This window comes from Sturnira hondurensis, unplaced genomic scaffold (genome assembly GCF_014824575.4).
Source record: "Sturnira hondurensis isolate 20B ecotype Veracruz unplaced genomic scaffold, ASM1482457v3 Scaffold0010428, whole genome shotgun sequence".
NCBI lineage: Eukaryota > Metazoa > Chordata > Mammalia > Chiroptera > Phyllostomidae > Sturnira > Sturnira hondurensis.
Window position 1 is genome coordinate 16,400,639 of NW_028083059.1, and position 72,089 is coordinate 16,472,727.

Sequence of the window (72,089 nt, forward strand, 5' to 3'; positions counted from 1 at the left end):
CTCTCTCTCTCATGCTCTCTCTCTCTCTCTCTCTCTTCTTTCACATTTTATGGGAAACCAACATTTGACCAGACAAATGACTATAAACGGCCCATGCTGGAGAAGGAGCATTCTGATAACTGTGTAGAAAATAGTCTGCAAAGAGGCACAAATGGAACCTGGGAGATCAGTTAGGAGACTCAGTACCTCAGGAAAGATGATGATTCCTGGAACGCAGCTGGAGGTGATGAGAAGTGGTTGAGTTTGGCATGTATTCTGTGTTTCACTGAGAGGATTTTGCTAATAGATTAAATTTTGAGTGTGAAAAATAAAAGTCATGGACAGCTCCAAGGTAGTTCAAATAACTGGATGAGTGAGTTACCTTGATCAAAATGAGCATGATTTTAGGAGTAAGAGTTTTGGGCTAGTTAAAACTGAGTTAAGTTTGATTTACCAAGTGGATATCCACAGGGAGATTTTGAGTGGGCAGTTGGATAATTGTTTGTAGTTAAGGAAGGGAGGTCATTTGTATTGGGGAAGTAGACTATAGAGATTATAGTTAAAGCTGCATAACTAAATGAGATTACTTGTGGAGTAAATATAGTGAAAAAGTGTGTAAAGTTGAAGTCCCAAGACAATTCATCATTTAGAGTTTGTCTAAATTGGGCAGATTCAGAAAGGAAACTGAATAGATACGGCTTAGGAGGCTAAGCACCAACTAGAAATATAGGAGCTCCAAAATCAAAGTGGAAAAGATGATTCATGGCAGTAGGAGTGATCAGGGTATCAAACTGCTGAAATGTTGACAAAGATAATGACACAGGATTTGGCCAGCTGACAGTCATTTGTCATTTGATAAGGTTAATTAGGGCAAAGGCCTGAAAGAAATGTAAATAAGACAGGATAAAACTGATAAAGCACAGGCAGTAAGGAGAGACAACTACTTGGACAATTTTTGATAAAGAGAAAGAGAGAAACTGTAATGGCTAGAGGGGCATCTGGAAAAAATCGTTTTCTTTCAATGGGTATAATATGTCCTGATAGAAATGGAGAGAGGAGAGAGACATGGCTCAAGAGAAAGAGGGAGATAATCAAGCTTGTCATGCTACCACCTACAGTAGCAAGGTCAAACTTTCCATTTTTCCAGTAAAAGCAGGGATCTTTTGATACTGTTCACATTTCATATCTCTAACATTCAAAGCAGAGAAGCAGAGGCCCAGAGCTCGAATGCTCTGTCTTATCAATCAGGAATTTCCTGTGAGATTAAGGGTTATAGAAGTATCAATGCCCATAGCAATCCACCTTTTTCTTTCAAAAGTAACCGCATCTACCCCATTCTTTCTTTTCATCATCTTATTTCAGTGAAATGAATAATCTCCCTCTCCCAAAGGTAATATCTTTGTTTTGTGGACCTGTTCACAAACGGCTAACTCAAATACCATTATTTTCAACCAAGATAGCATTGGTAAGGATAACCTGAAAACATATTTTACAGTTTGAGAATTGCTAAATCTAAGCAGATTTACAAAAATTTGTGTTTACTATAATCATTAAAATGATATCAAAACATGAACATAGAATATGTGTATCCATGCACATACCTAATCATGCATATGTCAGAAATCTTTATTGCAAACTACAAAAGAACTATTAAATTTAACTATAGAAAAAGAATTAATCTAAATCAAGAATGGATTTTTTTTTGCTTATTTTGTTCATTAGATTCCTCTCATAAGTGAGATCATATGGTATTTATCTTTAACCCACTGTCTTATTTCACTTAGCATAATATTCTCCAGTTCCATCCATGCTGTTGCAAAAGGACAGGAGTTTTCTTCTTACTTTCTGCTGTGTAGTTTTCCATTGTATAAATGTCCCACAGTTGTTTTGATCCACTCATCTACTAACACACACTTAGGCTGTTCCCAGCACTTGGTTGCTGTAAATAGCACTGCTATGAACATATGGAACAGGCTGCCAGCATCCAGAGGGAAGGGGGTAGAAAGATAATGGTAGAAAGAAGAGGAAAGAACTAGTCAAAATACATGTATTAATGGTCCGTGGACATGGACTACGGTGTGGGGACTGACTGTGGGAACAAGGGCTGAGGTGGGCAAAGGAAGGCAAAGGGGGGAACATTGGAACACCTGTAATAGAATAATAATAAAAAAAAATTCTTTTCTTTAAAAAAATCTCAGTAATTTGTTCAGGATAACAGACTCTACTGGGGACCAAGAAGCAAAAATCAACAGAATCCTACTATAAGACCATGTTCCTTAGTGTGTCACTGGCAATACCACCCCCAGTGACACACCAGTGTGATATTCGTTTCCATGTCTCTGGATTCATTGCTCCCAAATTCTTGTAGAGCAATCCACTCTATTGCCACTCTTGTCATGAATTTTCTCTAAATTTTTGGCTGAGCATGAATCATATGACTTTTCTCTAATTGACAGGGAATAGGAAGATTATTTTCCTACTGTTAGTTTTCACAATAAGGTTTTATGATAAAACTTCTACATAATGTCTATGAGGAGAAAACAACAAAATTTAACAATTGATTTGAAGTTTGTGTTGGAGTAAAAACAAATCCTTAGTAACATGAACTTCAAAAAACATAAACTATCCAGCAAAATTAGACAAGCCAATACTGAAGTCCTGTCTATCGTTATTTTTGTTTCTTTAACAGAACCCATCATGAAATAAATTGCCAAATTTACTTGTTGGCAGATATGTCCAAAAGCATAATTATCATTCCATGAATGTTTCTTTTTTTGTTTGTTTAGATTTATTATTAATAAATTATTAATAAATAATTATTGTTAATTAATTATTAATTATTGTTCAAGTACAGTTTTCTGTCTTATATTCCCAGCCCTGCCCCCCCAGTGCTCCCCACCCCCCTCCCATTTCCACCCCCCACCTTAGTTATTGTCCATGTGTCCTTTATACTTGTTCATGTGAGTCCATCCCCTTTTCCCCTATGATTCTCTCCTCTCTCCCCTCTGGACCCTGTCAGCCTGTTCTGTATTTGAGTGTCATTGGTCATATTTTGCTTGCTTGTTTGTTTTGTTGTTTAGGTTCCTGATAAAGGTGAGATCATATGGTATTTGTCTTTCACCGTGTGGCTTATTTTGCTCAGCATAATGCTTTCCAGTTCCATGCATGTTTCATTATGAGTGATATAGAAAACAACAATGAGCGATGTTTATAATTTTTCATTTTTTTTACTATATATATCTGACATTTGGTTTTATACTCTCCCAATTATAACATCCTTGTACTAGTGGAAGAATTGTATCAAATCAGAGCTAAGCATACTTAAATACTGTGCAATCTCCAAAAACTTTCTGAAAACATAAAATTAATTCTATGTGGCTCTACTTATAAAGTTATTAAAATAATACCCAAATTTCAGCATCAAAATTTATATTAAACATAAAAAAAGCATTAATGTAATTTTGGAGGGAAAATTTTAAAATCTGTACAAACAATATGTTGCCATATTTGGAAAGTTATTTTTAGTTCAGGAAGATTGGCTTCAGAAAGCAATATTAGACTATGGGAAAAAAACTATGTGATTAGAATTACTCATATATGAGTTATAATTAAGGAAGAATCTAATTTAAGAAATATACTTAATGATGTAAATATTGTTTTTTATAAGCTTTTTATTTTAGCTTTAGCATCTCCTTCTTCCACCAGAGATTCTATATTAATGGAGAGTAGAAATAATTATTATCTGATGACCACTGATTTCTTTTTTTTTTAATAAGTTATTTTTTTAAAGATTTTATTTTATTTATCTTTAGAGGGGAAGGGAAGGAGAGAGGGAGAGAAACATCAATGTATGGTTGCCTTTCCTGTGTCCCCTGCTGGGAGTTGGCCTGCAGGGAACTGGCCTGCAACCCAGGCATGTGCCCTGACTGGGAATCGAACCGCGATCCTCTGATTCGCAGGCCTGCGCTCAATCCACTGAGCTACACCAGCCAGGGCCTGATGGCCACTGATTTCTATAAAAAACGTCCTAGCAGGAAAAGTGCACTTGTTTTCAGTTGGGCTTAAAACGGTGTCATCAAACACTGGGAAAGGTCCATGAATACTTTAAAAAAGCTTAAGAGGCCACATTTCCAAACCTACAGTCCTTGATACCTTTTGGCATTGTAATAAAAAAATGGCAATATTGGTGCCTTTAGTTACTGAATTGATGTGGGAGACTGTTTGTTCTAAATAAGAGTCAGAGTATTATGGCGTGAAGTGCAGATAGTGGCCTGAGGAGCACTTTCATAAGGAATTAGAAAATCTGGGCTTTATACTTAGTTTTGCTTTGTTTACTAAGTATTAACTTTATATATTTGTATCTCTCATGGTATACTAAGAGATTATAACAAATACAATCAAATATAATCAAATACAAAAATATAATCTAAATATACATTTTCAGGCTAAGAGTATTCTCTAATTTACTAGCTCTACAAAATGTATGCCATTGTGTAACCCATTAACCTTTTTATATTCAGTTTTAAATTGATAAATGCCATGTAGTTGTGAAGATAAAATGAGATGATAAATGCTCTGAAAACTCTAAAGCATTATGCAAATGTACAGTATATACTTATAATTATAACTGTTTTTGTATTTTCACAGTGGCTTAGGGGAGGGAGAACATTTTCTTGGCAAACACTGAATTGATTTTTGTATCGATGGTCCTTGATATTGGCAATGCTTGTTTAAAGAGTACCTCTTATATAGTATAGGAAATGATAGAGAATTTTCAGACATCTGTGCTGCACTGTCACTTACCAGTAGGCTGTTAAATCGAAGTTAATTGAGAAATACACCTGGGTTTAGGGAATCCATCCATAAGTCTGTGGTCCAAGTCAATAGTATCTCTTAGTGCTGTCATATAAAGATGTGCTTAAAGTCACTAGAAGTAAACCCAAAGGGGGTTTTAAGGTCATATAAATAAACAGGAATATACAACTAAATACAAGCATTTGTTTGAGTTAGTACTATTTACTCTTGTAGGCAAAGTCTCTGATATCTTGCATTATGCTAGAGAGAGAATTGAATTTTAACAGATATCTGTTATACTAATGTAATGTACAACCTTCTTAAGGAAGATGAGATGCCTTAATCACTCCTTAAGGAAGTACAATATAGGCCTCTAGGGGAATTGTCCCCTTGAGATGCATGTTCTTTCTGTAGACTCCTAAGAGAGTCCTCTTGTGAAGTCTATTTCAAATGAGAGAAGAACACACTTCATTAAGGATGTGGTGACATTTATTTGAGGCACATAAAAGAATATACTGCCCAAGTATATTGTGGTACCTTCATTTTCTCCCTTTGTTATCGCTTTGAAATATAATTTTTATTCCTGGAAGGATCAACATATTAAAAATGATTATTTATTAATAACTTAGTTTCAATTCTTCACCGGTGCATTCCCAATGGAAGACTACCAAGCATGAGGTTTCTTTTTACTGCATAGATTCAATAGGAAGATCTGGAACATAGCCTGGTAGGGAAAGAGCTCAAATTTTGTGGGGGCGACTTTGCCCTCAAGTCTCCCTGTCCGCCACACATGACAGTAAAGACTACCAAGACATGATCTGCTTGGGGAGGAGAGGTGGCCAGTTTCTCAGAGGAAAAAGGCCTTGAGCCCCTTCCTCCAGGGGCTTTTACTGAGTTGTAATACACAGGAATACAGGGAAGCAAGGATCAAACAATAGATAATATTTTAAAGAAATCTGAGGGCTTAGTCTGAGTCAGAGTCTGTCAGGAAGGGATTTTGCAGAAACTCTAGGGTTTCCTGCTTGGACAATGAACATATGAATGAAAGCACTCCTAGCAAAGCAGGTTTCACAGGATCTTTAGGAATTTTTTTTGATGCCAGATTTCCTTGGATACCACTCTAGCAAGGCAAGGAGCTGCACCAACTCCCCATCAAGTTTTCAGGCTTAAGTGAATTAGAGCCAGGAAGTGCTTCTCCCAGAGAACATCCGGACTTGGGCTATGTCACATAGCCAGGGGGAAAGGGTCCATTGCTCACTTTTTTTGCATCCCCCCAAGTCCTTCCATGATGGCCTCCCAAGTGATCAAGTCTGGCTTAGGTTGCCCCTTGCTGTGAGGAGTCTTACCTATCTCCGACTTCTGACCATGCTCTGGGGGCAGAGAGAAGAAACTGAGGCAACATTTGCTATCAGAGGCAAGCTTTTGTCTCCTGTGGCTTGCATTCTGGAGGTCACTCACTCATCCTTAGCCATGGAGGGTAGTTACAATTCCTGAAACCAGGCAGAGCAGTCCCAAACAAAATTTGGTGAGTGGATAGAAGACATTGAAACAGCATTGAGTTTGAGAGAAATAAAGATAGATATTACTGAGTAGGTAATGGATAATAAAGAAGGAGGGAAACATAGGTGTGAGTGGCTTCTGAAAGAATTTCTGTAGGACTGCTCTTGTAAGGTGACATAAAGGCATACCTTGAAGATATTGTTGGTTCAGTACAAACCACCACAATAAAGTGAGTGACACAGTAAGGTGAGTCATAATCATTTTGCTGGTAGAGGGTCATGCCTTCAATTTGAAAGAGAACCCACATCTGTGCAGCACAATAAAGTGAAGCACAATAAAACAGAATATGTCTGTACAAGGAAAAGTTGCAGCTCTATATGCATTGTTTGGCTACTGCTGAGACAAATCTTCTTTAAAAATTATTAAGTCCCGTACTTTGTCTCTGATTTTTAATATTTTGCATTTGCCAAGTGAGTATGATGCCATTTTTTTGGTGTCAGCTTGGCTAATCAAACAGATATGAAAGCATTGTTGAGAAATACAAGATGGGGCAAAAGTAGGTTTACTATTGTTCATATAGAAAATAATATAATAATAAATAACAGTACACGAATAAACTATGTTTCGCATGTTCACAACTGTAAACCTTCGTTTGGCCCAGCCTGTACTTACTGTCTCAAGGCCTAGTTCTTACCTTTCCTTACAATAATTTCAACACTTCAGTCTCTAGAAAAATCAGCCCTCTATCTTTCTGATGCTTGAAGAAATGTTTTGTGATAACACCATAAAATGAGCATTGGACACAGGGAAATCTGCAGATCACCTTTTCACATTAGCGACTGTTACAACAATTCACTACAGGGGTGCCATTTTTAGGCCAAACCATTCATAACTATTATTCAGGAGCAAAACCCCAGAGAAATATATGCTGAGTCTGGAAAACAGGATTGCATTTTATGAATTCTGGAGAGAAAGCCTAGACAGAACAAAGAATCCGAAAACAATTTTTCTCAGTGGGAGAGTATCTTGCTGTGAGGTACTGCACATCCCAGACTCGTACCCACTGCTAGAATATGGCGTGAAAATTTGCAGTTATGTTAGGGCTCTAAATGCTGCTTCTCCAGCCCAAACTGCTACATTCTTCCTTCATCCCTGATTTTTAGCAGTAGCTCTTTTCTGAGCGTCATTTTTTTCATTTCATTTTTCTCTTTCAAAATTTTATTTAGCTTCCATTGAATTCTGTGTGGATGGTAACTGACAGAAAGCAAAAGAGCAGTGAGAAAAGAGGCAGTGTGCTAGTTCAATTGTGTGCCTTAGAGTCCTATTCCAATATTATCATCAGTTCAGTCACAGTCCATCCTGCATTTCAGATGAAATCTAAGAAAATAAACAATTTAAAATAAGTTTTGTGTGCTCCTTGTGGAGAGCCGACAGATCATTGCATCCATCAAACCCCTGTTTACATCAATAGAGACTGGCATGATCTTAACCTAGAAAAATTGCTCTTGCTTTGCTGCTATTAGTATTCTCAGCTGCTTCACGGCCTAAGGCCAGCAGCAGGAGTTCACTTAGGCGTCCATCACCCATAGTGGTTCTTACAGAATATAATCCCTAATTCCTTTTAACACAAAGAAGTGTCTTTCATTCTGAAGTGCAAAAACTGGTAAAGAGAACACAATGCAGTTATTGGCAGTGTGGCTGATAAGCTCTTGGTAATTTGTTAGAGGGCTCAGGGTGTTACCATTGTTCAATTAGACTTCTTTAAAAGTTAGGGATGTTTTCCCTCCTTCTGCTGCTTAGGTTACGGCAGAGTGTTACTGAACAGAGTGTCAAACAATGGCAAAGGGCAGAAGTAAAATTTCAAATATTTGGGTACAAATGGATTGGAATGCAGAGTTCATGGGGTGCAAATATGACTACTCTCAACTGTTTGTAAAAAGTATGAAGTTCCTTCAATGCACAATACAGCCTAACCTTTACCTATATGTTCTTATGTGTGTATGCAATTCAATTGCTATTACTTCTTTGTAGCAATACAAACACAAATAAAAATAAAATCCTGGGCCCTAGATTTAGCAACTTGAGAAACCTGCAAATTGCTGTTTTAAGAATCATTGACTTCTTTTCAATGATTTTATCATATACTACAGAATAGATGTTATTGTTCATATCTTCATATGAATGGATTGCTTAATTTTGTGTAGCAACCATCTCTTAATGATAATAAAATATTGCCTGATATTAATGAAATATTTAAAATATAAATGATACTCCATTATTTTTAATTCCTTCAAGTGGTAATAAAAATTAATGTGAAAATATTGCATTTTGAAAAGTTTATTTAAAGGGTTTGTGAAAATTCACTTTGAATTTTACTTAATGATGCACAGACTTTTTGTATAGTTAGTCTGAGGCTAATTAAATTTCTTTAAATGGTCTTTCTCATCCATTTTGGTAATGAAATATAAATCCATCTCCTATGTATGCTAGAGTTAAGACAAAGAGTTAAAACCACTCTATTTCTGCAGCCATAATCTAAGGTTTAGTTAATCTGTTCTTATGGGCATAATAATTACCTTAAACTTATGCTGAAATACAGCTTGATATGGACTCATACCTCACTCCTAGTTTTTAACAAAACGAAGGGCAATGGTAGTTATTATCAAAACCACAGATAAAATTGGTATAAAATGCTTAGCTGATGTTTCTTCAATGTATTTTGAGTGTATTTATTACTAATCTCAGAGAAACTGGTTTAGAATTGACCATATCTTATTATATCTTAGAGAGATTATATAAATTTTTAAGATGTTAAGGACAGATTATGGTCTTCAATGGAACATGAAATAGAAAACAAATTCAATTCTTAAGATAATTTTAACTGTACTTTCTGAAATTTTTGCTTAACTTCTCAACCAATAACAAGTGTTTTGCCCTGATACCTATTCCTTCCCTACAAGTTTCTGAGAAGAGATGCATACAAGGTACTGTTTTGATCAAGTTGAGTCTTTTTAAAGAAACTTTTCTCTATGTCTTCCCTTTTTTATCCTAAATGTAAACTTGGATGACTTTTTGTATGATAATACCCTTTTGTATATTAAGATACAATCAGATCCATCTTCAACACACTGGATAGAGGCTGTTTTATTGACATAAGATAAATAACCAGAATACCTTTTGAATTATATGACACTTTATAGAATGTGAACAGGTGATCATCGAGTCAGTATAGGATATCGCTGACACACACAAAACACAAAAAAATGGTCAATTATTGCTTTATAATGCTTGATATGTTAAAATAATCCTTATCCATTAGAAAATAGAACCAATGGAGTCAATTTAATTTTACCTTTTATACGTTGCCTAAACATTTCAGTATATCAGATCATTTCAAAATATTTAGTTTCTGAAAAAGCATCCAGGCCTTTTTGGCTTTTGATCATGCCACTGAGAGTGCTCTAAAGAATAAAAGTTACTTTTTTTTGCAAGTCCCTGAAATTGCTGTACTGATCCCAGGAAAATAATTTAGTATTCCATGCAATGTTTAAAAAGTTATTAAGTGCATATGGAAAAGAAAAGCATATTTCATGAAGCTCATTATTTATAGTAAGATTATTGATGTAAAATAGAATTACTATGCTAGGCAGTCTTGTCTTCTCTGAGTTATAGCCCTATAGAAGAAAGACAGTGCTTATCTCTTCTTTGAGTATATTACTTTTCTTAAAATAGTCTTTTATAAAATCTACAGAAAATAATTCTTAATCACTGAAATTTTTGCTCATGTATAAAATTACTACATGAAACATGACCTTCATTTCTCAAACCATCATGTGCTTAAATAAATTTCCCACCCAAAAATTTTGTGTGGAAAAAACAATAGCACATACATGGAAAAAAACAGAGGAATAAAAACATATGTGTCAGAAAGAGAAGAGGGCATGTAGGCATGAGTAAGAGGGGAACATGAATATCAGGGTGATGGACCTAGGGAGAGGTAGCAAAAGTGTCAGAACAAGGTCAGTGGGTGCCATTGAGTGTAAGTGTGCAAACAATATTTGGGGGAAGTGGAGAGTAAAGATCAATAACAAATAAGGGGGATAAGGGACAGGAGGGTTACTATTAATTATAAATTCTAAGTCATCTTTTAAGCCACACTTACCTAGTTGCATAGAATTTCTTATCCCTAGGCATGGACTAACATAACAAATAAGATATTCTTTCCCTCCATTTTATTCTAGTGCTAAAATAGTATTCTTGTCCAGGTGTCTGTGTTCTAAAGTGGTAGTTACTATATAAATTTTAAACAGGTAATAAATATTAATCAATGTGATGCATTTTATAGAACTATCAGCTGGGCATTTCAAAACATCCTGCAAACAGTTCTTATAAAGCCTCTTTAATTAACACCAGTGCCAGGGATGATCAGACTGAACATTTATTGAGGGACATCAGTGTGAAACATTTTATAGACGTTGATTTGATCTAATAAAGCAGACAATGCAATAAAAATGTGAAAAATAAGTAACTTATCCAGGAAAGGCTTATCTGGCATTCACCCCAGTTTATACTGTCATAGATTGTGGACTCCTCCAAGAACCTTGGGGTTCAAGGAGAGAAACTGACATGATTAAATAAAAGTGAATGTTAAAAATATATTTTTAAAGAGGAAATGACTGTGACTGACAGTTCAGGAGGAAGCTTTAAAAAGTCAAAGAAATTGGGTAGAATCTGACCTGATGGAAACATAAAAAAGTGGTCAAGACCTTTCTAGAAAGCACTAATAGTTCCAAAGAATGGATAGTTTCTCCCTCTCTACTTCTTATCTCCACTTCAAGTCCAAATTTTCAGATTCCCAGTGAAGCATGTTGTCTTAGACCTCAATTCTTTGATATATATATGACATATGTGTATATATATATATATGTCATATGTATCAAAGGGTTGATATATATGATATATATATATCATATATATCAAGGATTGATGGTGTTTGTGTGTGTGTGTGTGTGTGTATTCATCTCACCAGTTAATTTTTCCCCTCCTAAATATTCAACTAAAATTCACCCTGTTGACTCTCACTGATGCTTTAGTAAGTAAGAAGAGTACATGAGTATCATGCTCCGTAAAAGAGTTATGCCAAGATATGGAGGTCAAAATGAAGACTCTCCTGAGTAATTGTTGCTCTCTTCTGAAACATTGTATAGCTTTGATACTGGCATTACTATTTTCAAAACAATTTATTTTAAAATTAATTTGGTCTTCTGTCCAGTCCCCATATCCTGAATGATGAAACTCTGGGAAGATTTTAGTATAGCCAGTCCCAAACTCACTAAGCCTTGTGCATAAAAACATTGATGAATGTCAGTTATTGGAAACACATAGAGCATTTTTTCAAGGGAATTGTATTATGAATATTATTTTATCATATCATACACGAGAAGTCCTTTTCATTTATAATGCCACTACAATACAGTAAAACTACCATTTAAAGCTTAGTCAAAATTTAAACATTGGTCCCTATGACAAATCATTCTCAATACTTTTCAGCTTAAGGCACAGTATTATGAATGGTATTTGCTTTTCTCTTACAAATTTATCTCCTTTAGTATGCCCTAGAGAAAAGAAAGAATTCCTTGACTCTTCTGAAATGTAGAGTGGACGGTCCACTTTCTGAAATTTTGGACAAGTAAAAAGAATTCTGTTAGCTGATGTGGAAATTTCAATTTCTGTATGAGGTGGCTGTTTATAAAGCATACTCATAAATGGTGCATTGGTAACCTGAAGATGGATTATCTATATAAAATATAAGGATCTAATATGTGCCTGGAATAGTATGATGTTGATCTACATGATAGTCATATACTTCTTATTTAGGAAGATATGTGTTTTTATTATTTGTTAGATATGGTGAATTTTGGTCCACTGTCAATGAATATTTATTAGCTCCTATATAATAGAAACCATTGGGAAATATGGAGAAGAAAAACCAAGAAATAATGATATCTAATTCCATTCCTGTGAGTTGACACTATAGGTAAGATTAACAATAAAATGTATTTAATTATGTGTGAAGCAAAATATCTGGCAATATAAACTAGAAGACTGACAAGCAAGAAAGAATTGCTTTTGATCCATTCATTTACTGACAGGCACCTAGGTTGCTTCCAACTCTTGGCTATTGTAAATTATGCTGCTATGAACATTGGGGTGCCTATGTTCTTTGCATTGGTGTTTTAGGGTTCTTAGGATACAATCCTAGCAGTGGAATTGCTGGTTCAAAAAGCAGGTCCAATTTTAGTTTTCTGAGAAAATTCCATACTGTTTTCCATAAAGGTTGTACCAGTCTGCAATCCCACCAACAGTGGACTAGAGTCCCCTTTTCCCCACACCCTCTCCAACATTTGTTGTTTGTTGCTTTGTTTATGATAGCCATTCTCACCAGTGTAAAGTGGTATCTCATTGCAGTTTTAATTTGCATCTCTCTGATAGCTAGCGATATTGAGCATCTTTTCATGTGTCTCTGGATCCTCTGTATGTCCTCCTTGGAGAAGTGTCTGTTCAAGTCTTTTCCCCATTTTTTAATTGGGTTCGTTGTCTGGTAGAACTGGAAAGCATTATGTTGAATGAAATAAGCCAGGTGTTGAAGGACAAATACCATATGATCTCACCTTAAACAGGAAGCTAAACAACAAAACACACAAGCAAGCAAAATATAACCAAAGACACTGAAATAGAGAACAGGGGGACAGCGACCAGAGGGGAGAGGGGAGGGAATTTCAGGGGAAATAGGGGAGGGATTTAGAGGAACAAATACAAAGGATACATGAGCAACAACTAAGAAGGGTGGAAATGGGAGGGAGGGGGGAGAATGGGTGGGTGGGTGGGATGGGATGGGAGTAACAGACAGAAAACTGTACTTGAAAAATAATTAAATAAATTTTAAAAAAAGAAGAAAGAATTGCTTCCAACTAAGAGGATCAGAGAAGGTTTCACAGAGAAGGAAAAAGTACAATCGATATCATTTAAGAGAACATAGACTGTGCTATTAATACAAACTTTAGAGTTGAGTTTCAATTTAAAATGGTATTCAAGAAGAAAAAGTAGATTAAAAATAAGTCAGTAGTAGGAATAAAAATGTTTTCCTTCTTTTTCTGTTGTTATATGAGTAACATTCCTAAGAGAAAAGAAGTCTAGAACAATTAAGAAGATTCAAAAGAGAGTTATCCAAAGTTTAGCAAATATTAATGTTCTGAATATGAAAATGTGAGTCAAAGCATATTTTATTTTTTACTGTATCAATGAATGAAATTATTTTAAAATAAATGAGAACAGTTATTTAGCCTGTTTATAATAATACAGTATTTTGCCATGTATAATGGTCACATTTTTGCCCAAACTTTTGAGGGAAAACTAAGGAATCACACTGTGCATGGGTATAATGATTACATACCATGGGTATCATAATGGGTATAATAATTCTGCATCCAATGTACATAAAAATGTGGAGGCACATTATACACAGAAGTGCATTCCACATGGCAAAATATGGTGTATGATTGAAACAGGAAGATAAACATCCAAGTTATCCTTCAAATTAATTTAGTTGTGAAATAGGCCTATTTAAAGAATTTACCTGAAAAGAGAAATGGAAAACTCAAAATTTCAGGGAAAAAAAATCAACACACAAACACACACAAGTGCACACAAGTCCACACATCACAAGATATATTATTTCATAAAATGCATTATTTATTTAATTTATAGCTCCATTTAAGTCAAATGCTACTTGGTTCCATAAAGGATTAAAAGTGACTTTCAAATTTACTATATTTTGTCTTGTACACTGTGCACCCATGTTTTTGGTCCAAACTTTCAGGAAAAAAACTCCTTTAATTTTTTAATTCAGTTTGTTATTTATTTATATTTAGAAACAAAAATGATTATCATATTACAGGTTATTACTTTTCATATGGATATCATTATTTTAGTTATACTTTTAACACATAAGCATAAGTTAAAGAAATAAAAACATTTATATAAATACACAATTAGTACTACCTATGTATTACCTGCATCCTTATTTTTCCCTCAGAAATTTGGGCAAAAATTGCTCATTATACGCAGCAAAATGTGGTATCTCTAGTATTCAATCCTTTACTAATCTTGTTTCTATTTTACAATGAAGTTGCATTCCTGTTACTGTCTACATGACAGATTTTTTAAGGACCCAGAGAATTTTTTAACTTGATATTTTCATTAAGATAATTGTAAATTCACTTGTAGTTGTTTAGTTTTCCCAAATGGTAACATTTTGCAAAACTGTAGTACAGTGTCACAAACAAGATATTGACATCAATGCATTTCAACCATCTTATTGAAAATTTTCCAGTTTTACTTTTACCCTGTGTGTGCTTATTTCTAAGTTCTCTATAATTTTACAACACTGTGATTTGTATATCTACCACCACAATGAGGGTACTGAGTAGTTCCAATACCTCAACATCATTCTATAGCCACACCCATCCCCCTACCGTCTCTTGACCTTCACTCAGGTCCTAAGCCCTGGTAACCACTAAACTATCCTATATTTTTAAGATTTCTAATCTCAGAAATGTTATATAAATGGAATCATGTTGTATGTGACCTTTTGAAAATATTTTTCCATTGGCATGATTCTCTGGACATTCATCTAGTTTTTGTATATATCAAAAGCTTTTTTCTATTTATTGCTGAGTAGTATCCCATAATATAGATACATCATTGTCGAACCATTATTTCATCAAAGGACATAAAGAATGATTCCAATTTTGGGGTATTACAAGTAAAGCAACTTTGAATATTTATGTGAGGATTTTTGTGTGACTATAAATTATCCGTGACATAATTACTAAGGCTACAATTATTGAGTCCTATAGTAGTTGTATGTTTAGCATTATGAGAAACTGCAAACTATATCAGATTGACTATACAATTTCATTTTTTCCATCAGCGATGTATGAGTGATCTGGTGTGTCCACATCCATGCCAGCATTTAGTGTTGTCAATGTTTTTTTTAATTAATTTAGTTTTAGTTTTAGTTTTAATTTTTTAGGAATAAGAAGCATAATTCGCTTATACACCCCCACCCCCAGCAATCTCCACACTGCTGTCCATGTCCATGAGTCCTTTATCCTTTATGCTCAATTTTCCAGCTCCTATGTTTTATTTTATTTTTTTACATTACCAGTTAGATGTAATGTTTTTTTACATTATACCCTTAAACCCTCTTCTACCTACACCCACTCACCACTGCAATCACCAGATTGTTGCTCATGTCCATGGGTTCTTTTTTTTTGCTTGATCCTTTCCCACTTCCCCTCCAGAGTTGCCAGCTTGCTCTCTGTTTTAATCCAGAATAGAAGATGTGGTTTCTGCCTCTTCAGCTGTTCTTACTCATGAAGCTGATGGCTAGAGATTGGGATGCATATAGCATCCCACTCAACTGCTTCAAGATTCTCTTGAAGCTGATGTTCACAGATACTTCGGAGGAAGTTCCCAATACACATGTCTGTGACTTTCTTGCTTTCAGGAACTGCACCAGAAAGATGATCTGTAGCTCAACTGATTTTCCAGAACTTGAATAGGTACTTCTCATTGGTGGGTGTCTCTAATTTGAGTTCATAACTCTTGCTTCAAGAAAATCTGAGGTTTATATTATGTTGCTTTCCAGATTTTGTAATACCGAAAGGCAGGTAGGGTTGGATGCCATGTATCAATAAAACATAATATATATATTTTTTATAATATAATATAATATATATATATATATATATATGTGTGTGTGTGTGTGTGTGTGTGTGTTTATGTATATAAATAGTCATTATATATACACACATACACCTGGTAAATTTCCAAAACTTTTGGGGGAATTAGTGTAAGAAATGAAATAAAGGTACATATATTTTATTTTCGGGGGTAAGATTTCAGGACATTTACCAGTTTTTATTTTATTTAGTCTTACAAAATAAAATATGTAGTCAAGACTATTTGCTATATGCTATGTAGCAAATAGTAATTTTTAAAACTCTTCTTTCTTCACAGAGAAGAGCAACTTATATTGTTGCTTCTATAAGTACATTTAAGGAGGAAAATGGCATAATGACACTGGGCATTGTTATGACACTCTAATTGTGATTGGGCTAAAATGACAGCAATTTTTGAATCAGTACTTTAAAAAATCAGTAAGTTTTGCTTGTGGAAGCAACCTATATATTCCATGTCTCATTTTTTTTTTCTCTAGGCCTACACAAGAAAGCATAGCAACTATTTCTCAAATGTTTATTCTTATTATCTAGTGTAAAATACATTCTTGATCGCCTTTATCCACTTTTTTTTCTTTTTCCTTTTTTTAAAGAGATTTTAGCAGAACACAGAATGAGACTATTTTCCAACTGATGGGCTGGCTATTACCTTTCCTTCATACAAATAGGCATTCTTGACAAGATGTATACTGTTTATGCATGTTTTTGCAGTCTATCCATAAGATTAAGTTTAGGAGGAAGAAGAAAAATAGATTATTATTTGGTCAGTGAACCAAAGGTTTCATTAATATACAGCAATCAATGTCTTCACTGGCATGCTGGGGTAAAAATTATTTAAAAGGTTTTAACCTTGTTATTCAAGCTGTCTCATTCCCTGTCTAATTCCATGTGACAGTTGGAAGAAATCTGCTTTGAAGCACAGTTTTTTGACACTGATATTTAATTTTTATGTATTTATTATTTTCAGTAAAACTATATTGCTGAATGTTTAAAGCAATGTGCATGAGACATTAGCTTCCTTAAAATTTTTTACCCATAATTTTTCAGTCAGGATAGCCAAGGAAGTACTTGTGGGTAAGCACACAATTTCCTGGGTGGGTGAATTAAATACAAGCACAGAAAAGAGAACATCACAAAAATTCTATAGAAGGTATCAATACATTCACAATGCATGTGAATTGGTTATTTAAAAGCATTATATTAACACACTTTGGCCAGACTTCTGCAGCTGGTAAGTTTCTAATGAAACACAACTTGTGTTAATAAAATATCTGATTTTTTAAACATTTTCAGTATTTCCTAGTAATCCCCAGACTTTTAATAATGAAAGATTCTTTTATCATTTTTTGGCACCACAAGTAGAAATATTCCATGAGGTAAGAAATACATACACTGTAAAGAAAATGTCTTGAAACTACTTAAAGTTTTTTGAGATTTAATGCCTTTCAGAGTAATAGTACTTCTGATTTGAATGATGGCTTTCTTAATACATCTAATGATTAGAAGTTATTAACTCATTTATTTTGATAATATGTAGAATCTGTTGCACTCAAGAACATGAGATGACTTCCTCTTGGTGAAATTACATTTATACACACACACACGTGTGTGTGTGTGTGTATGTGTGTGTGTGTCTGTATATATATGTATATATACAGACACACACATACTCTGCTTCATAGTATCAGCTATTAGGATTTAGGTGGGAGATGAAGAGGCTAACTAAAAAGGTAACAAAATATATAATAAAGATAATAAAATGAAAGCAAGCTTTGTTCACAGGGTACATGAATATCTCTGGATCTTTCCATTTCCCAAGCTAGTTAATTATGAGACAAATTCTCCTGTTTGCAAAATATCAAAAATAATTCTAATCTGAGAAAAAGATTCCTAAGACATAAAAAAGAACCATGTACACCATTTTTAAAAATTTTATTTGTTACATTTTAACTTTTTAAAAATATATATTGTTGATTATGCCATTACAGTTGTCCCATTTGCCCTCCTTCATTCCCCTCCATCCTGCACATTCCCTCCCCACCATTCCCCCACTTTAGTTCATGTCCATGTGCCACAAGTTCTTTAGCTTCTACATTTCCCATATTATTCTTGCCCTTCCCCCTATCTATTTTCTACCTACCATCTATGCTACTTATTCTCTGTACCTTCTCCCCCCTTCTCCTCCTCCCACTCCCCTGTCGTTAACCCTTCTTGTGATCTCCATTTCTATGGTTCCACTCCTGATCTAACTGTCTACTTAGTTTGCTTTTGTTTTAGGTGTGGTTGTTAATAACTGCGAGTTTGCTGTCCTTTCACTGTTCATATTTTTTATCTTTTTTTCCTAAGATAAGTCCCTTTAACATTTCACATAATAAGGGCTTGGTGGTGATGAACTCCTTGAACTTGACATTATTTGAGAAGCACTTTATCTGCCCTTCCATTCTAAATGGAAGCTTTGCTAGATAGAGCAATTTTGTATGTAGGTCTTTGGATTTCATGACTTGGAATACTTCTTTCCAGCCCCTTCTTGCCTTTAAGTTCTCTTTTGAGAAATCAGCTGATAGTCTGATGGGAACTCCTTTGTAGGTGACTGTCCCCTTATCTCTTGCTGCTTATGGGATTCTCTCCTTCATTTTAATCTTGGGTAATGTAATTATGATGTGCCTTGGTGTGTGCTTCCTTGGGTCCAACTTTTTGGGGACTCTCTGAGCTTCCTGGACTTCCTGGAAGTCTGTTTCCTTTGCCAGATTGGGGAAGTTCTCCTTCACTATTTGTTCAAATAAGTTTTCCACTTGTTGCTCTTGCTCTTCCACTTCTGGTACCCTTATAATTTGGATGATGGCATGTTTAAAGATGTCCTGAAGGTTCCTAAGCCTCTCCCCATTTTTTTGAATTCTCGTTTCTTCATCCTTTTCTGTTTGCTCATTTTTTTCTTCCTTCTGGTCACTCCATTGATTTTAGTCCCAGATTTGTTTCCCTCACTATTGGTTCCCTATGCAATTTTCTTCATTTCACTTAGTGTAGCCTTCATTTTTTCATCTAATTTGTGACTAAAATCAACCAGTTCTTTGAGCATACTGATCATCAGTATTTTGAACTGCACATCCAATAGGCTGGCTATCTCTTGATCACTTAGAAATATTGGCTCTGGGGCTTTGAGCTGTTCTTCTGCTTGAGCCATAATGTTTTGGTCTGTTCACGCTTGTTACGCAAATGAGGGGCAAAAGCTTAGGTGTTCACCGGGGTGGGTCAGCTCAGTCACTGGGTTGAGACTGGGGGTAGGGTCAGAGAAGGAGCTATGGCATTTGTTCTGCTCTATCTTGAATTTCTGTCCCCTCTGCCGCTTCCCACAAGCAAATTGGGCCCTTCGGTTGCTGGTTCCTGGGTGGGTGGGCTTGTGTATGTTCTAGGATTCTGTGGGTCCCTCTAACAAACTCTCCTGTGAGGCTGGGAGCCTCTCCTGGTTTCTCTGTGCACAAATGTGTGTGTGAGGTCAGCCGCCGCCTTGCAAGCCTTACTGGGTTTTCGTTCTGTGCCTGCCTGGGTCGCCAATCACCACCTCCTCCTGCAGGGAACTGCCTCCGCCTCCGCCTACTCCACTCCTCTTACTGGTCTGGATGAATGGTTCGTTGTTGTCGGACTTTGGTACAGTTCAATGTTCTGTCTCTTTGGTTATGTTTTTGTTTCTAAATCTTTGCTGTCCTTAAATATGGTTGTGCGAGGAGGTACAGTATTTCCCCCCATCTTGGCCAGAAGTGACACTTTAACATTAGTAGTTCATTTCTATGATGAATAGTATTTTAGCTTCACTCTCTCTTTATTACAGACAGGAAAAAGTCAATACAGATGACAGCAGTGGGATATCACTACAGAAGGGCAGCCCAAAGGAGAATTTCATAAAATATATATCGTAGACTAGCTGGGGTACTTTCAATGTAGCATTCACAGTGGGTGCACAATGTGTGCGGCAATTTGGGTCTGCATTTAAAGGACCATTCTCTATTTTTTTCCAAATTGCCCTTATTTATTAATTAGGTAAACGTACCTTTTATCATTCACTGATTAATCCCAGAAATAATAAGAAAAAAGTTCTGTCTTTTATAACATTTTCTAAACTTTGGAATTCATTGATTAATATTGATGTTTGATTTATTCTGGAATGACTTTTATAAGTTGATATAATTTAGTTATTGCCTCACATAATTAAAAATTAATAACTTTCCTATATTTCCTGATAAAATTAATGTTGGATATAAACTTAAGAAATTTATATTCATAAATCTAAGATATTTATTTATGTATTTGAACTTCTGCAATAGCTGTTATCCAAATCTGAAACCTTGAGTATAAAGCAGAAAAAAAATCACTAAGAGACTTACTTAAACTTTAGTAATTGGTAGACAAATTTATCACTTTCAACTAAATGCTAGAAATTAATGTTATATATACATTACTAAGAGACATTTAATTCTGATTTACTTAAAAATGTTTGCAAAGCCTGAAGATTAAGAAGAAATATATATCTTCATCTATCTGTAAATACATATATCTATATATGACATCATGGTTGAAAATATGATTAAACCATATATTTAGATTACTTTTGGAAGAATTTTTCAACAGCTGTTCAAAACTATTTTTGAATAAGACACTCAATTAGGTTTTTACCTAAAACTTCCAGGGATGTAAAAGACTATATGGGGGAAGCGGGTGCAGTGCAGCACAGAGAAAAATCACCTGAAGTTCTATCTTCTGGAGGGGACTGCTACACGTTTTGTAAGGTTACATTTGCCTCATAAATCTTAATGTATAAAACAGGTGTGATTACATTATGTGTGAAATCATAAACCTTAATTATTCACTTAACTTTAAATTATAATTGTTTCCCAAGCCATTAACCAAAAATCTTTTCCTAGAACAGAGGCCTAATAACTATTGTGTACAGATATGTTCATTGGCCACTGTGAACACCACAAATTGGATGAGGTAAAATAGTGCAGGAATTCTTTGAGTAGATTCTATTGTACCAATACATAACAAACTTTATGCTTTTCTACACAGCCATCTCTGTTTCTTAGTAATCTGTATTATGTAGTTATGCTTGGTTAATAGCTTTTTCTTTGTTATTTCCTTCCTTTTTTTTCTTTAAACATTAATCAATTATCCAAATAGTCATGGACTCACCTAATCTTTCTTTTATACATTAAACAAATCATCTATTGTCCAGTAATTTATAGGTATTTGTGCTACATTTTGGGAATAAAGGAGTGAACAAAAACAGAAAGGTCCTTATTTTTGTATATCTTACTCTGTCTGGCAAGGGAGAGTCTCCAGTAATTACTCTATGGAAAATGTATTGAATGAGATTGTAAGTGTGTGAGAATATACCAGTTAGAAGTCTATTGAGGAGAACCACCTTGCCCACCCATTGTGTGTGTTTTTCTGGCATAATTATGAAGTGCCCTTACACTCTCAAAAATATTTTATGTTAGGTAATAGGTTAGATAGCCATGGTACAAAACAGCTTTTTATGAAAAACAAATATTCTGACTGTTTTCATTACTTTCTGGTGATGAAATAGCTATTAAGTAGTATAAATACATAGCTCCATGGGACAAGCAAAGCTTGGCTTTGGAGTGACACAGATCACGGGTATGTGACATATTACTGCTAGACCTGTGATTTTAAAAATTGACCTAATTCGGTAATCCTGAGAGTCATGATCAGGTAAATTCTAACATCATCTTTAAAGGGCATTACAGTGTTAACAGCTCTGCTAGAAGAGAGAGTTATCTCAACCCATTGGCTTTTCTAGAATAAGGGAACCCTCACAAGACCCTTAAACATAGATACAATTGAGGAAGAGTTTTTGAAATTTTCAGAGTGCTAGTGCAAAGACTATTCTAGATTAATCAAGTGGCAAAAAAGATAATATAGACAGGTCACTTTCAAACGTGGAAAGAAACTCAAGGGTTGACATGGTTACCTTTTAATGCATAGGGAGTCTCTACTTCACCTAGGAGATGTGTATTAACTAACTGTGTTTATATTACAACTTCTAACCTGAGTTCAAGAGAGAAGTTAAATAATAGTTTACTACAGAAAGGATTACAAGGAATTACTATGAACAACTACATGCCAAGAAATTTGAAAACCAGAGTGAAATGAAAAAAATTCTAGAAAAATATAATCTTCCAAATCTGAATGAAGAAGCAGAAAGTCTGAATAGACTGATAACAGGTGGTGACATTGAAGGAGTAATCAAAAAACTCCTGGCACACAAAAGCCCTGGACTGGACAGCTTCACAAGAGAATTTTATAAAACATTTATGGGAGAGCTAACCTCTATCCTTCACACACTATTTCAAAAAATGTAAGAAGAGGGAAAACTCCCAAACTCTTTTTATGAAGCCACAATCATCCTAATCCCCCAAGCAGACAAAGACACAACAAAGAAAAAAAACTGCAAGCCAATATTGCTGATGAACATAGATGCTAAAATCCTCAAGAAAATATTGGCATACTGCATCCAGCAATACACTGAAAAGATCACACATGATAATGAAGTGGGATTCACACCAAGGATGCAAGGATAGTGCAATATTCAGAAATCAATAAACATAATACACCACATAAACAAAAGGAAACACAAAAATCACATGCTCACATCAATAGATGTGGCAAAATTATTTGATAAAGCACAGCACCCATTTATGATAAAAATACTCAGCAAAGTAGGAGTAGAGGAACCACATTGCCACATAATAAAGGCCATATATGAGAAAACTAAAGCCAACATCATACTCAATGGGCACAAACTGAAAGCTCTCCCACTAACATCAGGAACAAGACAAGGATGTCCACTTTCACCACTTCTATTTGACATAGTGTTGGAAGTCCTGGCCAGAGCAATCAGACAGAAAAAGAAATAAAAGGCACCTAAATTGGAAAGGAGGAAGCAAAATGTCACTGTTTGCAAATGACATTATAGTGTACATAGAAAATCCTATAGACTCCACCAAATAACTAGATCTAATAAGTGAAATTGGCTAAACAGTGGGATACAAAAATCAATATTCAGAAATATAAGACATTTTTGTACATCAATAATGAAATATCAGAAACAGAAATCAGGAACAAGTCCCATTTGATATAGCAACAAGAAAAGTAAACTACCTAGGTATAAAACTAACCAAGAAGGTAAAAGACCTGTACTCAGAAAACTATACAACACTGAAGAAAAATATTAAGGAAGACACAAACAAATGGAAGCACATACTGTGTTCATGTATTATAAAAATTAACATCAAATTGTCCATACTATGCAAAGCAATTTATAGATTAAATGCAATCTATATTAAAAAACCAATGACTTATTTCACAGATATAGAATAAACATTTCAAAAATTTATATGGAACTGTAAACTACCCCAAATGGCCTCAGCAATTTTAAGAAGGAGGGATCATAACACTTGATATCAAAATATATGACAAGACCACTGTAATCAAAAGAGTTTGGTACTGGCATAAGATCAGACACATTGATCAATGGAACAAAATATAGAGTCCAGAAATAAACCCAAGTGTCTATGGTCAATTAATATTCAACAAAGGGGACAGAAGCATAAAATGGAATAAAAATAACCTCTTTAATAAATGGTGTTGGCAGAGCTGAACACATACAAAAAAATGAAAGTTGATCACTAACTTACTCCATATACAAAAATAAACTCAAGATGGATAAAAGACTTAAATGTAAGTCATGAAACCATAAAAGTTCTAGAGGAGAATATAGGCAGGAAATGTCAGATATTATATGTAGCAATATTTTCACCGATATGTACCCTAGGGCAAGAGGCATAAAGGAAAGAATAAACAAATGGGATGTCATCAAAATAAAAATCTGAACAGCTGAGGAGAACATCAACAAAATGAAAAGGGAACCAAACATATGGGAAATATATATTTGCAAATGATACCTTAGACAAGGGTTTGATCTCCAAGATATATAAAGAACTCATGACCACACTCCAGGAAGGCAAACAAGCAAATAAAAAAAATGGGCAAAAGACCTGAACAGACACTTCTCCATGGAGAAGATACAGGGGATCAAAGACATTTGAAAGGATGCTCAGCATCACTAGCCATCAGAGAGATGCAATTTAAAACTGTAATGAGATACCACTTCACACATGTCATAATGACCATAATATACAAATCAACAGCCAGTGCTGGTGAGGCTGGGGAGAAAAGGGAACCCTAGTACACTGCTAATGGGAATGCAGACTGGGACAGTTACCGTGGAAACAGTATAGAACTTCCTTAGAAAACTAAAAGTGGAACTGTATTTTGAACCAGCAATTCCACTGCTAGGATTATACCCTAAGAATCCTGAAACACTAATTCAAAAGAACCTATGCATCCCAATGTTCATAGCAGCATAATTCACAATAGCCAAGTGCTGGAAGCAACCTATGTGCCCAAAGTAAATGAGTGGATCAAAAAACTACAATACATTTTTATGATGGAATACTATGTAGCAGAAAGAAAGGAGGAGCTCCTACCTCTCATGACAGCATATACGGAACTGGAGAGCTTTATGGTAAGTAAATAATCCTAGCGATGAAAGACAAATACCACATGATCTCACCTATAAGTGGAACCTAATAAAACAAACAAGCAAGCAAAATACAACCAGAGACATTGAAATAAAGAACAAACTGACACTAACCAGAGGCCACTAGGGAGGGGATAAAATGCAAAAAAGGAGAAGAGTCATCAAGAAACATGTATAAAGGACACATGGACAAAGCCAAAGGGGAGTAGGATGGAGAGTGGGAGGTAGGGATGGGTTAGGCTGGGGGAACTGGTTGGGAAAATATAGAGACAACTGTACTGGAACAATAATAAAAATAATGTAATGCCTCAAAAATGGAAAAAAAGAGGATAAATTTTATGAGTATGGAAACATACAAATTCCAGTTTAAGCTATTTTGGTATTCTTTATAACATATGTGTCTAAGGCAGTAATTATATGTGACATACTCAGTACCTTTAAGAAAATGTGAATCCGTATAGGGACTGTGGTTTGAGGAACCATCTGAGTTTGCTGCAGGATGCTGGTGGAACACTACGTGGGGTGCACATGCTGAGCAGCCTTCCAAAGGCTGAGCTTTAGCACAATCATACCACCATGCTTAAGATTTGATCCATATGATTTACATACAATATAAAATAACATTTTTCATAATTTTCTAGAGCTATTTTAAACAGTTTGCTTAACATGAGGTGTTTGGAGGTTTACCCTACAGATCATAAACCCAGGAACTTTGCAAAATGTGCTCATTTTACTTTTTTTTTTTTATTGTTGTTCAGGTACATTGTCTCCATTTTCTCCCACCATTTTTCCTGACCTTCTGCCCTTAATCCTTCCCCTCTTTGGCTTTGTCCATGGGTCCTTTATACATGTCCCCTGATGACCCTTCCCTTTCTTTCCCCATTATCTTTCTTTTCTTTTTTACTATTTCTTCCCCATTTTTTCCTTTCCTTCTTTCTTTTTTTGGAAGACTCACATGGCACTAAATATTTATTCATAGTAAGTCATAATAAAAAGCAAAGATATGTAATGTAAATAAGTTAGGAATAAATTTTAGATTACATTTCTGGTAGACAAATATCACCTTTATTTTTTAAAGTGTATTTTAGCTGAAAATATGATTAAAATATACATTTGGATGATTTTTTTGAGGACTTCTTGGTAGCTCTTAGAAAATTAAACTTACATTAGGTTTTCAACTAGTAATTTCAAGTATTCAGAGAAGCAAATTTTAATGAAAAATGATGATAATCAGCCCTGCCTGGTGTGGCTCAGTGGGTTGAGTGCCAGCCTGTGAACCAAAGGCTTCCCAGTTTGAAGTCAGGGCACATGCCTGGATTGCAGGCCAGGTCCCCACTAGGGGGAGTGAGAGAGGCAACTACACATTGATGTTTCTCTCCTACTCTTCCCCTCTAAATAAATAAATATTAAATAAATAAATAAAATATTTAGAAAAAACAAAAAAATACAATGTTTTCAATGAGTAGAATTTTTCATTATACATTGATTTTTTAATTACAAAACTATTTTAATTTTATTTTACACATCTTAGGGTATTTATTGATTTCATATACTGGATTGTTTTTCATTTCTGTGTATCAGTTTTAATATGTACATAAATCAGAAATATACTCTAATAAAGTCTTGACTAATGGAGTACACGAGAAAGGCTACTGCCCTACATTTGTGTGTTTTCCAGATTATTTTTCTACATACTCCGCTTACATAGTTTTCTTACTCAATATTTCTCATGTATATTGAAACCTACATCTTGAAATTGTATCAAAATAAGCTTTTGGAGACTGGAAAGGACTGGAAGAAACCAAATGGAATTCATTTTGGTTTCTTCATGTGAGGAAGTAATTTGGCTGTTGATGGAGGAAAGCTGTGCTGGTAGCGGAAGGAAACACTATTTCTATTTTGCTTTTAACTTAAACTTATCTAACAACACTCAGGGATGCCTTTTTAAAAATGAACAAGAAACCTGTCTGACCTTTATGATTTTATCCCTGCAGGGCTATGTTTCTGTTAAGGGCTTATAGTGCCTCCCTCAAAAGCTATTAAAAATCTTAGCCTCCAATATCTATGAATGTAACTTTATTTGGAAATAGGGTCTTTGCAGATGATCAGGTTCAAAATAGTGAAGAGCTACTCACAATTTACTAGCATATTTCTTCTGTGTGTGTATGGAGTGAAATTTTTGTGAATGAGGTTAACAGATTAAGACTCTCAAATGCCACATTTGTTATCTAAGAAGGATTTAGGATAAAAATTACCATTTGTCAGTAGGGAAGCATCAAGTATTCCTCCTCTGAAGTTGTTTCATGTCCCACTGTTCACCTGCAAGGAGAGGAGTTGTGCACAGGTGAGTGTAGTGCCTGACATGAGGTGAATGTCATAGATCCCACAGAAGCCAATATCTTTTGTACACTTCCACAGACCTAGTTTTCGCAGTTCTCAAGAGAAATGCCTAGAATCGTCACATTCAGCGAATTCTGAAGCTATGTCTTTCTGTCAAGCATTTTTAGATTTTTTAGTCCAGATGAAATTTGCTATAGAGGTTATCTTTACCATAATCTTTGTTGCTTAGAAATATAGCATAACATAATCTTACTAAACTGACACATTAACAGAATTAAAAAGTTAAACTAAGGTCAAATTCTCATGAAGAATTGATCTGTGATGCAGGTTCAACACTCTTAGCCAGCATGGTGAGCTCTGGAGTTAAGTCTTGCCTGTCAGATTGCCCTTCATTGGGCCACAGTGACTTGGGCCTTATTCTCTTCTCTTGCTCTCACTCTGAAATTAAGCAGCTTGGAGAGAAAAGTACTTTAAGTGATAGGGTTCTCTGTAACTGAGGCAGAGTGACAGATGTATACTCTGAAATGACTGTGTGCCTCACAGCTGGACACTAAGTCTTGAAGAGGAATGTTTGTAAAACATTTCTGAATGTATTATAGTAAGTCATAAGTCCAACCCACATTCAACAGAAGAGAAAATGCATTTGACATCTTAATGCAAGGAGCATGTGGTATGAGCTGTGGTCATGTTTGCAAACTTTCATGATGTTCAGAGATGCATTGAGCGTAATTTGTACTAATACAAATACATCTTATAAATAAACTGCAAAAAAGCAAAAGACAAAGAAGTTTATCTAGAAGGTATATTTTTTGGTAAGTCAATATATAACACACCTATCTATATATTCCTAGATGAAAAGGTATGATCTCTCTGCTCTTAGGTATAACTCCTGTCAACTGTACAATCAGAATCATAAATAAAATTCTTAGAACGCTAAGTGGTTTCACATTAGAATTAATGGCCTTATCATGTTCCCATTCTAGACAGACTAAGCACTTTCATTAATTTCAGTGTCTGAAATATGATTTGATTGGCAGTCATCAGTTATTAAAATTTGATGTGCATAGTCTGCTGAAAAGAGAAACTTGGACAAGAGTCCAAGAGGACTGAGATGTAACCCAAGATAGTCACCTAAATTTTGTAACAATTCACGGCAGAACATTTCTTTTTTGTGTCCTCGTTTTTTGTAAAATCAGGACTCCTCCCCATATAAATTCTTTGACCTCTGTATCTTTCACCTTTTTTAGTGGCACACATTTTATGACCTATGTTTTCAAAAATATTTTTCTTTAGGAATTTATTTAATTTAGCAAGTGCTTCCTATTAAGTTCTTAGTTTCATTTACCCACTTATTTTATTCCAAGTCGATTTTTTTTACTAGATTATCTTTCATGAGTCTGTGTCTTGGTATAGCTCCTTTCTGATTTTGAAGAGGTGAACTATCAGATGTCAACCGCTCTATCGGTCTACTTGCTACATGTTCCTCTAGTCATCAGAAGTAATTGTGGATGAGTAAAGGAAAGTCTGACACTCTTTTGGGGGGAAAATATCACTTGAAGATCTGTGCTTTACATTAAGTAATTCTTGATAAGTGGTGTCTTATGGTGAACAACCCTGACTATGCTGCCTGCAGGGAGATGTTCCTTCTTTCTAGTGATGGGTCTCAGCTGTCAGTTCCTAGCTGACAAGTGACAGTCACTTGTCACAAACTCCCCCATACTTTACACTCTGAATCTAAGTGCTGTACCACAAACATCAGTGACTACGCCCTGGACATGACAAATACTGATAAGAGATATTTTACAACTATCTAGATAAATTCATTGCAGCAGTGCCAACAGTTAGTGTGTGGGATAATACTGTTGCCAATATGTACTGTGGAGAAAAATGTGTTCCGATGGATTAAAGAGAAGAACAAAATTTTAAGTAAATGCCCCATCAATAAAGAATGTGCTCAGAGTAATTAAGAACTATCAGGATGTGATACTATTTACTCATTTTACTAATGACAAAAAGGTGCCAGGGGACAGCTAATAGAGAAGTTTAAGATAAATAACAAGAACTGAGTCTGAGTAAATTTGGGCCATTCTGTGAATTAATACTTAAGTGATGATTAAAAATGAAACATATTTTACTGATATAAATGAAAGTTGCAGTTAATATGTTCAGATAGATCCAAATGTTTTTCTAAAACAGCAAAAAAGCAGCATCACTCCTTGGCCAAAGTTTTAGTCTGAGTCATCCAAAGGAAAATGGTTTCAAGCTATACTATACATTTTTTCACCCAAGAGTATTACTGTCATTCCTTATTTCAGAAAACAATAGATGAGGTTGGAAAATACCATATTGACAAGTAGTTTATTTAGGAAAATTTTCTTCAGAAAACAAAACTGGAGTAAGATTTCACTATCACGTAAAGAAATGACTAGAACTAATTAGTGGATTCTGGTATCAATGGATGAAAAAGTATGAACTTTTTTCCATGCTTCCCCCCCCCGCCGAAATGCTGTGTGTCCTTCATCTCTAAGTTCTCTACCTGTCTCGCCATTTACCATTTGCATCAATCAATAAAAAATACTGAAAAATATTTTTTTAGATCTCTGTATCTCTGGTATTGAGCAAATTTACATTTTAACTATGGGAAATGTGAAAAGTAGTAAAAATGATGATATAAGATTATTGCCTGGTGGTTTTCTTCATTGAATGAGTTCCAGGTGGATTTATATGACATTGATGATCTTAGAACAGCATTTTCAACTTTTTCTATCTCATGCCACTATATTTCCATCTCAGAATCACTAAAATTCTGTGATACAACAAAAAAATACATTTTTGCCAGTCTCAGAAAAAAATATAACTTTGATTTATTCACACTGGACAGTTATTGCTGCATTGGCTACTGTCCCTTTTTTTTTTTCTGATACTTGAAGGGAAAGAGGTCAGTGTCCTTGACTAAATAGTCAGGTATGGCATGTTCTAAAAATTCCTGTAGCACACCTGTTGAAAATTGCTGGTTTAGGAGGGCCAGGTGCAGGAATATCATCTCCTGGTTAAGTAAGGATTCTCTGATGCAATTGAGGCACTCAATACTTTTGCTTTTGTACCAAACTTTGTATTCTATGCCTTAAATTATTCTGCATATTACATTTTAGAATTTACTACATAAGAGAAATTTCATATATAAATGTTTCATATATAAACATACCACATTTCAAAAACGATTTTTGTCCCCACACGACTTCTCTTTTTCATAATCCCTTAAACATTTCAGTTGGAAATAGAAGACATGCTTTTCAAAGTGGCTGCTTGAATTTGAAATTCCACAGCTAAGAGGATCAAGTAGGTAGTAACTTGGCAAGTGTATTTTTATAGTCTTTATGGCAAAGAAGCTAAAATGAAGCATAACGTAGGAAAGATCATTAATTGCATATATACAGATTCTTGCTTTCCATCTGGGTTGTAAATCTTTCTTTCATTTTACGGTGAAGTCAGCTGAATTCATATTTGCTTTTTATTTATGGTCTTTTGCTAGATATTCGAAATGGATATAGCAAGAGCAAGAGAAGATATTCATCAGCACACATCCCTATGACATGTGAAGTTGATGTTACTCTTTCAAATCAGAACTGAGCCACAGCTGACTGACTACTTACCCCATTCCCTGACATTAAATAAGTGCCATCTCCCTCACCCAGTTCCAAAATGAAGGGTGGAACAAGAAAAGCACAGGTGGTACCACCTACTATAAATCTTTTAGTTCTTCTTAACTCAGTAACAGCTGCTGGGCTTTTTGCAGCCTGTAGAAAGCAAAATGGGGCAGATAGGGTGGGCCATTGACATTGTGCAACAAAACTGTTTGTTTACTCAGATCATGACAACCAACAGAAATTTGAGGAGTGTTTTTTTTCAGGCTTTGGATAAAATTTTTCAACCTTGACTGCCTTCTTTGCTAATTGTGCTGTTGACTTATTGACTAATTCTGGACACATTGCAAATTATGTAACTAGCGTGTATTTTAATCTCAGTAATTTGAGAGTGTGTATTATATACTTGAAATGAATTTTAAGAATTAATGAGCATCTGTTTCATCCTATCTAGTTATATGAGGGATAGAGGTGAAAAGAAAGGGGGATAGATTATTTTGAGGCTTGGTAATGTTGGCTTAAATGCCTCTTTTCAGTGAGGATAGGACTTCCCTCTATCCTCTCTCCCCACAAAAGTAGGCTTTCCGCCCTGGCTGGTGTAGCTCAGTGGATTGTGTGCGGGCCTGCGAACCAGAGGATCGTGGTTCGATTCCCAGTCAGGGCACATGCCTGGGTTGCAGGCTGCTTCCCTGCAGGCCAACTCCCAGCAGGGGATGCACAAAAGGCAACCATACATTGATGTTTCTCTCCCTCTCCTTCCCATCTAAAGATAAATAAATAAAATCTTTAAAAAAAAGATTAAAAAAAAAAGTAGGCTTTCCATTCATAGAGGCATAGTGAGTACAGGAAGAAGTAGAATGGCATACTTTTGATTAGGACTAGGTCACTAAAGAGTCTCAGTTATAAAGTTGGCCCCATTATTGGGTAAAGGGAATTCCAACTAAAGTAATTAAAAGGAGATGACATATTTGGGCTTGACTGAGGCTATCTTTGAGATCCAAGATGGTTCACCATGATGGGACAAGTATAGGGTGGTATAGTGTAAACTGTATCACGAATAAAATGAGTAAGTATAATGTTTCCATGCGGCCTATTTTGAAACAGGATACTAATTGAATCATGAATAGAGAGTGGAAAGTGTTCAGAAAAATAGTTCCCAGAGAGCAAGATTTGTAACAATACCAACATCAGACTGCCCAGCCTGATGAATTTGAGGATATAGTGATATCTTGAAAATGTATTCAAAATTAGATCAGCAAATAAGATCGTTGATCCTGTGTATTGGCAATAATTGAGCCAAAATTTATGGGAGTTGGAGACAAGGGTAAATAAAATAACTTGCAGCAGTTCTTCTATACACTAAGTATCTCTGAGAATAAAGTTCAGCATACTATACAGAGAATAACTTCATGGCTCCCTGTAGTTCTAGAATCAGGTTCAGGTATTTGCATTTTAAAATCCCAAATGATTTCATTGTAGAAGATCCCTTTCCACATTGCAAGTATATAAACAATGTTTATTGCCCATAAAGAAAATAAATGATGGACTACAAAATAATAAATAATAAAAATCGATCTATTACCATGAGAAAGGCATGGACATCAGGAAGCTATTAAAATTGTTTTGGATTCATTTTCATCTTTAATTAAAATAAATAGGGAGAGAATTTCATACAGATGGTGAGTGCTAAGCAGATGTATGGAGGTGGGTCATCTCATGTTATGTACTTTAAATATCTATTCCACAAGAATAGCTCCCATAAAGGCACTGGGGGAGGATGTCAATATCTACAACAACACTGGGCAATAGTAAAACTGAAAAGAATGTTAGAAATGACCTCATCTAAACTTCTCACTTTAGAGAGGAGGAAACAAACTCAGAAAGGTAACTTGTCCTATTTTTTGATAACCTTAACTATTCCTTCATTTCATCAAAATACAACCCCTTCATTTTCAAGGGGGAAATTTTCACTGATCTGTAAACTATACTTATGAATATATGTATAATTGATCTATTCTGTCTTCTAAGAGAGTTTTCAAATATTTAAAGACATTAAATATCCCATTTTTATTTTTATTTTATATTTATTTGTGTTTACTTCATAATAAAAAAATATATAGTGAAATGCATGGGTACATAGACCTCTTCCTTTCTAGTTATTTTTTTATGACAAGTTTATGAAATGGTTATTATCAGCACACTAATTTTTCTTTCTTTTTCTGTTATTAATCTCATTTTGAATTGCTGTTCAAGTACAGTTGTCTGCACCTTAACTCCCCCCCAACCCCAGTCATCCCCACCTTCCTCCACTGGTCCCAATGCTCTTGGTTTTGTCTATGTGTACTTTATAGTTGTTCCTGAAACCTCTTGCTCTTTCCCCCCCATTATCCTATTTTTTTAGTTCCACTTATTTTTTTCCATCCCCAACTGGATGGTTCTTTTATGGGGGATTCATTTTTTCTATTGTTATATATATATATATATATTGTTATATATATATATCTGCTTTCCCCATAGAGGTTTTTCAATATTTTTTTCAGTGTTTGTTAATTTTAAACACTAAAAGAGAATAAATGTATAAGATTATAAATACAATAACTTGATCATCCTCTCTTTGAACATGTCCTTCTTGAACTTTGTACTTCTTAAAATATAGCAGTTAAACTCCAGAGTTAAGAGAAAATACAGTAAACCTAAAACTATGCTCTGATTTGTTCTCATTAGCTTAGTAATATATTGACAAGACAGTGTAAATCTAGAACAATTATAGATGTAATGAAGGGGTGATGCCAGTTCACCATGCACAACCCAGTTTTCAATCCATCCTGACATGGCTGTCTTCAGCCACAGTATTCTTCCCCTGAAGGTCAAGATCAGCAAGCTCTGTTTCAAATTCAATTTTGACTTAAAAATCTCATTTGAAAAAACCAAACAGCAGTTTATAATATAATTATTTGTAAATTTAAAAATATATTTATTTTAAAATAGTTATCAGTGAAAAGCATTTTCTAGAAAATAATCCCTAGTGAGTTAAGCCAAAGAAAATTTAGAAAGAAAGAGAAATAAGGAAGGAAGCCTTATTTACTTGTGCTCCTCTGGCAAAATATTTCAGTTTCATGAGCTTCAGTCTTTTTATTTGTAAACAAATCAGTACTATTTTTACTTAGATTTTGAGGTGATTAAACAAGAAGGGTTATAAAGCACTGGAGGATCTGTTATCTATGTAAGGCCATTAGCATACAATGAAGAACTATGTCATATACTAGGCTTTTTTCTTCTTTCATTGTCTCTCTTGCCTTTATTATACTCGAAGATAAAAGGTCATCATGGTTGAGCTGTTCTTCGTAGTGTGCATTTTCGTCATTTTAATAATTCAGATATTTGGCCCTGGCTGGTGTAGCTCAGTGGATTGAGTGCGGGCCTGCAACTCAGACAATCGCGGTTCGATTCTCAGTCAGGGCACATGCCTGGGTTGCAGGCCAGTTCCCTGCAGGCCAACTCCCAGCAGGGGATGCGTGAAAGGCAACCATACATTAATGTTTCTCTCCCTCTCTCCTTCCCTTCCCCTCTAAAGATAAATAAAATCTTTAAAAAATAATAATAATAATTCAGATATTTGGCATTCTTGTGGTCCCCTGCTTTTAACATCTATTATCTTAATTAGTTTGATCAATATCTGATCAAACTAATCCCAACAAACTATACCTTTATTAAACCTAATACTTTCAGTCTATTGCTTATATTTTAGGAAGTTGATATTCATATTTTATATATTTATAGTACATTTACTTTGTTTTCTGCATTACTTTTTCTTTTCATCTAGTACCTTTCTTTTGTTAATTCACACTGATTCCCCCCTCTTTAGTTATCTTTCTCCTTGTTATATTTATGCAGTATAAACATGTGGAATGCTGCGTGTCAAGGTATTAAAAGATTATTTGATTTACGTGTTTAATTAAAACCATGATTACATAAAGAGCTTCTCTTTACAAATCTTCTCACATCCACAGAAAAAATCATAATAGGAAAATACTTTTCTCTTTTTTCCTAAACCTACACAAAACAAAGTAGTTATTCAACAGGAAGTATATTTGAAACTTAATGAAGAGCACCTTTAATTACCACAATGGGATGGTGGCAGACCTCAAAAAGCTACAAATTCTTTATCAGTATTACTGTGCTTCTACTGGTTTTACTTACACTGTGAATTCTCTCTTTAATCACTCATCTCTAGTTGAATACCATTCTTAAATAACATTCTGAACTGTTGACTATTTGAAGCCTTTATTTTATTTTAAACCATATGAGTTTATTAGTCTGTTTTATAAGTTAGACTATTAATTTTTCTTTTCTATATTCATTTATTTTCTATATAGCGTAATATTTTTGTGATAGTAGCTAGTGACTAAAATTCCTCATTGTGATTAACAAATTTAATTGTATTTCTTTTATTGATTTTTGCTGAATAGAATTTGTGTCACCACATTACTTGCTTACCTTAAAACTTGTAACTTTCATTCACTACTGTAAATTTGTGATTCTCACACTAATATTAATTGCTCTTCATGTTCATATATTTTTTCATTAAAGTTGCTGTTAAGAAATAAACAGGCCACTGCTCTGCTCGCTCCACCTGCATCGCTGACACTCTGGGACTTACATTCTGGATACTCTGTCAGAAGCAAATGGCACTTTTGCCTTATACTTTTTGAAAAAGTTGCAGGAGGACAACTTGAAAAACATGTTTGCCTTGCCCATGAGCATCTCCCCTTCCCTGGTCATGGTCTTCATGACCATGGACAAGGGAAACACCATGGCCGAGATGGTGCGGGCACTTTCGTTAAGTAAAAGTGGTGACAGAGGTGAAGATCTCTCAGGGTTTCCAATCACTTCTCACCCAGGTTAAAAGGACTGGTATGCATTACTTACTTGGAAGAGGAAATGAGCTAAAAGTTTTATGATTTCAATTCATCTTTTAAAGATTTTTGATGCAAATTCTACCAAGCAGGGTTGGAAGAGCTTGACTTCTTCAAAGCTACAGGAGAGGGGAGAAGACATAAACATCTGGACAACTAACAAGACAGGAGGTAAAATTACAGAGTTGTGTCTTTAAATTCAGTTAATCAAGTTATGTGTCTGGTTCTTGGGAATGCCATCTATTTCAAATTGTGATAATTGTGATAATCGGTTTAACAAACAGTAGACCAAGGAAAGACAATGTAAACTGAGTAAGAATGAAGAGAAACCCGTGGGAATAATGATTAAGAAATCTACCTTTAATATGACCTGTATAGGAGATACAGTCACCAAAATTGTGGTACTGCCTAATGTCGGCAAAGAGCTGAATATGAATCCTACCTCCTGATGAAAATGACGATCTGGAAATGGTGGACAATTTACTTATAAGAAATTCCCAGAATGGACAAGACCAAATATGATGAATGAGGAAAATCTGAAAGAATTCCTCCCTCAATTCGTACTGCAAGAGAATTATGGCACAAGGAACATCCTTCACTCTCTGGGCATGACTGATACCTTTGAGCAGGACTGGGCAGACTTTTCTGGAATGTCCAGGAGAGAACTGTTTCTGTCCAAGGTCATACATAAGTCCTTTGTGGAACTCAATGAGGAAAGGAGAGGAGGCTACATTCACTACTGCCACCATCATGATGTTTGGACTTGCAGGAATCATCTGCAAGTTCTGTGCTGACCACCCCTTTCTTTTCTATATTCAGCACAGCAAAGCCAATGGTATTCTGTTCTGTGGTGGATTCTCCTCCCTTGAGTAAATGACCTGCACTGCATGTAGCTTTTCTCCTGTGTCCTACTGACCCACTGTTCCGGTGACACTTCACAAGGTGCCTGAAATCTAGAATAACCTTGCGACAATCCAAAAATAAAGGCCTTAATTTTGAAACTCCCCCCAAAAAGATACACGATATGTCAGTAGACCCAAATTTTTATATTATAAAAGTCAAAATAATCTATTACTGTTTATAGCTTTTTATATAAGTGCATGATTAATTAAAATTTTGTATCTTTTATTTATTCTTATAATCTCATTTTCCCATATATAGTTAATTTCATTTTATCCTTTTACTGTAATACATGTAAGACTAACAGAAAACTATACAGCCACACAAAAAATATTTAGAGCATAATTGTTTTAAGGCAGACACCATTGAACTACAAAACCTAATTAAATACTACAACTTGGCCAGCGTCTGTAAATGTCCATGTATATACCCTATTATTACCATCACAGTCCCTTTCTTCCTCCTGAGCAGACCCACTGTTCTGTATTTTATAGTAATCACTTTCCTGACCTGTAACAGTTGAAGGATCTGAACCAAGCCTTTAGTGCAATATGTAAGATTTCCCACAGTGTGAATTTTGCCAATTGCATATTCAATGTTCAACATTTGTCTTTGTATTCCTAGCAAAGTGGCATACAGATCCGAAGGCTTGATCAGACCCAGGTCCAAGGTCTTTGGAATGGCCATGATGGCTGTCTTTTCAGCGTCAGACAATAAGTTTGGCTGTCCCTTGAAAATCTGCTTTCTGCCCTGGCTGGTGTAGCTCAGTGGATTGAGCATGGGCCTGTGAAGCAAAGGGTTGCAGGTTCAATTCCCAGTCAGGGCACATGCCTAGGTTGCAGGTCAAGTCCCCAGTAGGGGACACATGAGAGGCAACCACAGGTTGATGTTTCTCTCCCACTCTTTCTTCTTTCCTTCCCCTTCTCTAAAAATAAATAAATAAAATATTTTTAAAAAGAAAATCTGCTTTCTTTATTTACTATTTAATTACTCCTTGATTTACTTTATATAGGAAAGTCAGGATAAATACTTAATTATTTCCTTTATTGACCATTTTTCAAAGTAATAAAATAGTTCTCTATTATTCTTCATAGGTAACCTATTCACCAATTTTTAAATAAAATCATTAAGAACAGACTATTTAAATACAATCATGGGTTTCAATTATTTGCAAATATTATGCTTACTGAAGTTCAAATTCCCTCAACTTTGGCCTAGGGAAATCTTTCAGACATAGTTTCTAATTCTTTTTTTTTTTGTCATAACTGGCAGTTTCGGTAACTTCTTTAATTTCTAATATGATAAGATGTTTCTAGGCTCTTCTTGAATATTTTCAGCTCCAGACTTGGAAATAACCATTTTTGCAAGAAGTCCTAGTCTCTACAGGGGCCAGTGGTATTTCAGTGTTACAATCTAAGTGGTATGGATGTTCATTGCTACTAGGCCAGTCATTGATTTTAGCCCTCTACTGAGGACTGCCTTAGGGAGTGTACGTGTATAGTCATTATCTTTCTTTTTTTATACACAAGTAAGTTTGGTTCTCAATAACACAAGGAATTTGAATACCTTATAATTATTCATTTGCTTTTTCCACTTTAACACAGCTATCACTTACCTCACATTTTCTTTCCTTGAAATACCAAATACTTTTATCCATTATCTTACACCACTCAAATTTGTTCATAAAAACTATAAAGAAATACAGAAAAAGTATTCTTATTAAGACTAGAGAAAAATTCAGATTGCAATCTAGTTTTCTTCTTCTTTTAGGTTTTTTACTGTTTTCTCAAATACCCAATCTTTTTTTCTACTTGAAAAAGCCAATATAGTAACTAGAACATTTTTGTGTGTTAGTCATTGTTATTCAATATTCTCAGATATATGTGATTTTAATCACACTTTAAAATATTTAATTTCTACATTTTATTTTGTTATTAAGCATATAACTTTTATTTTATTTATTTTTAAGAAATATTTTTTCTTTTTTAAAAATATTTTATTTATTTATCTTTAGAGGGGGAGGGAAGGAGAGAAATATCAATGTATGGTTGCCTTTCATGAGTCCCCTGTAGGGAACTGGCCTACAACCCAGGCATGTGCTCTGACTGGGAATTGAATCACGATTGTGTGGTTCGCAGGCCCTCTCTCAATCCACTGAGCTACACCAGCCAGGGCAAGCATATAACTTTTATATTTGTTCTGTCCTCTTACTGATTTTTTTAATTTAATTCTTGCTCAAGTACAGTTTTCTGTCTTATATTCCCAGCCCTGCCCCCCAGTGCTCCCCACCTCCCTCCCATTTCTGCCCCCCACCTTAGTTATTGTCCATGTGTCCTTTATACTTGTTCATGTGAGTCCATCCCCTTTCCCCCTGTGATTCTCTCCCCTCTCCCCTCTGGACCCTGTCAGCCTGTTCCGCATTTGAGTGTCATTGGTCATATTTTGCTTGCTTGTTTGTTTTGTTGTTTAGATTCCTGTTAACAGTGAGATCATATGCTATTTGTCTTTCACTGCCTGGCTTATTTCACTCAGCATAATGCTTTCCAGTTCCATCCATGTTGTTGCAAAGGGTAGGAGCTCCTTCTCCCTTTCTGCTGCATAGAATTCCATTGTGTAAATGTACCATAGCTTTTTGATCCAGTCATTTACCCATGGGCATCTAGGTTGCTTCCAACTCTTGATTTTTTTAACTGAAAAATATTTGTGTGTTTGATTTTATTTGCTTCCTAATATCTAGTGTATTTTTGGATCTATTTTACCTTTTTGGAACTAAGGCTTTTATTTTATCTTTTTGGAACTTAGGTTTTTAGTATAGCTTTAAAATTTTGAAGTTATTTTAAACTTACAGAAAAAATTATAAGCACAATTTTTCATTAAACTCAGGATGTAAGTATTTTATGTGGTGAATGCCATCATCATATAATTGACTATGTAATTATTACACAACACAAGCACAATAAATATCAAAATCACACAAAAATATCAAAATCAGAAAATTAACATAGATACATTATTATTATGTAATCCCTGGTCATATGCAATTTTTGACAGTTGTCCTTGTCGAGACATTTTTAGATTTTATCAAAATTACAAGTTAGCAAGTTAACCTATCACAGCTTCATGGATACTAACACTACCCATGTGAACCTTGGGTCAGTCACAAGACATTTTTGCTCACAATATAGCAAGCCACATGAGCTTCATGTTTATTCAACTTGTCTTTCTTCTTAATTTATTTCTTTTAATTTTAACTTTTCTATTTAAATAGTGAGTTTTAAATGTTTATGATTGCTAAAAATGTTTCAGAAATAATTACTTGTATTAAATTTCACTCTTCACATCCCTGTACTGTCTCATTTAAACACCTTTTATTCTCTAAAAATACTAATGCTCTTCATAATATACCATTAGAAGAGATATCTAAATGAAAGGCCAGTGCAATATTTATTTTAACTCTGATGCCAACCGAATGTATAAAGTATACTAGTCTTTTTTAAAATATATTTTAGGAAGTTTATTATAAATCATTTATTACAAAATAATGTAATGAATTGAAACATAAGGTCTAGCCACTATCTTGTTATGTTTGGTGTCTTGTATGAGTATTTAAAACTAGATGATTAAATAAGAATCACATAGATGAGACTATTCATGCCCTTGTACGTATAAATTTAGTTGTTTCAGATGAATTTGTCAACTAATAAAATAAAAAATAAAAATCACATATTTAGTAGTAAGACTGGAATAATAATTGGACTAATCCTTCCTAAAGTAATAAAAATTCTGAATGATACATATTATAAAAGGTTTTAAAATAAAGGTATATGTATATTTTAATTAAAGCTTATATTTATATTTTTTAATTTTTATTTGTTACTTTATTTTTCATTAGAAACATATATATTTATATATCTCTAATTCAGTAAGGAGGTATTAGATACAAGAGCAAGACACCTACATTTACTTCTTCAAAGTGAAAAGTTTAATTAATCTGAAAATTTGAGTTCTGGGAAAAGAAAACTAGTTAAATGGTTAATCAGCATAGCCTTCAGAGAATACCTCTGTAGGCTTCTCTATGTAAGTTGACACAGGTGGACAACATGGATTTGTTTACACTATTTTGATATTGCATTCTTAAATTAACAAATTTTATAAATAAATATATATTGTTGAACAAAATGATCAAGACTCTATTTTTGTAAAGAAAGATATAATATTGGCGGATGATTTGGGAGGGAGCAGTTTGGTAAAAAAATAGTATTTTTTGAGGTTTTGCTCTGTATCAAACATTTTATATAGATTTCTTTACTTATTCTTAGAAATAACACAAAGAAATGTATATACTTTAAAGATGAGGAAATTCAAATGCAGATGTTAAAGAATGAACAAATTTGAAAAATTAGTGTCAAAAATATTGTTGAAACAGGTCTCTGTAGTACAACCCTCTAGTCTCTTAGCTAAATGTTTTTGTTTTAATTTCATACCATTTAATTTAAACTGTTATATGTGCCATCTTTTCTAATTTATTTTTACTTTGCTTAGCATGATATTCTTAAGGTCAATTCATGTTGTTTCAAATGTCAGTATTTCATTTTATGACCAAGTCATGGTCAATAGTATATGAGGTCTGTCCAAAAAAATCCAGCCATTGTTAATGTAATGAGAATGGTTTGCACAACATCAATGTAACCTGGCAGTCAAGGAGGTTGGACTCTAATGTACATTCAGGAATAATGACAATGTCATTGTACTAGTCAGAGGAGGTGGTAGATGCTGCTGAGTGAGCACGTGTACTGTGTGGCTGTTGCATTCAAAATGACTGAGTGAGTAGAGCAATAAATCTACATCAAATTTTGCCTTAAGCTTCAACATTTCTCTGTGTAAATTATTTGGATGATCAGAAAGCTTTCAGGGATGGTGCAATGAGTACAGCATAAATAAAAATGTGACAGAAATGCTTCAAAGATGATTGAGAATTTGTTGAAAGGGATCCGGACCTTATCTAATATCTATAACAAGCAAAATACCTGAGAATGTTGATCATGTATGGGCTGCAATCAACAAAAATTGTCAACTGACAGTATGAGAAATAGAAGTTGATCTGGGGTTTCCAAAAACTACTGTGTCCAAGATTTTGATGCAGGATTGTGGATTTAAATGTGTCATAACAAAATTTGTTCCACAGCTTCTGCTACCAGAGCAAAAGGAACACTGTGCTGCAGTTGCTAATGATACTGAAAGAACTGTATGAGGTCCTAAGGTGCCTACTTTGGAGGGGACTAATGCATCATTGTGCTATGTACAATGTTTCTTGTACCGGTATCTTCTTCAATAACTGTCTCTATTTTTCATCGTACATGGCTGTATTCTTTCTGGACCATATGCTCGAGAAATATGGTCATATATATATATATATCTGTGTATATATATATATATATATAATATAATATATATAATATATATATATTATTCTTTATCCAGTCCTCTGTGAAGGGAGAACCTCGTTTTCCCCATGACTTGTTCACTGTGAGTAATGCTCCAGTGAATATAGGAGTGCAAATATCATTAATATAACTGTTTTTAGTTTTTTAGGGTAGATACCCAGAAGAGATATTGTTAGTCATATGTTAACTCTAGTCTTAATTTTTTGAGGAACTGCCTACGGTTTTCCCTAGTGGTTGTACCAGTTTACATTCCCACCAGCAGTAAATGATGGTTCCCTTTTCTCCATAACCTCTTAAATACTTGTTATCACTTGTCTTATTGATAATAGCCATTCTAATAGGTGTTGTTACTGAACAGAGGTCCAAGGCACGGCGGGGGGGCAATACTTGGCCCACCGAGGGAGGCCAAAAACTGCTACAGAACAACAGGGGCCCCTTCCAAGGATGGTATACTAATACCTACTGGGCTCATCTGTCCACTGCCAATTGGAAAGACATCTCTTAATGCCAGAGATTTGTGAAAAGGAAAGGAAAGGTTTATTTAAAGCTATATAGACTTAGAGACCCAATGTCCCCATAAAAATATCAAAGTACTTTAGGATAACCACAGATGCCCACAGAGCTTCCTTCTGCCCCTGCCCTAATTTGGCGTACCGTATCTCAGGAAAAGAAGCACACGTCTATGTTTCAGGTTGCTGGCACCGTGAGCTGTGTTGCCATCCAGGCAGGATCTCCAGTTAATCCAAAATCATCTGGCACCTTCTCATGGTCCACTGGCAAGAGTTCTCTATACCCATTTTTCCAGGCAGTCTCTCCTGCTTCCCAGACCACACGGCCAAAGGGAGCACCCCAAAGCTGTGTGGGCCTCTTCTACCAAAGCACTCTGACCAAAAGTGTGCGTCTTTCTTCTTCACCTGAATGCAGGGATCTCCATTCTGGCAAAGCTGCATGGCTCTCTCTTTCACCTCTCCAAGAGGGGACGCTTACTCTGCTGAAACCGTGTAGCTCTCTCTCTAATGGCTACCATGTCTGGGTTTAAATCCCTGTGCCAATCCTGCTTTGCAGCCCCATTTCCAACTCCTCCCACAATCGGTTACACCTGCCAGTATTTCTGTATTATTACAAGTTTACTGGGCTGCCATGATTAGTCTGGGCAGGTGTGGCCCCATGGCATGGAGCCAATCAACTCCAAGCTCCCACACAGGTGCTGTAACTCAGGGGACCAGCATCCAGTTACATCCTGGGTAGAAGCCACTTCCTTCTCCCTGGCTCAGAGCGTGGCCACAGCTATTTAACATATCTATGAAACAAGTTAAAGGTTATAGATATGTTAAATGACCACTCCAGAGGTTAACTGCGAAACTCTTGNTGCTGAAACCGTGTAGCTCTCTCTCTAATGGCTACCATGTCTGGGTTTAAATCCCTGTGCCAATCCTGCTTTGCAGCCCCATTTCCAACTCCTCCCACAATCAGTTACACCTGCCAGTATTTCTGTATTATTACAAGTTTACTGGGCTGCCATCATTAGTCTGGGCAGGTGTGGCCCCATGGCGTGGAGCCAATCAACTCCAAGCTCTCACACAGGTGCTGTAACTCAGGGGACCTGCCCCCAGTTACATCCTGGGTAGAAGCCACTTCCTTCTCCCTGGCTCAGAGCGTGGCCACAGCTATTTAACATATCTATGAAACCAGTTAAAGTTATAGATATGTTAAATGACCACTCCAGAGGTTATCTGCGAAACTGTTGCTATGCAAAACAGCTCTCAGTGGCCCTGCTCCATTTGTCCCTTCCCCCAACTGGCACCTGGAGGGGGGTGAAGATATCTTAATATTTCCTGGATACCCTGAGCTCTGGACCCCATTCCAAATCCCTTTTCTGGGACCCCCCTCTTGGCTGCACCCTGTATCAGTGTCAGTTAGAATCTCATTGTAGATTCGATTTGCATTTTCCTAATAGTGAAGTTGAACATCTTTTCATATATCTGTTGGCTTTTTATATGTCTTCTTGGGAGAGGTGTCTGTTCACATCCTCTGCCCATTTTAGAATTGGATTGTTTGGCGTTGAATTATATAGTTTTTAAAATATATTTTGGATACTAACCTCTTGTTTTTTATCAACATCTTCTCTTATTCAGTTGGTTGCCTTTTCATTTTGCTGGCAGTTCCTTTTGTTGTGAAGAAGCTTTTAATTTGATACAGTCTCATTCATTTATTTTTACCTTTACTTTCCTTGCCTTTGAGTTTAAATTCATAAAATCTCTAAGATCAAGGTCTATAAATTTAGTGCTTTACTATTTCAGACCTTATGTTTAGATATTTGATCAATTTTGATTTGGTTTTGTACATGGTGACAAATTGTAGTCTCGTTTCATTCTTTTGCGTGTGGCTTTCCAAATATCCCAGCACCATTTATTGGAGAGGCTTTTTCCCCCCTCCATTGTCTGTTTTTGGCTCCCTTCTCAAAAATTGTTTACCCATATCATGTGGTTTTATTTCTGAGCTCTCAATTCTGGGCCATTATTCTGTGTGTCTGCTAATAATGCTTCCCAATTTTTATGAAAGGAACATGGTTTTGTTATCGAACAGAGGTCCAAGGGGGGGTACTTGGCCCACTGAGGGATGCCAAAAAACTGCTACAGAACAACAGGGGCCCCTCCCAAGGATGGTATACTAATACCTACTAGGCTCATGTGTCTGTTGTCAATTGGAAAGACATCTCTCAATGCCAGAGATTTGTGAGAAGGAAACAAAATGTTTATTTAATGCTATTCAGGCCTAATGCCTTCCTTAAAATATCAAAGTCTTTAAAGGTATACACCTACACACACACACACACACACACACATACATACACACACAGCACTCCCTTCTCCCACTGTCCCAACTCCAGGTACTGTAAATCAGGAAAAGAGCACACATCCATTTTTCAGGTCGCTGGCACTGTGGGCTGTGTTGCCTGTCCAGGCAGGATCTCGAAGTAATCCAAAGTCATGTGGTACCTTCCACTGGCAAGAGTTCTTTGTACCAAGTTCCAGTCAAAGTCTCTCCTGCTTTCCAGGCCACTCGGCCAAAGGGAGCACCCCAAAGCCGCAAGGGCCTCTTCTACCAAAACTTCAGGGGTCCGCACTCCACCAAAAGTGAGTGTCTTCTTCACTTGGCCACAGGGATCTCCATTCTGGCAAAGCTGCCTGGTCTTCCCTTTCACCTGGAAAAGAGGGGTTCTGCACTCTGCCAAAACCACATGGCTCAGTCTTTCATCACCGCAAGAGGGGATCCCAACTCTGCTGAAACCGCATGGCTCTCTCCCTAATGGCTGTGGTGTCTGGGTTTAAATCCCCCGTGCCCATCTTCCTCTGTACCCCTATTTCCGACTTCTCCCACTATCAGTTACACCTGCCAGTATTTCTGTATTATTACTAGTTTACTGGGCTGCCATTGTTAGTCTGGGCAGGTGTGGCCCCATGTCCTAGAGGCAATCTCCTTCAAGCTCCCATGCAGGCACTGTAACTCAGGAGACCTGCCCCCCAGTTACATCTTGGGGGGAAGTGACTTCATTCCCCGAGCTCCAAGCCTGGCCACAGCCATTGAACATATTCAAGTGACCCGCCGAAGGCTATAGATATGTTAAATGACCATGCCATGGATTAGCTGCAAGGCTGTGGCTGTACAAAACAGCCTTCGGGGTAGGGGTGAGGACATCTTATATGTCTCTCCAATATTCCTATTCACTTTGAGTTCTGGACACCATTCCAAATCTTTTCTTTGCCGCCCCGCCCCCCCCTCCCTGCCCCCCAGCTTCACTCTGTATCAGTTTGTCTTAGGAAGATACTGCTGATACAGGGTGATTGCACCACAGATGAAAAATTTTGAACCTAGGAATCCTCAGTGTTATTGTAATGTGCTGAAAGCTATCCTTCCGAACCATTGCCCTGTAGAGAAATACTGCCCTTGAAATTTGTTATCCTGTTAGCAAACCTGCTATCTGCCTCAAAGAAAAGTTTGATCTCTCACTCCCAAAGCTGTTTGTTATACAACCATCCTTGAAAAGATAGCACAGAACAAATTTCATCAGTATCTCTGTTCACAAGGAGTGTCAAAAATGTGAAAGAGTCATAGAAAATTGCCAACATCCCGATGCGCATGTATCTTTATTTATTGTTTCTGCTCAGTCTCCTTCAATGGACAAGCGTTTATTTAGTCATTCTTTGATTTTCATCATTTTAATGTTTTTGAATATCATAGGTTTGTTATTTTGTAAAATGTCTCTCAATTTGGGTGGCTTTATTTTTTATACATAGATTCAATTTATGAAGTTTTGTAAGAATATTGTAGAAATAATGCTATATTTCTCATTTTTAAAAGTAATAGTTGATAGATTTCTTTATTAAAAATTATTATTTTTTCATTTAATGAGCATTTTGTAGGAGAGTATATATAAACATGCTGGTCCTCATCACTTATCATGTGTTTTATGATCTATTAAAGATTTTTGCCTGAGGCCCTGGCTGGTGTAGCTTAGTGGATTGAGCGCGGGCCTGCGAACCAGACGATCGCGGTTCGACTCCCAGTCGGCACATGCCTGGGTTGCAAACCGGTTCCTTGCAGGCTAACTACCAGCAGGGGATGCACAAAAAGGCAACCATACATTGATGTTTCTCTCCCTCTCTCCTTCCCCTCTAAAAATAAATAAATAAATAAAATCTTTAAAAAAAAAGATTTTTGCCTGAATTCATTATTATTTTAATGATTAACAAATGACGATTTTTGAATTCCATTCTTCCACTCTGCATTTACTTATTGACATTCTAGTTCAAAGGAAGTTTTCTCATTTATATATTTATTTACTATTTCTTTACATGACTATATTCATGAATTTCTAGTTCATTTAATAGATTATAATGTATTTTATAATTATTTAATTCTTAAATTTTTTCATGATTTGGCAACTGTGATCCACTTGAAGCTAGTTTCAGTGCCTTTTGACAGTTTTGCAGTCCTAACATTTAAACAGTAGTATAGTTTTTAGAGAACAAGGTATAAGCACTAGGTGGCCTTCAACTGCAAATCAATATCCAGTATTATTTAGGAGGGAAAAGGAGGGAAAAGAAGGGAAGGCAAAAGGCAAGAAGCAAATCATTTTATTTTAATGTATATTTTTTCTTCATTTTCATCTAACATTTTTAAAGGTTTTATATATAATGGTTATTTAGTCTTGCATTTCTTCTCATTAAAGTCTTCATTTCCAATTAAAAATTTATGTATTTCCTTCATGTGTTCTTTATGTTATTTCTGAGATTTTCTACTCCTAACTTACTTTTTATTTAGTTTATTATTCTTTCTGAGAGGCACTGAGAATTTATTTTGGAGTAAAAAGAATTGCAATAGTGGAAACACAGATTCAAGCAGAAACCCAACAGTGTCCTAATTACAAGGTGAGAGAGCAAGGGGTTTTTACAAGAAATGGAAGAAAATAATTACAATGAATAGAATAAAGAAATTTCTGTTGGTGCTAATGAGCCAAGCTACTCTTTGACTATGTACAGCGATTATTGATTCTGTCTTCAGAAAAAGATGTTGGACGTATGCTTTAATAAAATGTTTTGTTATTTCTGTCACTGAGCGTATTTTGAAGTAGTAAATTACAGATTTTATTTGTTTTGAGGCTATAATTTTCTGGAGTGTTTATATTGTTTGTGGAGATGTTATTACATGACTTAATTTTTTTGTCAAAGTGACTTTCAAGAATCTTTGACTTCAGTATTTTCTGCTGTTCATTTTAATGTAAAATCATTTTTTCTGAATTTTTAGAATGAGATCCAGGTTAGCTTTTTTAAGTTTGCAGGAGATTTAATAGTAACAAAGTTCAGACTACTCTAATTGCTTTGGACCTTACATTTTGCTTTCCATGTGTAACTTCATAGGGAGAAATGCCTCCTATTTCAGTTGCTGTTCTCCCATTGGAATTTGTTCACCAGTGACTTCCTGTTGGCTCTCTTGAGAGCACAATCTCTTAGATTATCAGTTTATCTTTCCCTTCATTCTACAAAGCTGTTGATACTATGCAGGTATTTTGGCTGTTTTTTGTCTTTACACACTTACATTTGCGTATTAATGGGGAGTGCTTGTTAACAAGTTTTGTTGCAGAAGTCCAATCATTTTCTAGTTTCCCATTTTATTGTATTGTATTTTATGTGGTGATATGGGGAAAATAAAAAAAATATGTCACTGTTGACCCCGATGTGTTCCTAGAATCCTGTATTAATATTTTAATATCTTTTAGGAATAAAATTGAACATTGATTATATATACTATTATTTTAAAACTATTGACATGCTATAGGCACAAAAAAACAGAATATGCATTCTAAGATTTTTATTATACAAGAAAAATGTTCTCCATAATAAAATAAAATAAAATAAAAATGGCTTGTTGGCCCTAAAACCTAATTGTTTCTGAAATAGAATAAGTTTTGTGGAAAACCAAATTTGCATTTATTGATGAGGAAACTAATAACCATATTATATTTTTATTATTCAGGAATTTCTATCATTTATAAATTTATTTTGTTAATTATATAATATATTATGCATGGAGTAAATTTACATACATTTAGTAAGATAATTGTATCACATATACTATTTTTGAAACTGCTTATGAATATTTCCCATGTCAAATGAGTATACAGCCATCCTTCTTTTCATGTTCCACCCAGGATCAGTCATGACCTGAAAATATTAATTAGAAAATTTCAGAAATATACAAATAATAAGTTTTAAATTGCATGCCACTTTAAATTTGTTTGATGAAATCTCACACTGTCCTGCTTCATCCTGCCCAAGACATAAATAATTCCACTTTTTAGAGTATTCACACTGTGTGTGCTTCCTGCCCCTTAGACACTCAGCAGCCATCTTTGTTATTCAATGGTCTACTGGTTATGTTCAAGTAACTTTTGAACATATGTTCAATGGTTATGTTGAAGTAACTTGTATTTCACCTAATAATTGCCCCAAGTGACAAGTGATGCTGGAAATTCAAATATGCCAAAGAAATGTCACAAAATATCTCATAAAATGCTTCCTTTAAATGAACAGTTGAATGTTTTTGACTTCATAAGGAAAGAAAAAAAGTTGTATAATGATGTTAAAAATCTATGTAAGAACAAATATTTTATCCATAACATTTTGAAGAAAAAAATAAAATTGTGTTAGTTTGCTGAGAGACCCGATTTGTATAATTTTCATTACAGTATAATTGTTCTATTTTATTATTATTAATTTCTTACTCTGTCTAATTTATAAATCAAGTTTTGTCATAGGTATATATGTATGTATAGGGAAACACTCATATGCATAGATATATGAATATGTACATGTGTGTTTGCATGTAAATGGTTTGGTACTATTCATGGTTTCAGGCATCCACTTGGGGGTCTTGGGACATATCCCCTACAAATAAGGAGGGGGATACTGAACTTCAAATTGATGAATGTAGTAGCCTGGAATTAATTTTTGATGTAATTTCTACTAAATTGTTTTCTTATCATTATGAAAGAGAGCAATTTGCACATAAAATGGATGGTGACATGCTATTGTAAATTTAAAAAATTGGATAAATGTAAATACATGTACAAGGATGGACTACATAATTATGGCATCTCTTACACAGTTGTGAAAGTAGCAGGCACATCCTAAATGATTGATTTTCCTTCTAAGTTTTAATGAGATTTATTTTAGAGAGAATATGACTGGGTAAAATCAGAAAGAATTCTGTGGTTCACACTGAAGCAGTTTTCTTTGCTTATAAAATTTTTATACTTTTTCTAAATATATCCTGACAGTTATGGTATTTAAGCTAATAAATTCAGATTCTATTTTAGACACATAAACATACACACAAAATACAATTAATATATAATATGATACAATCGGAAGTATATCTATTAATAGAATTCAGCAATGTCTGAAACACCAGACCCATTCTAGGTATGAAATATATAACAATTAGACAAATAGGTAAAAATTATTAGCCATGTGTTATTTATATTATTGTAATATAATTGGATGTATTGGATATATTATTGTAAATTATATTGGATGTTAGAAGATGGTAAATATTTTGGAGACATATGAAGAAGGTAAACGAAATGTGAGCATGTGGTTTTTACAATTTTAAATAGGTAGAAAAAGCCCCACTGAGAAGGTGACATTTGAGCAAGCACTTAAAGAAGTTGGGTAGATTTGTCATGAAGATATTTTGAGGAGGGAGTTTCATCCTGATTTACAGGAGAAAATGCTCTGAGCATACTCCACAAGTTTAATGATTGGGGAAAGAGGTAGTTTTGCAGGAGATGAGCAAAATTGGAAGGGAGAAACAATAGAAGAGATGGTCATTGAGTACACGGGGAGGCCAGAACATACAGAGCCTTCTTTGCTACTGTAAGGATTAGATTTTACTCTCAGTGACATAGCAAACCATACAAAACTTTTGAGGAGAAGGATGATAGTATCTGTTTTAATTTTTAAAAGATCACTCTCATAGTTGTGTTGAGAATAGAACATAGTAAAGAGAAGGTGTGAAGACACAGAGCTGTAATAATGGAGTCCAATTAGTTAGCTAGAGGGATAGTCCAAGTAAGAGATGATGATGGTTTGGACCACAGTGGTCTTAGTCGAATTGCTACAAAGAAGTCAGATTCTGTATATATTTTAAAGTTAGAATCAACAAAATTTGCTGATGGATTAGTATAATGGTCATTTGAGTGAGTGTCATGGATGTATGTTATGTGCAGTTGCATAGTACAAACTTAGAAGTGTTAGTGTGGGTAGCTAGTTATTAATAAAGAAGGGGAACAAAGGGAATCAGACAAAGCCTAATAAACTAAGGAGCTGAATAGGACATTAAGCCTGAATCAATAGGAAGTTTCAGCATTAATAGACTCCCTAGGGGACTGCTGCACCCTCCACCCTGAGGAACTAATCCCTAAAGTGGCAGGAAGGATTGTTATTCGTCATTAGCTGGGATTCCTGAGACAGGAATAAAAACAGCAGGGGAAATTCCTCTGCTGGGCATATGCTCGGTAGAAGTCAAGATGTCACAGAAGGAGGTCCTTCTGCTGAGGGATGCATGCAGTAGGAGCGAAGATGTTGACCATAAAAATAGATGTCTAAACTGGGAAAGAGACCAGATTGGTTAGGAGGAGGGTCCAGAATAAGCCCAAAATGGATTGGGAAATTAATTGGTAAATTTAAAGGAGAACCAACTTCTTCCCAAGCCAGAGGTAATATAATAAAAGCACAGCAAAGCCCTCTGGGCTAGTAATATTCCCCTGTTCACCTGTTCACCTGTGTGTTCTCTCTTCATAGCAGCAATGTGGCCTAGCAGCCACATGGTCCCCAAGTGCAGGACTGGAATTTGGCTTCAAATGCAAGGCACAGTACAACACAGTGCCAGCCAGAGAGCACAGCCGGGAAGAGACTAAGCTAGTGGATGGAGACTGAGACTGAACTGGTATAAACTTTGGCATAAATTTTGCCAAAGTATGCTGAGTATGAACTGGTATAAACTCTGCTCTTCATACTGGTATACCATTATGAAGTTGTATAAACTTTTCATACTTATGCTGAGTATGAACTGGTATAAACTTTGACTGAACCAATGGCACAGAATTTCTGGGCTCTGGCTTTCATCTGGGCTTGATGAAGAAAAGCTGAATTTCTTCCACAGGGAACAGAGGAGATGAGACACCAGGGACCTGTGTGCAACCTTTTACTTACTATTTTTCAATAGATCTTTACCACTACACATCATCCTCATGCAACTATGCAGAAGGACTTCACTTCCACAGTCAGCAGGACATTATATGTTTTGGTTTTACCATCTTGAAATTCCTGATAATTTTAATTTTTAAACTGTGTTTTGTAAATCTGATAGAAAAATTGATAAATTGTTTGCTTTAGCAAATTCTTATATCCCTATTTATTTAAAAACAACATAGACTAAAAGACAATACTAAAATGCCAACAGAATTTGCATTTCTCTTTTCTAATTAGGTATTCAAATTAATAAAGAGATTCATTTTATATTTCATTTAAACAAGTCATACTTCTTATGGATATCCAGAAAGAATTTGAATCGTTATGGGAATCCTTCTGCCGCATCTTAGATACACGGTCAATGAAGAAATTACACCTTCCTCCAGAAGGAGACATGAAACAACTCACCCATACTTTAATACGTTATTTTGTTTTTAGCTTCGGCATTCTCTGTGGAGTGGCTGCTGTACATTGGAGAAAGCTGGTCACTTTCCTGGTGAAGCCTGTGGCTATGTGCAAGTTCTTCTCATGTTGCATAATGTCAGTATTGCTTCTCTGTTCTTCAGCGTTGTGTACTTCTTTATTTTATATGACAAGCTTACTCACATTGTTTTTCATTTTCTTTGGGTCATTTAAAAATCATCTCTAGCTTGGGTTATTTTTCCAAATGCCCTAGCAACTGATCATCCTTTCTAATAAGATGGAAGGTGCAGAGGTATTTCTTGAAACTTTTACCCTTTCCAGTAGAAGAAAAATCTGTTTGCATTTAAAATGTACTTAATTGGTATTCACTTCAGGTAGGAATACATACACAGCACTCACTTGAAGCTTATTGGAATACTTCTCTCAGTAGCTCTATTTAATACTTCATGAAGGGAACTTACAGTCTTTTCTTAATATTCCCTACAATGGTTTCTTAAAATAGCTTTGGAGATTGTTCACAGGTTTATACTGCTATTCTGCTATTCTTCAGATGATTTGATTTTGTATCTTTTTATTCTTTTCTCTGATGGTCCCTAATGTACCAACTTAATGGTGAATGTTTTAATTATTTAATATACATAATCTCAAATACATAGATCCCAATAACTTCTCATGAAAGTAATTCATCAATGTTTTAAGAATAACTGTTAAAATAAATTTCTAGTTCTTAGTACTAGAAGAAACCAAAATATTTCTTTCTGAATTCAGAGGATAGAATTTCTTTCTAAATACAGAATCAAACTGTTGACCACGTGGTTCTGTATTAATCATACCACCAGATATATTCTGAAGGGAAATTCCATTCAGACTTTTTAAATTCAATCCTATACTTAAAGAATAAATGAAAAAGTGTCAGAAAATAAACTACAGCAGGTTTCATTTGAAATATAATACTTGTAAATTTAGGCTTGAGACTTTCTGTTAGATTCCTGAAGGTAATGTCACTGAGCTTTCCCCTGCCTACCTTCTCAGTCTACCTTTATAAATTAGTGTGTAGTCGAGACTAGATAATCTGACCTGAATTGACTCTGTTACGCTGGAATGTTGCAGGAAAAGTGGTGGGATATGTGTCCTTTATTGTAATTTGATGTCATATTGTATTTTTATTGTTATATGATAAAGTTATTGTTCCCAATGCCGTGTGTGTGTTTGTGAGCATGTGGTTGTGTGTGGGTGTAAGTGAGTGGGTGGGGGAGAGAACCAGTGCAAACTGATGAGGGAGAAAGACTGGGCTTCTTTTGTGTGTGTGTGTGTGTTTACCAGCTTTAATAAATGTCCTGATTTAAAGAAAGATGTTCCATACATTATATACCAGTAATTGAAAAGTTGTGACTACGTAAATGTCATAATGTTTTCTATTTGTTTACTTTTTTCATTGTTTTTCAAGCCAATTGTTTTCATTTTCCCACAACCACTACTGCTCCCTCCCACCCCAGCCATCCCCACCTCCCTCCCTTGATCCCACCCCCACTTGGTTTTGTCCATGTGTCCTTTATAGTTGTTCCTGAAAAGTCTTCTCCTTCCCCCCCCCCCATTATCTCCTCCCCTCTACCCTCTGGTTACTGTCTGTTTTTTCTTAATTTTAATGCCTTTTGTTATATTTTGCTTGCTTGTTTGTTTTATTGNTCCTGAAAAGTCTTCTCCTTCCCCCCCCCCATTATCTCCTCCCCTCTACCCTCTGGTTACTGTCTGTTTTTTCTTAATTTTAATGCCTTTTGTTATATTTTGCTTGCTTGTTTGTTTTATTGATTAGGTTCCACTTAAACGTGAGATCATATGGTATTTGATTTCACCACCTGGCTTATTTCACTTAGCATAATGCTTCCCAGTTCTCTCCATGCTGTTGCAAAGCATAGGAGCTCCTTCTTTATTTCTGCTGTGTAGTATTCCATCATGTAAATGTACCATAGTTTTTTGATCTATTCATTTACTGATGGGCACTTAGGTTGAAAAGATAACAGAATTAAACAAATACCTATAGTAAGAACTAAAACAGGGAGCTACTCCTTTAAAAGTTGGAATATACTATTTCATTAATCAATCTATTTATTTTTAATTTAGTGTTCTTTATTTACTTTTATCTTTAATCTAAATTAGTATAATGATCTGATATGACAACAGGTACATGTTTAATATTTTAAAAATTGTGTCATTTAATGATTTTTCTCTCAACTTTTCTTTATAACACAGCCTTAAATGGTCGGAGCTGCTTTGGAGAATATGCAAAAATATAAACTCACTTTTACTAACAGATTGAAGAAATTTTGTAATAATTATTGATAGAGCAAGACAAGTTAGATATTTTCAGTTAAATTTTGAAGAATATACCTGGTCCTATTTTTCTTCCACCTCCATTTTCTTTGCCCCCTTGAAGGAAGCTGTAGCTTGACCACCAGGGTCACTCACTATATGTGTGATGGGCCACTGGTGCTTTGAATTTGACCAAGTGCTCTGCCCAATAGAGGCAAATAAAATAATTTTTTTTATTTTATTTATTTATTTTTAGAGGGGAAGGGAAGAGGGAGAGAAATATCAGTGTATGGTTGCCGCTGCCAGAAACACACAATGTACCGTGTATCCCCTGCCAGGAATTGGCCCACAACCCAAGCATGTGCCCTGACTGGGAATCGAACCGCGATCCTCTGGTTCGCAGGCCCACGCTCAATCCACTGAGCTACACCAGCCAGGGCCAAATAAAATAATTTAACAAACTAAAATTTGGTTATTGGAATCCAAAGAGAACTAGGAGACCTGATGAAAATAAGCAGTTGTGTTTCAGAGATACCTCTGGAAGGGAAGATTTCTAGATTATCCTTGGTTTTTGTTCTAGTTCATAGGCAGCCTAAAGCAGTTTGTGTGTGTGTGTGCTATTCTAAATGCATCTGTGGTTATTACAACTTGAAAGGCCTAAGCAACATGTTCTTGATTCTGTAAATGTGACAGTGGCAGAAATAAGTAAAATCTTTATTTGATTTTGGGGTGATTTTTAAAACCTAGGTTCAATTCATAATAAATAGGAAACTAAGATCAGTAAATTAAGATGCTCAAGTTTGTTAAAGTTATGGTTTAAAGTTAGGACTATATTTATTTTTTCCTAAACTTCTGACAACTGACCATTAAAAATGTTAAAGTGTTTAGCCCGGCTGGTGTGGCTCAGTGGACTGAGTGCCAGCTTGCAAACTAAAGGGTTACTGGTTTGATTCCTAGTCAGGGTGCATGCCTGGGTTACAGTCCAGGTCCCTGGTGGGGGGCAAGCGAGAGGCAACCACACATTGATGTTTCTCTCCCTCTCTTTCTCCCTTCCTCCCCCCTCTCTAAAAATAAATAAATATTTGAAAAATAAAAATATTAAACTGTTTAACTGAGATTTTCCTCTTACAAATAAATTTTTGTGCCAAGATTTTCTTTTTGTTAATAATATTTTCCAATGCTGTAAATACCATTTTAATAAAAATGATTTATAGTAATTATGATTTGCAATTAGTGTTTAAAATAATGTCTTCTTAGGTATATTTTTGACAGCAATAGTATTAAATAATATTGAATTCAAGCAAACCTTCCATAAAAGCTTCAAGATTTTGAGAATATATATATATATATATATATGCATATATAATCACTATATTTTTATATTCCTGAGGACTAATCAGTTTCACTATATATGAAAAAATTAAAGTATCACTTGCAAATAACAAGGACTAAATCAAATTTAAAATGACAAGATGGGAGGATTTTTACAATACATTATCATAGATATCAATTAGCAGGGCTTCTTTTTCTACCATAAAAAAAACAAAGATTACTTGCAAAATAACAATCACATACTAATAAACTGTGAAAATAGACAAAAACTCAAAAAAGGAAATTTTAAATATATGAAGAGATGTCCAATCACATTTACTAAAAGAGAAATATAAACTAAAACTACACTGAGATATCCTCTCACCTATAATATTAATGGAAGTTCAAAAGTCTGATAACTCATTCAGTTGGCACTGATGCATAAAATAGTCAATTCTCTTTTCTTGCTAGTAGGAGAGTAAATTGGCACAATGTACATGGAAGTTATGTTGGTAGTCTCGATCAAGAGTACATTAAGTGTACCATTAGGTGTGTGGCTAATAAATGTGATAACAGAATCAGACTATGCCAAGATTCTCAGAAAGTGTGAGGTAAGTCTTGCTTTCTTGGGCTGCCATTCTAGTATGTGTTATCAGCTGTTACATAAGCATCACACCTAAAGAAGCCAGAGAGTTTTAGATCATGTTTTCAGCTCCTGAGCTCAGTCCACAGAGACCATGAACTTTGTCTTTCAAGGAAATACTAAACCAATGAATATTTTGCCCTTTCAATTTTCATGGAAAACAGTTTCTGAAGAAGAGAAGAATTCTTCTTGAGGTTAGCAGTTCTGTGGTATATATTTTTGAACAGATATGATTCAATGTGGACTTTTTATTGGTAAAATCCACAGTTGGAACATAAATCAGCCATTAGAGTTGGGATGAGAATCAACTGAACACGACTGCTATGGATTGGATGTTTGTATCTCCACAAAATGTGTGCGTTGACCCCCTAATCTCTAATGTGACTATATTTGGAGATGGGGCCTTTAGGAGGAGTTTAAGTCATGAACTTTGTAGGTTCTGTGGTGGCAGCAGTGGCCAGTCTTCACAGCATAATGTTCATTTGCTTATTTCATGTAAAGTTGAGAGAGAGTTTATCTAGATCTCATCCTTGTTGTCCTTGGGTGAAGAAACTAGTAGTCTTGTAAGGCAACTGCCTTACAAATCTTGCATAAATGCATGTTATTGGTGAAATTGATTGACAACCAGAATCCCCATTGCAGTGTATTCTGAGAAATGCCATTTTAGCTCAGAACTTTATGATTCAGGAAGACATACTTGAAGTAAATGGGCATGAAAACTTAGTTTCAGTCAGTCATGACTAATGCTAGGAAGTATTTACAACATCTAAAATTGGTGTATTTGAGCACAAATTCAGTATAGATCTTCAAATTTGAATTTATGATGCTTTGACAACAGCATTCATCTTACAGATGAAAAAGAGGGAGGGTATAAACTAGATTGAGGAAACCATATGTCCAAAGGATAAAGAGCTTCATCTAACTATGTATAGTTGATCTTGAATTCCTGAGGATTTTTTTCCTGTAAATTTTCTTTAACTCCATATTTCCAAATAGAATTATATTTTAGTGGCTATTCTATCTGGTTTTGTTTATTATGCTTTGCAATTTCTTTTATCAGAACAGTATTTCCACAAGATCTTAATGACGTGCTCTGTGAGAAAAAAGGTTCTGGGTTCAAAAAATTTTAAGGCATCTTATATCTGTATTTATCCAGGGATTAGTCCTTGCTTCAAATTTCTTCACAATTTAATCTCTTTCCAATGCATGCTTTTACGGATACCTAAAGGGAGAAATTCAAATTATATTACAAGGACATTTGTTTTACCCCTTTTATTTTTATTTTCACTATAACAAGCACATTTTGATTAAATTTCTCTATTACAAGCACACAAGTGATTAACAAGACCTCAGGACCATGTTGGCCAGGTAGCTTAGTTGCTTATCCCATGCACCAAAAGTTGTGGGTTTGATTCCTGGTCAGGGTGCATACCTAACTTGTGAGTTTCATCCTCAGTTGGGGGCATGTGCAAGAGGTAACTGATCCATGTTTCTCACATCAATCTCTCTCTCTCACTCTCTCTCTCTCTAAGATCAATGGACATATATCCTCAGGTGAGGATTAAAAAATCCAGAAACCTTAAGATCACTTTGAACACCTATGCTAGTTTTAGACTTGGTGCTTGTGTGTGTGTGTAAAAGAGTCCACATCTAATTGCTTAGATGTTATTGCCTCTGGCAAGGTAGGTGCTCATATACATGTTCAATGCGTTTATTGTTAAGATACTAAAATTAAGATAAGATGTGTCTTTAGGGAATGTCATACAGTTTTGGTTTTGTGAAAAAGATTTTAGGTGTAGATTATATAAAAATTTGGTTTTAAATAGGTAAAAAAATGTAAACAACATGATCCCCGAATCACAGTAATAGTGTAATGTTTCAGAGATTTCTTCATGAACATACAGTCTAGGTCTTTTGAACTAAGAACATGTTTGATAAACAAACATACCTTAGAAGCTAGAGACAGCGTACTCTTCAAGAGAGATTTGCAGATGAAAGCTTTTCTCTTCTCCTCTCCCAACACTTTTGCTTGTATTCCAGGATAATAACCTAGAGAGAGACTTGTCCTTTAGTTTCCCCAGGAGAGAATTGCTTAGTGAATAATATCTCTTTCTCTGAAGAAGGGGGTAGGTGGTAATCTGCCCATTTGCATTCCCTGTCCCATAGTGCATGTACAAGAAAGCAACTGACCCTCAACCCACCACACTGTAGGAATCGGGGGGAATTGCTCTGGTTGCTGATTTTGCTGAGAGTAATCAATAAACAGTCTATTACTCTTGCTCAATGACCTGTGTTCTTCTATCAGTATTTGTACACGATATTGTAGCAGGCTATGTTGCTGGCCTACAGGCAGGGTGAAATCTCGGACTCCTCACAGAGTCCGTGTTATCTGAATATTTCAATAGCCTATTTGGTGCTCATGCATCATTCTCATTGTAGATAAGCGGGGGCGTTGTCCATTGCATCCTCACTCAAGTGCATAAGAGAAACCACAGTAGAGCGCTTACACCCAGTAGAGACATTCACTTTCTACTCTTGCCTTATTGATCAAAGTAGGACATGGAAGCATGATAATCAGGAAGGTAGAAAATCAGAAAAATTAGGTGAACAGAATTAATGTTTATCACAGATAATTAATTCACCAAGTGGATGGACCAGTATTCTTACTGAAGGCCTTTGGGCTAAATAAGATGAAATGTGTTGGAATAATGTGAGGTCTTCCTTTAGAGGTCAGATGAGTAAATTCATAAGTTCAGTGTGAAAGGATCAAAGTTTATCATCAAACCATTGAGATTTTTATCCCTTGTTCGACATTCAAAAGTAGATGTCATTTCCAAGAATGAAGATGACATGCAGTATTGAGAAAACAACAGCACAATTAGTAGAAGGAGTCAGATTTGTCCAACTATACCAGGAGCATCAATTTTGGTTCTAAACACCACAGATTAGGAAGGACCGAGGTGAACTAGAGTTTGAAAAAAATCAAAATAGTATAACATATGTATTATCATTCTATACTCTTTTATACTTTTCACTATTCTAAGCGTTTTGCAAATGGTAACAAGCCTAAGATGTAGTCATTTTATGAATTGTTTTAAAGAAGAATAAACTGAGGCATGGATAGGTTTTTGCACTTTTTTAGACCATACAAATAAGTGGGGAGATGCCCAGATTTTAATTAAGACAATATGGCTCTAGACTCTGCGCTCTTAAATAATCACAATACTATTTTCTCTTGGTTTACTTGAAAATAAAATAGCTTTTAGCACTTTTTCCAACATTCAAATACTAGACCACTGACTTGCAGAAGAAATTCTACATTGATTCTGTATGGCCCAAGGGATCAAATGGAAGATCATGGGTGGAGGCATATTTGGTCTCAGGACATAAATGAAGCTTCTAAGTCAGAATGATTATAAGATGATTTTATACAGCGGGTAGTGATTTCTCTATCACACAGCTGTTATGCTCACCCTTAATTGTCAGTGATTCCATAGACAAAATCAGCATTGTTCCTGATATTAGTATGAAGTACTGGCCCTGGCTGGTATAGCTCAGTGGATTGAGTACAGGCCTGCAAAACAAAGGCTCGCAGTTCGATTCCCAGTCAGGGCACATGCCTGGGTTGCAAGCCAGGTCCCAGAGTGGGACGTATGAAAGGCAACCACACACTGATATGTCTCTCCCTCTCTCCTTCCCTTCCCCTCTAAAGATAAATAAATAAAATAATTTTTAAAAAGTTAAAAAAATAAAAATTAAAAAAATGAATTACCTAATTCATGAAGAAGTGAATATCTTGCTAGTGTAGTTTGAGGTACAGACCTTCCCCTTATCTTATGTCCCTCTTTAAACCCACATTATGTAGTAAATATGTTAGTTGTGTCCAGTGTGTTCATGTTCATTAGTCCACTCTTTCGGTCTTCCATGAAGGTTAATTTTATCATTCTATAAGAAAAAAATTCCATCCATGAAAGCTTAACCTTGTATTCAACATATAAACCTAGATTCAAAGTACTTTATTTTTTCTTTTTATTTTCCCTTTTTCCTTTGTAAGTACAGAGTGTTATTCTATCTTTTCAAGCTTTGTTAACAGTGCCCTAAAGCACAGGGATTTTCTACAATAGCAGAGCCTGGAAAGGATCTATAGCTACAATTTATCAATAAGACAGTCACTGGCAAAGAACCAGTCAGATTTTTTATGGAGAACTCTGTATGCAAAAATCGGATTGGAAAGTAATTGGAAGAAATTCTAAAACAGAGAAATCACATACATAAAGTTCAAAAGTACATACTAGTTAAAATCTTAAAAAATTGACTGACAATTATATTCTTTTTGTAAATATAGATTTAAAAAGGTATGAAGACATAAGTGACCTTTTAAAAGCAATTTATAAAATTAACTGTGAACTAGCTCTTCTCTTCTTTGCCATGAGAAAGCTCCCTTGCCACACACAAAATTGCAGTGGCTAAAAAGGTTAAATAAAATCAGTAAAATGCTTCAGTTTGAATGTTTAATGATACCATACTGAAAAGAACGAACTTGACTCATGTGCTGTTTGTTCTCTTACCATTCCTTCGTTTACATCCCATTCACTTTCCATTATAATAACTGAACTTCATCTCTTGAAATATTTTGAAAATTTTCAACTAAATTCTGTAAGCAGACTCTACTTTATTCAAGGAAAATCCTGCAAAGCACTGATTATTTGGAAATCTCTGCTCATCAAAAACATAGAGACAAATTTCTCATTGGGCTATGTATTTTTCTCCTCCTAGAGAAACAATAAAAACTTGCTTATTTTCATAAAAAAATCAAATTTAAGTAACATTGAAGGTTTATATCAACCATAAAAAATGTATTCTTTATGACCTAGAGTCTGTTCCGATGTTACAGAGTCCCTGCAGGACATGTATGGAATACTCAGAGTAATTGAGAAAAGTTTAACAGACATGCTTTTTAATGAAGTTAGGACAGGGTAACAAAAAAAAAAAAAAAACAATGGAGGGTTTAATATCTTGGGGCTAACAATAGTAACTTGTTTTCACTACCCTTAATACTGAAGGGACATGGAAGAGAACATATATAAGGACCCAGAGTGTAGTGGTCACCCTAGAACTGACCTTTCATAAAGTGACTTAGTCCATGGGGGAATATTTTATAATTACCTGGTTTTCACTCTTCAGTTTCTGCCCTTAAGTATACTGCCCATGATTCCTATATATTTGCGTATATTTTTGTTTGTTTTTTAGTTTAGGTTTCTTTTCTTTTCCTGTCAGAATAAAAGTCAGTTGCTAATACTCACTCAGTCTTCTCCAGATGCAGAAGCTCCATCATACTCCATTTTAAATTCTGATTTGGTTGCATGAGTATTTACCTTTTTTAAAAATATAGAAGCATTTCAAATATGCTTAAAGTCATAAATAATTCTAAGCAAATATCCCATTTTTTCCTACTTGGTGCATTGAATCACAATTTGCTGTCACATTGATAGTTTTGTTTTAAAGCATATCTTTTTTTTTAAAGATTTTATTTATTTATTTTTAGAGAAGGAAAGGGAGGAAGAAAGAGAGGAAGAGAAATATCAGTGTGTGGTGGCTTCTCAAGCGCCCCCTGTTGGGAATCTGGCCAACAACCCAGACATGTGCCCTGCTGGGAATCCAACGTGCAAACCCTTTGGCCCTCAATCTACTGAGCCACACCAGCCAGGCCACAATTGGTAGCATTTTGAAAATAAAACATAATTCAGAAGAATGATTGATGAATGGGTCCTTCACAAAGGTAATATTCAAAGGGCCAGTAAATGTTCAGTCTCTTTACTCATCAGGAAATGAAAATTAAAGCTACAATAAAATACCATTAAGCCTATCCCAGATAGCTAAAATTTAAAAGATTGATCGTACCAAGTGTTGGAGAGATGCGGAACAACTGGAACTCTCATATTCTGCTGTTGGGGAATAAATTTGGAAGATAATTTAGGTTGTGGTATGTATAAAATCTCAACCCAGATATACCTTATAATGAGAAAATCCACTGTTTGCTAATAAATTATATGTTTATATGTTTGCCAAAAGATATGATTATATATTTGCAAAAAAAGACATATATGTGGATACTCCCAGAAACACTATTCATAATAGCCATAGACTGTAATCAACACAAATATCCATCGACACTGCAGTGACTCAGTGAATGAATGAATGCATACATAGATATTGATGAAATCCTTTAAGCAATGGACCTTAACAAAATATGTCTATCAGACATGACAAGCACAAATCTTCTAAACATCAGTAAATTTTAGTGAGAGAAGTCTGACACAAAAAAAGCCTGAGAGTGTCCACGGACTTTCTCAGAATAAATATAGTGTAAAAATCCTGGGTCATAGGCTACTGCATTTAAAATGTTCAGACATTACAAATTTGTCTCCAAAGGTATTATTTCCAGTCACATAATTTAAAATATTTAAATCAAAATTATTATGATCCTTCACCCCTAATATTCATGAGTACATTCTGTACCACAGGTCCCTCCTTTTAGCAATTTCTGAAGATAAAACATTTTGATGACATCATTTGTTGGTGAATCTTTCACTCATCTTTCATTCCTGCTGCTGAGTCACTTCACTAGTGACTTCACTCCAGCTCTTTGCTGCCCTGGAGACCAGACCTCCAGAGCCACTAACCAGGGGGCGCCCAGTCCTCAGACTTCATTGTGGTCCTTCTGTGAGCTCTCCTACACTGTGCCTAGAGCTTTGCTTTCTTAAAGGCATTCTATCTGGAGATTATTTGTTTTCTCTCTGAATCCCAAATATTGTACATTCCATTTTCTAAGGTAAAATATATTTCATAACAATTGGTGGAGGGCATATTTAGTGTCTTGACTTAATTCCCTATTAAAGAATTATACTATAGTCTAGTATGGTTCCCATGGCTTGAGTTATTAAGTGTTTTCTATAGTCATCTTGTTATATAGACATTTAGTTTATTCAATAATAAAATGAATGACAGAGGCATCAGCTGCTAAAATCTATATCATTTTTGAAGCCAGCTATCCTATGTCTCTGATCATTTAGAAAAAAATTTTGTTTCTGCATGGTAGTCAGTATAATCCCTGCCCCCTGCCCAGTGAAAAACCCTCATTTTAGTCCCTGGAATTTTTAAATACATTTCCTTAGAAGGCAAAATGGCCTTTGTAGTTGTGAGTGAGTTAAAGGTAGTAAGAGAGAGACAGAGGAAGATTATCCTGGATAATCTGGTTGTTCCCAATGTAACTAGAAGAATCCTTATAAGTCAAAAAAGGAGGTAGGAGATCCAGAGTCACAGAAGGAGATATGACAAGAGACACAGGGTGTGGAGTGATGGGATTTTTTTTTTTTTACCTTAAAGAAGGAAGAGGTAGGTCACCAGCCAAGCTGTACCAGTAGCCTCTACAAACTGGAAAAATCAAGGAAACTAATTCCCCCTTGAAGCCCTCAGAAGAAATACTTTGGTTTTAGCCTAGTGGGATCCAATTCAGAATTCTGATCTCCAGAACTGTAAGAAAATAAATCTGGGTTATTTTAAGTTAGCAATCTTGTAGTAATTTGTTATAGCATCAACAGGAAACTAATGCACTGTGTTTTTCATTTCATTATAACGATTCAGTGTGTAGATTTATTTTTATGTATTTTGTTTAGCATTCATATCTTTATTCACTACCAGAATGTGCTTGGGTATTACTTCTTCTAATAATGCTTGTTCCATTGTCAAAGCACCGATAGGCTACCCTGGTTAACCTGAGAATGCCTATCATTTTAGCTCTCACATCAACCTTGGCCCAGCCCAGTAAGGCAGACACTTTAGTTCTTAGGGCCTGGCCTTCCTGGGACACCCCTCACAGAGCAGCTTCGAGGCCTTGGCAACTCTCTAAAGAGCCTATACTGAATGTTTATCTGGTTTCCACTCTTTTTTTTTTTTTAAAGATTTTATTTATTTATGTATCTTTAGAGGGGAAAGGAGAGAGGGAGAGAAACATCAATGTATGGTTGCCTTTTGTGCATCCCCTGCTGGGAGTTGGCCTGCAGGGAACCAGCCCGCAACCCAGGCATGTGCCCTGACTGGGAATTGAACCGTGGTCCTCTGGTTCACAGGCCTGTGCTCAATCCACCGAGCCACACCAGCCAGGGCTTTGGTTTCCACTCTTCAAGGATCTCCTCTGTCTTTGGGAGACTTCTTTCTCCATTCCTGCTCCTCTGAAAAGCATACCTTGTTTTGCGTTCACTCTTTAAAGTTTCTAGCATATTGAGTTTAGTCAGTTCAGATTATTATTGGGTTGGCCAAAAAGTTCATTTGTTTTTTGCATAAGATGGCTCTAGTAACACTTAGTAGTCTTGAACTTCATTTGAAACAATTTTGTTCAATTGTACTGTGATAGGTGTCATTTCAGCATGCATTTAAAAAAACATAAAAATTGGTGAATTTTTGTATAACCAGTTAATACTAAAGATGGAAGAAAATATGCAACATTTTTGACATATTATACTTTCTTACTTCAAGAAAAGTAAATATGCAACTGAAAAACAAAAATAAAAAGATTTGTTCAGTATATAGAGAAGGTGCTGTGACTGGCTGAATGTATCAAACGCGATTTGAGAAGTTTTGTGCTAGAGATTGGTCTCTGGACGACGATGCTGCATGTTTGGGTAGACCAGATGAGGTTGACAGCAATCAAACAGAGACATTAATTGACAATAATTAGTGTTATACCACATGGGAGATGGCTGACATACTAACACTACCTAAATCAATAAAGTTATTGATGAAAATAAAAACTTTTATTTTATGAAAAAAAATAAAATGAACTTTTTGGCCAATAAAAATCACAGGAAGAATCACTGACTTGAACCAAATTCTGATACTAGGACAGCAAAATTCATTCACACAAATAAATGCAAAGTTATGGTTAATGTATTGAGAGATGGACTCTAAAATATTAAATGCAAAGTAACATCTACATAAAATTATCTTGCCTCATTTATATTCATCACCCTAATCTATACTTTGAGGTGTATGTTATTTCATTTTATAGATCTCTCATGGAGCAAAGCCACTGAGTTGTCTAATACAGATCCACAAACCTTTAACAATTTCAGACAGAAAAAGGATTCCTTTTGTTTCTAATGTTAAAGTTTGTTGTTTTTTTTATGTTTGGCACATCAAAGGGACAATATTTCATGTCCAGCAGTGTTGTATGTTTCAAGCAAATATCTGGGCCCTTACCGTGCTGCTCCCAGGAACATCGAGGGAGTGGGGAAAAATTCACTGCTCATTTCTAATCCAATTCTCCTTCACGGCTTTCTGTACTTATGGACCATATTTTCCAGGATAAGAGAACATCTGCTAATTTAACTCTTAACATTTCATAGACTCATATTCCAAGAATGAATTCAACAACTTTGCTAGCAAATCATCCATTTTAGTAAATCTCACCAATCCTGCCAGACTTGCCCCTCAGAGACACTCTTGAGACACTGAAAAGATTGTCCTCTGCCTTGGGAGTTTAATAAAGTCAGCTTTGCACAATCAACAAGTTTTCCTGGTGGCCTTTATATGAAAACTTAAGCAAGGAAAACTGGAGTAAGAGAACTTTGACAGCCTGGCTGTGTAGAAGCAAGTATGTGACAGGAGAAAAATAATTTTAAGAAAAGTGGCAATAGGACCATAGTTATAAGAATTTATAATAACTTGTAAACTAGTTGTTGTTTTTGTCTAAATATTAACCATAACAGTTACTTCTTAAAGAATGAAACATTTTAAAAAGTAACCAAAAAGAAGCATATATAAAAACTGTAGGAAAAAAAAGAGAAAAACTAAATGTGAAAAACATTCATGGAAGTAAATGAAAACAAGTTATATTTTAAAGTGGTTTTTACTAGTTTATCCTTTTGTGTTATTGTCTATGTAGTTACATCAAAACTAGGAAACATGTAGATTACAGAAGGTAAAAGATAAAAAATGCTTAGGCAGGTTCTTTGAAGCAACAAGAAAAACAGAAAAAGTTGAAGGTAGTTGCCCAGTGAAAGATTATTTTATTACTAATTCAATTGAGATAAATAACAATATTTGTATTTACATAAGTCCAAAATCCAGGAAATAGAGTTGCTGATATGATTTATATATTTCTATGATAAAATTCATGTATTTTGGGATTGTATCAAATGGACAAATGCCAAGACATCTGAAACAGTGATCTAAAATTAGTGATAATACTCACTTTACTTTTTTTTAAACTGAAACCTATATAATTTTATCAACCAATATTATCACAATAAATTCAGTGAAAAAGTAAAAAAAAAAAAAAAGAACCTGAAACTGTTGCAAGAGGAGTTGGAGGAGCTAAGTTTGCAAAAAGGTTAAAGTAAGGAAAACTTAGTCATTTCCCACACATCACTATCACATAGTATTATTGCCATTTTACAAACGAGTGAGTTAGATGTTGATAGAAAAATCTCACTTATAATCATGTTGCTGTGCACATATAATTTAAACTATTTTCTTTTCTGCAAACTAATTCAAAATACACAAGCCTACAATGAAAAAAAAAAAGCTTAAGCACTCTCTTTTTATATTTAGGAATTAAAACCAGTACCGACTAAATTAAAATCAAAGTTGTTCGCTAGAATTTTCATTAAAACTCTTACATGGAAAGTATAGTGAGTTTTTTTCAAAGGGTATGAACTGACTAGTGCAGATGTGCATACAAAGTTGTCCCGAAGCATTTCATAATCAAAAGAATGATGGCAGGGCTTGATTTATGGTAAACCTACTGTTATGAGTGATGCTACCCCTAGCATTACTACACCACCTCCACTAAAAAATATATTATCTATTTGTTGTGTGCAAGATTTTGTGCTGTGCTAAATGATTTATGTGTTTTATCACATGATACTTTTTAATAACTAAAAAAATTATCACTACCACCATTTTATAGGTAAAGACGTTGAAATTCAGAGTGTAGTGAATTCTTAAGAATACACAGGAAATAGATACAATTCTACTACTAGTAGTCAGTTTAACATTTCTACAAAGTCCATGCTATTCAGCACTGCCATTTGCCTATTTATTTGTCATTTTACATTTGATTTGACATTGCATTTTTACATACAATTTTATATTTTATGTATAGCTTTTCTGAATTCATTCTTTACAATAGACAATGAGATGGACAAGGCAGAGGATAATTTTGTTTTCTTTTGTTTTTAAAGATAAGGAATTGAAGTTGCATTTTTCAGTGCAGGGAGCACAAGAGGAGATACGCCTGATCATATTCTGACGAAGGTAGAAGCAGGACTAAAACTTCAAAAAGGTTTTGGACCACTGAAAACGCCTTTACATTTGCCATCCCGTTTCTCTGTGTTCCAAACTCAATAGTTTATGCCATTCAAATGTCATGTAGAATGTCATTTCTGTTTCTTGCCCAATCCTGTCCTTCCTTTCCTCATTTTGCCTTGTGTATCCTTTCACAATTTTTAATAGTATTCCATTTTACTAAGAAAAAGCATCCAGATTTTTACCTCTGCTTGGCAAAGGTCTACTCAAGCTGGTGTCTGCCTAACAGTCACATTTTATCCTGCTACATTCTTCCACTCATCCAAGATAATACAAAAAAGTCTGAGATATTTGTATATTTATATGGAAAATGAGTGAATAGAAAACTGCTCTTAGAAGTCTCCAAATAGTCCTAACCCATACCTTACTGTCTATGATAGACATTTTCTAATTTTTTTTGGTGCTAATCTTAAACTTAGTGCTTATCACATACATAAAAAGGTATTTGAATGTATCACATAAAATACTGTGATAAATGTAGATATTTTGAAAAATTTTTCATGAATATATGGGGATGTTAACAAGCATATATGTTATATATATGTATGACATCTGTATCATTTATACTTATTTCTACAAGTGTAAACTGTACCATAATATTAATATAACAGTTGTTCTTGAAAAATTATATGCTAGGTATTTTTGTTTTAATTAAATTTGTTTTATGCTTTTTATGCAGTTAGTCACTATGTAGTAAAACAAACAAAAGATAAAAGAAATATCTAAATTGATTCACTGAAAAGAGAGTAAATAATGCATACAATTCTGAGGGGGGCAAACTTGATAAGAGATTTGTATATTGTATGTTTAAATGTGTTTTATAATTGTTAATAATTTTAATTTTAAACTGTGTATTTAAATATCTATGATAATTATTAAATTAGAAACATCATGACTGAAAAAATTGACCCTTTTTAATCATGTAGCGTACATTCATGAAAATTTACCATAAGATATTTAATGAAACTAAAACTGTAGTGTCATAATCTTTTTAGTGTACAACATGGAAAGGAACATGTACAAAGGACACATGGACAAAGCCAAAGGAGTGTAGGATTGATGGTGGGAGGTGGGGCTCGGTGGGGCAGGGGAGAGTGGTGAGGGGGAAATGGAGACGACTGTATTTGAACAACAATAAAAAAAAGAAAATGTTTTGAAAATGTATTTGGAAAGGAAAATATCTAAACACCTTTATAATATTACAAATGTTTACCTGTTAGTACATGTATTAAAGATACTTATTAGATAGGTTATTTACCTAAACTTACATTTTATTCTAAATATTTGTTTTTGCTCTACATTCATATAATTTATGATAAGGGGTTTATAAAAAATGACCCATACTATTATATATCTTAATTGGCTTTACATGTCATCTTTATAACACATGTCTAAATAATGGTGATGGGTCTCTGCTGTATGCTGTGCTGCTGTACTGAACTGTTACTCTTCTACGAAGAGCACTCAGAATTCAAGAAAAAACAGTTTAAAACTTGCTAACCTGATATTTATTTATTTATTTATTTATTTATTTATGTATAGAGGGGAAGGGAAGGAGAGAGGGAGAGAAATATAAATGTATGGTTGCCTCTCGTGTGTCCCCTGTTGGGAACTGGCCTGCAACCCAGGCATGTGCCCTGACTGGGAATCAAACCATGATTGTGTGGTTCGCAGGCCCGCACTCAATCCACTGAGCTACACCAGCCAGGGCTAGATATTTATTTTTTAATGGAAGGTAACAAGTTCTTGTTTTAAAACAAAGCTTTCTTAAAATTCAAAATTCACACTGCTAATTACTTTTTAGAAAAGTAAACAGAAAAGTGTTGTAATATAATTTTTGATTCTTTGGATATTGAAAAATAAATATGTATTCAGCTGTTCTAAATTTCCTTAATGAGGCTGTTTTAATCATTGATGCTTAATGGAATCCACCATTGTATTTAAATTATATTGAAATCAAATAAATCTCCTGACAATATAAAAATTAAGGAGGCTTATTAAATAAAATATAAAGTTTTTTCTTAGAACAATTACTTATTTTTAAATAAAGTATACATAAATAAATAGTTGATACAGGATATAAGGCTGATAAAGAAACCATCAATTTCTCAGAGTAAGTTGTATGAAAGTGTGAAGCTATAAAAAATTTCATGGGAAAAGGGGAAGAGTTTACAGAAACAAGTATAAGGGGCACATCGACAAAAATTAAGGGGGGTGGAAATGGGAGGGAGATGGGGAGCATGGGGGGTGGGTTGGGATGGGAGTAAAAGACAGAAAACAGTACTTGAACAATAATTAAAATAAATAAATTTAAAAAACATAATTATTTAGGTTGAATTATGTTGGAGATATAGCTTTCTATTTTGTATAAACATTATTTTATTCATTTACTTTTTTCCTTTTTATCACTTACCTTCTAGAGGTTCAGTGGGGGATGGGGGGATTTAAATGTGAAACTATATACTACACTTATTTAGACAATTTTTACATTTGGCTGAAAAATTATATAATTTGCTTGCATTTTGTAATACAAATAGTATCAGAAAATGAGAAGTTAACCTTTCCTTTTTTCCCCTTTCTTGTCTTCTTTACATTCTGCATATTTCCATCCAAAAGATCTTGAAATCTAGGGCCCAGATAAGCTATCACCTTCACACATGACAGGAAAATCTCAGAAGAATATCAGGGTCCCACACCAAATAGGTGTGCAGAGAGAATAATGACATAGATTTACATAGAAATAATTATTGGTTTTAATATAGATATATAAATAAATTCTGATATAAATGATATTATAAATATATATATTTCTTAGCTCTGTTCAGTAAGAAGGCCTAAGATAAGCCGCACTGTATTAGCATACAGCATATACCAAATACACAGATTTTGGTTTCTAGATACATTCATCACTGTAGGATTCCAGGGCTCTTATAGTAGCTCTGGGATAGAGAAAGTGGGAGATAACCCTGGAACATCCTCTTGTACTGGAAAATAAGAAAGTACTCAAATTAAGGTGGAGAACTATCTAAAGGACACAGAAGCCATTTGAAGAAACTCCCACTGGCCAAAACTGGGACAATTTGAATATCAAAGGAATAATGATATTAACAGATTATAGCCCATTGCATAAAGTAAGCTCTGTGCCCACACTGAAACAGATTGGTAAACTAATATGTAAAATAGGGAAATAGAAAGCTCTGCTTGACACTGAAATGCCCACTAATAAAATATGTATAGAGGAAGAATGGAAACTTTTCAAATCACTCTTGGCAAACTTCAGAATAATATTTGATTAGAAAAGTTTTGTGAATGCATACTAAAACTACTGTGAAAGTATTTCACAGTATTTGATGAGGATAAGATATTATTTAGACTCAACATGTCTCCCCAGGAAGTATATATTCATTAAAATCGGGAAAAGAAATTTTATAATGGCAAACCTAGGAGATATCACCTTAATCAAATGATCAAAATTAACATAAAGAGTGATGAGGGAGAGTCAACAAAATGTAATGAGAGTAACACATCATTACATATGTAATATTCCTACCAAAACTCCATAGTCTGAATCTGTGCATAAAGAATGCCAGACAAATCCAAATTAAAGGATTTTAATAGAATGAAAGTAAATGAAAGATTTGAGGAACTTGCAGATTAAAGGATATTATCATGAAAGATGAGAAAATGTTCATGTGATATTGAATTCAATGATCTCACTATAAAATAAATGATTAAAACATGAACAAGTATACAGATTAGATTGTTGTAAAGCATTACTCTCTATGAGCTGAGTTTGATGTTTGCAATCTGGTTATAGAGGATAGCATTCTGGGTTGTAGATTATGTGCACTTAAAGTATTCAGGGAATAGCAGAGCATCTGAAATTTAGTCTCACACAGAAAAAAAATATTTGTATATTTCTTACAACTATGTAGCTATATTATGTGTGTACTGACTAATACAAATTGAGAATCTGGGTTATCTCTGCATTACCATTAGAGTCCTAATATTTTTTAGGAAAAATAGTACCTCAAATACTATATTTAATGTGTCATTTCACACGATTAATAAGTCAAAATTTAGCAGTTAGATGCTCTTTTGTTTATGCAAATATAGACTACTATGCAGAGAAGCCATTGCAATAACTTTAAAAACCCTTTCAGAATTAATGGCAAAGTATAAGAACCAATCAAAATCAATTTTCACCACAATTTAAGTAGTCCAGACCATAAAAACCATAGACTGCAAAGAAATCAAAATGTGATGCATAGAGTTTTATGATT

General features: G+C 34.9%; 1 pseudogene; it reads left to right on the top strand.

Annotated features, from left to right (window-relative positions):
* Positions 1-35,337: 35,337 nt before the first annotated feature.
* LOC118995742 (serpin B6-like) lies at positions 35,338-36,466 on the top strand (annotated as a pseudogene).
* Positions 36,467-72,089: the final 35,623 nt, after the last annotated feature.